The sequence below is a fragment of the Petaurus breviceps genome, unplaced genomic scaffold (assembly GCF_028583685.1).
Source record: "Petaurus breviceps papuanus isolate PSGF00001 unplaced genomic scaffold, PetGlider_PUasm1.0 90808, whole genome shotgun sequence".
NCBI classification, from domain to species: Eukaryota; Metazoa; Chordata; class Mammalia; order Diprotodontia; family Petauridae; genus Petaurus; species Petaurus breviceps.
In genome coordinates this window covers 17559801-17630275 of record NW_027187349.1, presented here as the reverse complement: position 1 = coordinate 17630275, position 70475 = coordinate 17559801, and the positions used below count along the sequence as shown (strand labels likewise).

The 70475-nt window shown below is 40.5% G+C and overlaps 3 protein-coding genes across 3 annotated transcripts in view; 2 read left to right on the top strand and 1 right to left on the bottom strand.

Moving 5' to 3' along the window:
• The first annotated feature begins 3623 nt into the window (after positions 1 to 3623).
• CFAP126 (cilia and flagella associated protein 126) lies at positions 3624 to 7719 on the top strand. The gene is made up of 5 exons (XM_069070520.1): positions 3624 to 3668; positions 4329 to 4391; positions 4616 to 4696; positions 5440 to 5616; positions 7273 to 7719. The coding sequence occupies exons 1-5, from the start codon at positions 3642 to 3644 to the stop codon at positions 7633 to 7635; spliced, it is 711 nt and encodes a 236-aa protein (XP_068926621.1). The 5' UTR covers positions 3624 to 3641; the 3' UTR covers positions 7636 to 7719.
• A 2814-nt stretch (positions 7720 to 10533) lies between these two features.
• SDHC (succinate dehydrogenase complex subunit C) lies at positions 10534 to 53802 on the bottom strand. Its single transcript, XM_069070521.1, has 6 exons — positions 53714 to 53802; positions 40667 to 40723; positions 27893 to 27994; positions 25476 to 25537; positions 13976 to 14139; positions 10534 to 11385 (listed from the first exon to the last, which is right to left on the bottom strand). The coding sequence occupies exons 1-6, from the start codon at positions 53731 to 53733 to the stop codon at positions 11281 to 11283; spliced, it is 510 nt and encodes a 169-aa protein (XP_068926622.1). The 5' UTR covers positions 53734 to 53802; the 3' UTR covers positions 10534 to 11280.
• Positions 53803 to 65156: 11354 nt separating this feature from the next.
• The window catches only part of MPZ (myelin protein zero), a 6103-nt gene continuing 784 nt past the window's right edge, over positions 65157 to 70475 (top strand). The window contains 6 exon segments of the mRNA XM_069070573.1: positions 65157 to 65367; positions 67721 to 67887; positions 68255 to 68468; positions 69474 to 69609; positions 69803 to 69863; positions 70026 to 70475. The exon segment at positions 70026 to 70475 is cut by the window's right edge and continues 784 nt beyond it. Coding sequence (XP_068926674.1) covers positions 65301 to 65367; positions 67721 to 67887; positions 68255 to 68468; positions 69474 to 69609; positions 69803 to 69863; positions 70026 to 70319 — 939 coding nt within the window. The 5' untranslated portion in view covers positions 65157 to 65300 and the 3' untranslated portion in view covers positions 70320 to 70475.

Below are 70475 nucleotides of genomic sequence, written 5' to 3'. Positions count from 1 at the left end.
AAGGAAAGGAAAGGAAAGGAAAGGAAAGGAAAGGAAAGGAAAGGAAACGAAAGAAAATACACCTATTTATGATGAATATTTTCTTCAAGAAGAAAATTTGGAGACCGTGAATAAGGTAAGCATTAAATAACATCACAAAAAACGAAACTGACTGTATCTTAAGAGATAAGAAATGACTATTTACCAACATGGGAATCATTTCTAAATTAGCTGTGTGCAGACTATCAACTCTTGTTAGAATAAATGTAAAAATGAAAACCAAATTAGAAGAAAAAATACAAATGATATATATGACATTAAATTAAAGCAGCTCCAAAGGGACCTGAACAAAATCTTGATGCTAAAAGCTTGGAAATGGATGAAAGAACAAACATTTACACAAATTAATACTATTTCCCGTACTAATGCTATTTGAGAAAGAGGGAATCCTCAGCCAAGTGACATAAAAAGATTGCATGAATCAACTTTAGTGTATGTAAGTCAATTATCACAAGAAGGAAGTCAAAAGAAAAACCACCTCAGCCAGCAAGAACTCAATGTCTTTCCAAGGACAGATGACCACCAAGGCCAATATCAGTTTAAAAGTATAATTCCATTAAGGCAAATCTTGTTTAAGAGGACAGAATAAGATTATGAGCATTAAACAACAAGAAACAGTGGAAAGAAAATCAAGATTACAGAAAGCTGAGAAGCCCAATTAACCCTTCATAAAAAAAAAAATGTGGCACTAGAGAAGACAAAGAAAAAAGAAGCAACTGGCTTAGAATATGAGGGATCATGTGATAAATCAGTACTCACAACAGGGGAAGAGAAAAGGAGAAAACTTCATGCACAAAACCTACATGTCCAAATGAAATTTATTAATAAAGAAATATATTATTAATTCTGGACAGACAACCAAGGCCTCAGAAGGGCTAGAGATGGGAATTGGGTGCTGCAAAGCTCCAAATCTGCATCTAGATTGGAGTGATGGGCACTCCCACCAAAAGCTTCCTAGCTTTCTTCTTTCGTACGGGAAAAATCTCGTTTAAGATGTTTGGGAATCCTCCCCCCTCCTTTTCAGGGTTTCAAGATGGAGATTAATGAGGAGTAAGGTGTGACATTTTTGCCTCTGCTTCCAAATTAATAGCTGGTTTGTTTCAATGGTTGAGAAGAATGAAAACATAGGATGAGAATGTTTCCCAACATGCTAATGCTGACCAACAAGGCATTATGGAGCCATCTCTATGAAGCTGGAGAGAAAGATGGAATCCTCAGCTGAGTGAAAGCAAAAGAATGTGTGAATCAATTAAACTACAGTGGCATATAGATATAGTAGAGATAGGGCTAGAACCAAAATTTCATTGGTATAGGAAACTCCCGAGTGAAGAAACTCCCTTTACCAATGCAGTTTCGTATTTCAACTTATAGTCTTGGAGTTGCCTGAGAGCTCAAGTGACTAAGTGCCCAGGATCACTTAGTTACAGTCAGGATTTCCTGGCCTTAAAGTGATCTCTCCATTCACCAAACCATACTACCTCTCCTACAGAATGCTGCTGTTGTTCAGGTGTGTCCAACTCTTCATGACCCTTTGGGCCGTACTGTCTATGGGGTTTTCTTGGTGAAGATACTAGAGTGGTTTCCTTCTCCAGTTTTATGCAGGCAGGGTTAAGTGACTTGCCCAGGATCACGCAGCTAGTAAGTGTCTGAGGTCACATTTGAAATCAGGTCTTCCTGACTCCAGGCCTAGCACTCTATTGACTGTACCACCCAGTTGCCCCCTCATACAGAATACTAGCCAACTAATATGGGCAGGAGTCTTCTAATGTTGGCTATTGTCAGTAAGATGACCTTGGATTGTTTTTTTCAAGTGAGAATCCAAGTCTTTCCAAGAGAAGTGTGCATAGCTTTTTCACTTGAGTTTATACATGAATGCTAACCCAGACTCTTTCAGAGGTTCCCAAAGTTGGTGATACTGACCCTTGTGGGGTGCTGAAATGATCCAGGGGGATGGTAGCAGCCTCAGATGCAATTGGGGGAAGTTGAATAAAAATAAGGGGGTGGTGGAAGCATGAGGAAAGAAGAAAATTTTGAAAAACCATTCATACATGTTTCATATGTTGTTTTCCAAATAAACATACAAAATGCAAGCTACCTGACCCATAAGTGATCAAGTCTGTCAATAGATCTTAACAAGCAAGTAATAGCAGGCAAGCATGTTGTGCATTGTCGGGAAGTCTAGCATGCATTAGTAGGAATATGTGCATGTAATGACTTGTTTACAATGATAGTATACATGCCACAATATTGTGTCATCAAAATTTAAATGCAGGAAAACCCCCACAAATTTACAATAAATTATTAAGGTGTGCCATTTAAAAAATATTTAAATTTTTTGAAATTATGCAAATTAAAAAATGTTAAAGGGTTAAAGAAATTAGATTTCCTGGGGGTGTGCTGAGTAAATTTTTTAAAGGGGACAGTAGACCAAATAAGTTTGGGAACCTCTGCTCTAAGAGAAAGGAAAATAAGTTTACAACCTACAAATATCCTAACAAAGGTTTGAAAAAAAAAGATCTCAATTGTGAACACAGCTATGTATAAATGTACATGTATTTTCTAGCAAGCAATAGCAACTAATACATATTCTCCTGAGGAAAGATAACATTTGCAGTTACAAAATTTTAAGAAGCAAACATTCTTACACATAAGAAGGCATCACAGAAGCCAAAACTATGAAATAATTTGTTTCAGTCAGTTTTACTGGCCCTAAGATACATAACTAAATTCCCAATAATACTTCAGATATGGGAGTAGTCAACAGGTAGTAAAAAAAAAAAAAAAGTGCTCTGTGATCTCAACCTCTCCAGGCCTCAGTTTCCTCATCTGCAATGAGTAGTCTGGGCTAGACTATGGGATGGAAAGAGACCAAGGTTCCATTCAGTTTTCTGTCCTATATTAGGCATCTTGCTTTTACTGGCACACAGGGGAGGCTATCATAGCCAGGGCAGCACCTCTGAGGACCTGGGTAGTGGGCTAGACAGGTACTGCCCAAATTCACCTTTTGATGCTCTGAGGGGATCCTGGGGAAGGCTTCTCAGAAGAGCTTCTAGTTACTTGATGGACCACAATGGGTAGGACAAAGTAGATAGCTTCACTAGCCTCTCCCTAAAGTGCCTACAAATCATGGATCTTGATTCCTAGGCTGGCATGAGGGTTACATTATTTAAGAAGACAGAAAAAGATTGTGAGCATAAAACAGCAAGAAATAGTGGAAGGAAAAACAAGATTACAGAAAGCTTGGTGAGAGACCAACTAAGCCTCATCATGTGAAGATCATGGCACTAAAGAAAACACACAAGAACAAGATGCTTAGAAAAAGCAAGGCAGATTCACAGCACGAAAACCGTTACACCCAAATACACAAGAAGGGGTCTGTGTCCACCTCAGGGTCTCCGCAATCACTCAGTGCCCCTTGTTTAAGTCTGAGTCTCTCCACCTCCTAGGGGTAAGTGGGGGGAATGGAAGGGGGAATGGGCGGGCAAGGGACTAAACAGTTGAGGTGGGAGGAAAGGACAGTCCCCACTGATTGGTGGTAATAGAAGGCATGACTTCTCTGTGGTTGCTAGGTAACAGATGTAAACAACAGCAACTGTGGGATCATGGCTTCTAACTACAATGCTAATCAGGTAACCTTTCTTCTTTTACTGCTTCCCTGCCGCTTCATAGCCCGATACGAATCTGATCCTCCTCTAAGGCTCATGACATCCCCAAAGACAGATGATCAGATGGACTCCCGAGTCTGCAGACACCCTGCTTCATATAGCTGATCCCTCTCATTGGGCGTTTGACGGCAATTTGGGAGTGTCTCAGCTCTCCAGGGCTGAGACCTCAGGGTCGTGCATATAAGATTAGAATTACACCACAGGCACAGGGGCTTCTCTCTGCAGTGTAAGGGGATGTGGGGGAGGGGAGGGGCTTTATTAGGAGTTTACAGGCCTGGGTTCTAGTTCCAGCTCTATTACTAACTGTGATCCTGGGCAAATCATTTGTTTTATGCCTAAATTTACTACTCAGGTGCAAAGTTAAGGAATTGGGTTATCTCACCTCTAAATTTTTAAGATTTGGTACCTGTTATATGCCTTGATTTTGGGGTTCCAGTGAGGCTTTTTGCCCCAGAGTAACCTGTGTCTTCTGAGTCTGGGGTTTTCTGGGCATAGGGTACTATGTTCAAATCAATTAACAAACATTTACAAAGTTCCTGTCAGACATTATACTAAGTGCTAGGGATATAATTAAAAATTCAAAAATGAGACAGTTCATGTCAAGAAACTTGTATTTTTCTACAGTTTGAAAATTCCTTTGCCCCGAACTACCTTCGGAACTGGTGCGTACCCAAAGACGACAGAAAGGTACCTCTTCTTCCTCCTTTCTCCCTCCCCATTTCTTCCTTAGTACATAGTTATACCTATCCCCATCACCTCTTCATTCCCTTTCCCAAGGACTTCTTCACCCCTCCTCATGTCTCTTCAAGTCCTTCTTTCTCACTTTTAATTTTTGTGAACTCTTCTAGCCAATATTCATTTCTCCCACTTTTTACTTCTTGGACTGTCATACTGCCTGTCCTTTTCTCTAGCACCCTAAAGCCCATGATGGCTACACTCAGATCATCGCCAACGACCGTGGTCATCTGCTACCTTCAGTTCCCAGGTCCAAGGTAAGATATCTTACCCTTAAAGAGTGGCCTTAGACCCTCCTCACCTTACTACCCTGAGGATCAGTCTTATTTAAATTACATAGTAAAATGAGGGCTCCCCAATTCAATTAGTTACCCCAACAAAAGAATCTAAGTATAATCATGGTTACTACCCAAGTGGCCCCTTTAGAGCTTAAGGGCTAAAGAAAATGGAGAATCAATAAGGAGCTTATACATGGGTATTTATGAAGACACTGATTTAGGGTGTGGTGGGGAGTTCTCTCAAATCTGTTGAATCACTTGGAATTTAAATTTAAGCCACTAAACACAAAAGGGACACAGGAACTAGTGACTGTCTGATCCCATTAGTGTGTATGTATTGTGTAAGGGGTATGAGATTAGCTGTCCAACCTAGGGTGAAACCAAGGTTTCTTTTTTCTTTAACTTCATTTTAAAAAATTAATTAGTACTTTTTCCATTCCACCTTTCTCCCCCCAGACCCCTAATTGGGCATTATAAAATCCTTGTAACAAATATGCATTGTCAAGCAAAACAAATTCTTACATTGGCCATGTAAAAAAAAAAAGTCTCATCTTGCATCAAGTTCATTCACTACCTGTCAGGAGGAAGGCAGCTGGAATTGTTAACCTGGGGTTTCTAGTGTTAAGAGATTAAGGAGGTTGTAGGGTGGAGGAAAGGCAGTGTCAGAGGAAAGCCCGAGTGTAGGTCACAGTAAATGGCTAACCTTGTCCCTTTCCTTGCAGACCAGTCCCTGGGGCACATTCATGGGTACCTGGCAAATGCCTCTGCAGATACCACCAGCTCGAATAAACTTGACTTCCCGTTCCACTGCTGCTGCCAACCGACTAATAAACTGGGTGCAGAAAAACCCTGATCTGCTCAATGCCTCCAATGGACTACGTCCAGAAATCCGGGGCCATGTACTTAAACCCTGATTCTTCTTGACCCATCCTTTTTTTATATATCCTTGGGCCCAGCAGGGGGAGCCTTTAGACAACTCTGCTTCATCCTGTCCTGGTCCTATCCATCTACTGCCCAGTTCTGACTTCAACTAACAAAGCTACTACCACTGACTGTGCTTTAGGCACTGAGATAGCAATATATGACTGTATGCCTGCTTTGCAGAAGCTTAGCTTAGTAGGGGAGATGAGACATGTGCACAATAACTGTAATATACAAAGTGTAATAAGATAAATGTGTGTACAGATAAAAAGTACTATGAGTTCACAGTAGAGAGGAATCCTCTTGAGAAAAGCTCAAGCAGTGAGCTGGGCATTGAGGAACAGATATTTGAGCAGATATGGGAGGAGGGCTCCAGGCCAAGAATTATGTTTCAGGGAACTTAAGCAGTCTAATTTGACTTGTGATGGGTATATGAAAGGGGATAACATGAAAGAGAAAAAAAAGACTAGAAAGGTAGATTTGATTGTGAAAGTCAAGGAATGCCAAAATAAGCGATTTGGCTTTATTTTGTAGGCAATGAATCACTGAAAATTTTTGAGAAAAGCAATATTATCAAAGCTATGCATTAGAAATATGAATCTGGCAGCAGATTGTGAAGGATTAAGGAAAAAAGAAATAGGAAAGGAGGCTATTCCAAGAGATTCTGAGGTCCCAAAATAGTGATTGTGAAAATGAGATATTGTGGAAGCAGAAAATCTAACCTTATAAGACCTGAGCCCAAGCCCTGATTCTGCCACTTGCTAGTTCTGTAGCCTTTAAATAAAGTCCCAAAATAGAGTGATCATGGAAATGAAGACTGTGAGGTATAGAGAGCAAAGAATCAAACCTTTAAAGACCTGAGTCCAAGCCCTTATTCTGCCACTTACTAGCTTGCTAACCTTTGGCAAGTAACCTGGTTTCTCTGGACCTCAGTTTCCCCACCTTTAAAATGAAGGGGTGGTACTAGATAATATCTAAGATCCAATTCAAATCTTTTTTTTATTTTTATTTATTTGTTTTTAAAGCAATCGGGGTTAAGTAACTTGCTCAAGGTTACACGGCCAGTTATTTCTGGATGTGGTGCTGAGTATTTGAGCTCAGATTTGATCCAGGTCATCTGGACACTGGAACTGGTGCTCTTACTCGCTGAGCCACCTGGCCACCCCTAAGCAATTGGGGTTAAGTAACTTGCTCAAGGTTACATGGCGATGTGTTTCTGGGTGGGTGCTAAGTGTCTGAGCTCAGGATTCGATATCCAGGTCGTCCTGACACTGGAGCCAGTGCTCTTACTCGCTGTGCTACCTGGCCACCCCAATTCAAATCTTAATATTGATTCTTAGCAAAGGTGAGTAGATGGTCATACTGTTTATTCAAATATGGAAGACAGTAATAAACTTGGGAATTTAGATGATCTGGACATTGGATAGCTCAAGTTTTAGATATCAATACTTTTAGGTGGAAATGCCAAGTAGACAGTTGTCAATATGGGTTTGAAACTTTGATGAGCAGAGTGGAGGCTAAAACAGGGTGGTGGAAGCCATAATACTGGTCTAACCACAAAGGAGGGTGGGTCACAATGGACCATAATTGCCTAGAGGATAAACCTGATCCACCAAACTATTGTCATCCCACAGCCCCAAGATCCAGGACCACGTGGAAAGGACAGGAGCCCAAAGTCTCCAGAGAAGAAGACTGCTACTCCAAAGGCTGTACAAGAGGTTTCGAATCCCTCTTCAGCCATAAATTCCCCACCCTCAAGAGGCCTCCTCAATGCCTCCCCTACCCCACTTCCTTCCCCAAATAGAATATGCTCCTGCTCCTGCTCCAGGGCTTCAAAAAGTGCACCCAACAGTCCCAGGACTCCAGAGGCCTGCCAAGGTGATAAGGAGCCTGAGGGCCAGGAAATTCAAGCAAGGAATATAGAAAAGAATAATGAGGAACCCCAGCAGGAAGCTGAGGCACTAGACCCATTAAGTCCCAAGGAGTTAACAGAGTGAACCTAATTCTACTTCAGGAATGTCAAACAAGTTTATATGGGGTGTGGATAAAAGAAAATTTTAAGAATAAAATGTGAAGTTTTCTTCTGTTCTGGGTCTTCCCATCCTTCTACATTTGACTTTTTTTTTTTTTAAAGTAATCGGGGTTAAGTAACTTGCTCAAGGTTACACAGCCAGTTATTTCTGGGTGTGGTGCTGAGTATCAGAGCCCAGATTTGATCCCCAGGTCATCCCAGCACTGGAGCCGGTGCTCTTACTCGCTGTGCGACCTGGCCGCCCTCCCCTTTTTTAAATTCTTTTTTTATTATTTGTGTCATCTGTACTTTTTTTTTCTATTTGGAGGGCAGTTGGGGTAAAGTGACTTGCCCAAGGTCACAAGGCTAGTAAGTGTTAAGTGTCTGAGGCCTGATTTGAACTCAGGTCCTCCTGAGTGAGTAGGGCCTGTGTTCTACTCACTGCCCCATATATATATGTTTGCTTTTTTTGGGAAGGCAGTTGGGGTTAAGTGACTTGCCCAAGGTCACACAGCTAGTTTGTGTGTTAAGTGGCCAAGGTCAGATTTGAACTCAGGTCCTCCTGACTCCAGGGCTGGTGCTCTATTCACTGCGCCACCTAGCTGCCCCTATATTTGACATTTCTAATACAGGTGGCAGGAAGGAAGGAATTTCAGGTGCACAGGGTTCTAGCTTTAACTGGGCCAGCCTAGGGAAGCACAAGATTCCAGAGGGAAAGACAAGTCCAGTTGCTCAAGAATCAAAAAACAAAACAAACAACCCCCTCCCCCCCCCCCCCCCCAAACAACAAAGTTCTGGGTCACATCATTTAAACATACTGACCTTGGAGGGGGTTCTGAAGACTGAGAGGGCAAACTTCAGAGTCCCAAGTGTGGCTTCAGGTCAAGAAGTAATTTAATATCATAAAAGTATTCATGATATACCTTTGTAACTAAATCATGGAGGAAGATGTAAGAACATTTACTCTGTCCTTGCAGAACTTAAAATCTAAGGGTATATATAGGATTGTACCTACAGGAAAAAGATAGTAATATTCACAGTATAAAATAATGCAAATACTAAATGCTCAGGAAAATGGGAAAAGGGAGAGATATCAAATAACAATTTCTCAACTCACACCTAGTAAAATAATGCAGTGAATATGTAATCTCAATATCGGCATTCCCTCTAACAGTAAATTACAATCCAGTCATGTGTTCTCATAAATTCAGCACTACAGATTCATCAGATGTGAAAAGGGTCTTTTTCTTGACATCAAGATATGCAGTGGTGCATATGGGCTACTATATAAGTCCTTACATTCACCATGTGGCCAGCCTATCTTCATAATTTCTTTGGAGACATCTCAATCAAATGGAAGTTAAAATCCACAAGAGCCAAGGGGACTGGTTGATAACTCAGGGGAGAAGAAGATTAAAGTGCCTTTCCCATTTTGCAATGATAGTTTGGCTAATAAGTAAGATAGAGTATCTCATAAGGTCCTGGCTAGAATGTTTCAGCATAGATTTTCAGGAGTTGACATCATAAAAAGTTGAGACATAAAAATGCTAAGGGAACACAACTCCACTGATATTACCTCAGATATATCACCTAATTACCATTTTTGAAACCCTATTGAATCAATGAGCATTATTATGCACTATGTGCCATACATTAGACTAAATGATATAATCTATCTCACCTCATATCCTATTTGGCTAGTAGCTCCAATCTCCAATCTCCCTTGGTAAGGCATCAAAAATAGTATCTTTCTAAAGCTCACCCATGACCAGCTAGCGGTCATCAGAAAAAATCTTCTTAAAATATAATTAAGGAGATCAAAGAAAAGGGAAATAGACCTATTTATACAAAAATATTTATAGCAGCTTTTTCTGTGGTGGCAAAGGTTGTAAATTGAGGAGATACCTATCAGCTGGGGAATGGCTAAAGAAGTTGTGATATATAATTGTAATGCAATACTACTGTGCTGTAAGAAATGATGAGTAGGATGATTTCAGAAAAACCTGGGAAGACTTACATGAACTGCAAAGTGAAATGAGCAGAACCAGGAGAACATTCTACACAGTAATAGCAATACTAGAAGGATGATTAACTGTGAAAAACTTAGTTACTGTGATCAAGCCAATTCCAAAGGATTCATGATGAAAAATGCTATCCATCACCAAAAAGAGAACTGATGAACTTTGAATACAGATTGAAGCATGCCTTTTTTGAATTTTTATTTTTTGTCTGTTTTCTTTTGCAACATGGCTAATATGGAAATATATTTTGCTTGATTTCACATGTATATCTGCTATCAAATTGCCTTCTCAAGGAGTGGGGAGACATGGGAGGGAAAGAATTTGGAATTCATAACTTTTTTAAATGGTTAAAGACTGTTTTACATGTAATTGGGAAATATTTAATGAAATAAAAATATATTCAACATTCAGGGAACTAGGGCTATAGGAGCCTGACTTTCCAGATACATGGTGAAAATTTCTCCATTATAATTCCTTAGATCTTCAATTTCTCCTTTCTTTTCCTAAAAGTCTGTATTCTGTGCTCTCAGCTCTCCACTTCCATCCAGCCCCTGTCTACTTCTCTGGACCTTTTCTTAATGATAACATAAGGGATAACATAGCCGGTCTCCAGTAGAGTTTGGAGGCCTGTAGCAAACTGGGATTCTTTTCCCTCCCCCTTCAATATTTGGAGCTGCATGCTGTAAGAGATTTAATATCATGCTGTACCTTTTTTCTTTAATGTGAGACTCTTCACAGAACAAATGTTTTCTTGGCTAGAGGGTGGAGATTGTTGGCACCTCCCCAGTCCTTATTCCTTATATCTAGATCTCAAGGAGAAAAATAGATGGGGTGGGTAATTTAAATTTAATTACAGAAAAAGATGTCACATAAATTTTTATTGGAAAATATGAAATTAAAAGGTTTATTTTTCTCAAAGTGCCAGGAAAAGAGAGAACTCCCAATGTGTTGACTGAATCTTATGAATCCTTTCCTGGGCCAGGAGAGCTGTCTACCCTCTCCCCACAGAACATCTGCAGCCTCCAGGGAGCCAACTCACCCTCCTTCCTTCTCTCCCTGCACCCACCCAGAAAGGCTGGTTCCCTTTTCTCTAAAAGTGTGGGTGGTTTAGGACTCTGGGCCATTTCCAATGGGCAGCCTTGTCCTTTAAGCCAGCAGCCCACGGCCACTGGCACTCGAAGCCTTTCTCCCCAACCCTAAGGCAGAGACCACAGAGCTGGCATTGTTTTTACTGCCTCAGGACTGGGCAGCCAACATTTGACCCTTAGCACAAGTCAAGGCCCAATGTGGAAAGAGGCTGAGGAGGCCTGAGGAAAGAGGACAAACCCACAGCAAGAAAGGTAATTGGAGGGGATGGGAGGGCAGGGAGAGGCAAAGAGGAAGAGTTTGGGAGCCTTATTATGCAGCTTTCTTTAGGGAGGAGAACACTGGAACTTCTCCCACAGCTCCAATACTTATGAGTATTGGACCAGACTCTAAGGAGTTCTTCAAACATACTGAGATCTAAGCAAAACAGAAGAGCTCTACCCTGGTCTGAGGGAAAGGGTGGCTGAAGGAAAGGGAGAAGGTGAACTCAATCCTTCAGGGGAGATGGAAGATATATTATCCCCTCACATGGCTGCTAGTCCCACAGAGGACAACACAGTGAGAACCAAGACAACTACTCCAGACTGGTAGAGCTGAGGAATCTTCAGGCCCTTTCCTAGGTCCCACATCTATAAAGAAAAAGACAAAAAAAAAAGAAACTAAGCAATCAGGATTGGTAAATCATAATTATAAAAACAACAGAAGGGTTAGTAAAATCAAAATTTTGAAAACTGGCCACATCAAAACATCTGTTAGAAGCAACGACTTCTTTAATAAAATACTGGCCAAACTAGGCAAAAAGAAGCCAATTGGAAACCTCAGGCAAGCAGAGTTCTGACCATATCATTATTGTTGTTTGTCTTCGCTTTCAAAGAGGATCAGTGACATCACTGGGTGATGTCTTGACTCCTGAGTAAACTAGATTTAAGTGAGGAAAGTTGCATAAAGTCATCAGCCTCACTCTCTCTTCCAGAGTGATCTAAGTCTAGTGGCAAGAGGAAAGTCAGGACAAGTGGCAACGGCCTAGGATACAGTAAATAACCTTGGCATCTTTAATGTCTGACCAGGCTTTAAGTGCTCCACAGTGCCTGCTTCAGTTGCCTCCATGGTCAATGGAATAAACTGTTCTCATCTGCCCATTTCACCAGGGGAGGTCTTCACATGCTTGAGGTAGATGCTTCCTTAACTCACCAATGGGTTTGAGGCCTGCTGGTTACCCTCAACCCGGTTTTGCCTATCTGCTGGGGTGGTTTTATCTGGGTGTGGCCACTGCACATACTATAGCTTCTTGGAGCTACAGGTGAGAGCTGGGTGAATCAGGTGGACATACCAAAGGCAGGCCTGAAAAGGCCTCAGTAAGCCTTCATGCTGGAGCTCTTAGTCCTCCCTTAACATCCCCTACATTCCCATATGACCATAGCATAAACCCAAACAGAAGCAGAGGTCATTTCTCATCCCCTAGAAGGATTGGAAACCTACCTGTCCCCTAATAAACCACCCTAAAAACTCACAGGGGCCAACCTTAGGGGTCTTCAGTTCCAAGCTGAACAACCCAGTGCCTGACCACAACAGAATCACTCATTTGCATGAAAACAGACAGGTAATAAGGAGCCTCAGAGTATACCACAGGGCAGGCCTGCACAACATGCAGTCCTCAGGCCAAAGGATTTCCAGGACACTGGAAAAATGTAGAGGAAGTAAAGATGTATCCAGTGCTCAGTCCGTGTTGATTAACTGGACTTCCACTAGTCACTATTGTGCCTATCATGTAACTCAGCAGATGAGATGCCATTGCACACTCTCTCCTGTTTGTCATGTGACTTGAGGCAACCAACCATCCTCAGTCTGTCTCTAATTACCTTTACTTGGAAAGTAAGCTGCTAAAAACCTACCTTCTGTCAGAAGAAGTTTAGCCTATTTTAATTTTGGCCCCTACCTACTACCAAGTTTGTGCAGGTCTGCCATAGGGTGTTCTCTGAGGTAGGCAGGCACTGTCCTCACTAAATATTGAAGGATCATTCAATAGAAAAAAGCCAGAGAGAGCTCAGATAAAGGAACCAAGAAGAGTGCAGGAGGACTGCATTCACAAGTACGTGCTAGCAGAGCACAATGCCTGTGGGCTGGTGAAGCAGCAGAGGAAAGTCCCGGCCCAACCTCAGAGCTTAGGACCTGACAAAAGCAAGAACAAGAATAGCTTTTTAGACTTAAGCAAAGCCCTTAGGCTCCTGACCTCTCTCAATTGAGGTTTTCACAAGGCAGGAACAGGGACAAAAATGAGCTTTGGGCTTTCTTCAGTCCTCACATATTATGACCAAAGGAGGAAATCTGCAAGCCTTGGCCTCTAGGCTATGTGCAGAGAAGGCTGATCAGCTGAGTTTTGTTAGAAAGCTGGCTCAGTGGGAAAACATGTCATTAGCAGAAATGGTCTCCCTAAGGGAAGTGAAAACCATTTCAAATCAAGCTGAGCAAAGCTACGGAAGTGGTTGATGGACCCAGCCTAACAAGAGGTCTTTTAGTCTTTCACTTCTCTGATTCTACAAACTCCCCCCGGGCTGACCGAAATTTGACCACATAATACCTGTCTTTAGAGTTCTGTTTTGGTAGTTTCCCAAGGACAAACCAAGACAAACTCAGTCTTATAGAGAGCAATGAATCAGTAACATACAGTAAGAAACAATGGGAGTTACATTTGTTACATAAGGCAAAAGGAAGAAAGAACTAAAGATTTCAACAAAGAGCAAAAATTAATAGGTGAACTACTTAAGAAGACAGAGAAAGTGATCTACTCAGAAGCAACAGTGATAGAATTTGGGTTTCAATTTCTCTATAAGCAAGACTAAAGACATCAGTTCTCAATTGTCCTTGGAGTAACTGGTAACTATTCCCAAAACATCAAATGGCTAAAAGCAGGTCCATTGTTAAAATCTAAAGTGTCTGGTGCATCCCAGAACCACTCTGATGCTAGCACTTAAGGCCAGGATTTCCCTGTTAAAGAAAGGTAGTATGACATAACAGAAACAACATTGGATTTGTAGTCAGAAGATCTGGCACAAATCTCAGGTTCTTCTTTTAGCTATGTGACCTCAACAGGTCACTTAAACTCTGTGCCTCCATTTACTCATCTGAGCAAGATGGACAAGACTGATTCTAAGGCCATTCCTAAAATAGGTCCCATTTTCCTTCCCCACCTCTCCAGACTCTCAGACCAAGCAAACTTACCAAGTGTCGGATTCCATTCCAGGTGTGGTACATAAGCGGGAAGACAAGAGCAAACTTGGCTGTGTGGATCAGAGTTGGTCCTAGGCACAGGGACTTTACAAGCTCCAAGTGAGACTCAAAATTCCCTGGGAGCAACAAGGCTGCCAGTCCAAAAAGGGACACTCCTGGGGAGAAAGTCAAGCAATCCATCATTTCTTGCCAGTTATATCCAATACAACTTCAATTTGATGCCTCAAACACTTATTATGAAACATAACTGCTTCATCTTTAACTCTCAGAATCTGTATCTTCCTTCAAGGCTCCGCTCAGGGGCCACCTTTTCTGAAAGGCCTCTCACCTCTCTCCCCACCCAAGCTGTTAGTACTCTCTCCTTCCTTGAATTATCCTGACATCTATAGATATACTGTATCTGCACAGAAGAGTTTAAATTGCTCAAAGGGGTGGCCTATTTTTTTCTTACTTTGTATTCCTAGTGCATAGCACAGAATAAGTATTTAAGAAATGTTTGTTGAATACAAAGTCTGTATCTTGAGAGGGTCTACATTTAATTTATACTTCACACAAGAAAAGAACTTCTGTTTATTACCCTGAATAAAGGCATAAAGTACAGTGCCCAACTGTCCTTTATACCCACTGAATACAAGAGGATATAACTGGAATCAAGGCAGGAAAGGAATGAGCTAGACATGAGACTTTCTTACAGGAAAGCTGTGACATACTCCAGTGGGCACCAAATCTTTTCTCTGAAGATTTTTAAGATTACCTAGCTGTTTAATTTCAACCTTAATGGATGACCTCTAAATGTAGTGTCTAGCCCTTATCTCTATCATAACTGATGCATTTCAAAGAAGTCTAGGAAAGTTGAGTAGAAACTGAGCAGAAAGATTGAGGGAAAAGGATTCAATAAACATGGGTGGGGGGGGGAAGGATAAGGATAGAACCTGTGATTTCTTTTATTTTTTTTGTTTGTTTTTAGTTTACAACATTCATTTCCACAAAATTTTGAGTTACAAATTTTCTCACTGTCTTTCCGTTACTCACCACCCTAGAACAACCATCTCACTGAATACCTCCTCCCACAATCTGCTCTCTCCTATATCCTTCCCCATGCCCCCTCCGACTTTCCAGTAGGGCAAGATGGATCTCCATATCCCAGTGCCTGTATATCTTGCTTCCCAGTTGCATGTAAATAATAATATTTTTTTTAAACATTTGATTTTAAAACTTTGAATTCCAGATTCTTTCCCCTCTTCCCTCATCACCCACCCTTACTGGGAAGACAAGCAATTCAATATAGGTTATACATGTGTAGTTATGCAAAACATTTCCATGGATATATTGTAAAAGACTGACTATATTTCCCTCTATTCTATCCTGCCCCCACTTGTTCTATTTTCTACTTTGACCTGTCCCTTCTCAAAAGTGTGTGCTTCTACCTACCCTCCCCCCAATCCCCCCTCCCATCTATCATCCCCCCTCTACTTTCCTGTAGGGTAAGATATCCAATTGAGTGTGTATGTTATTCTCTCCTTAAACCAAATTCAATGAGAGTAAGGTTGACCTATTCCCTTCTGCCTTCCTGTTCTTCCTCTCCACAGTTTTCCCTTGCCTCTTTTAGGTGAGATAATTTATCCTATTCTATCTCTCCCTTTCTCCTCTCATTATATTCCTCTCTCACTTGTTAATTTTATTTTTTAGATATCATCCCTTCCTATTCAATTGATCCTGTGCCCTCTATCTATGTATACATGTACACATATATACACACACTCATATATGCATTCATATGCACATATACCCTGCTATATAGACAAATATATGTATGTATACGTACATATACACATTTATATTCCCTTCAATTATCCTCATACTGAGAAGTCTTATGAGATACAATTGTCGTTTTTCCATGTAAGAATATAGATAGTTTGTCACCAGCCCCAATGTCAGGATGACCTGGGGATCGAATCCGGGCTCAGACACTTAGCACCCACCCAGAAACACCTGACCGTGTAAACTTGAGCAAGTTACTTAACCCCAATTGCTTAGGGGTGGCCAGGTGGCTCAGCGAGTAAGAGCACCAGTTCCAGTGTCAGGATGACCTAGGGATAGAATCCGAGCTCAGATACTTAGCACCACACCCAGAAACAACTAGCCGTGTAACCTTGAGCAAGTTACTTAACCCCTATTGCTTAATAAAAAAAAAAAAAAGAATATAGATCGTCCAACTTTGATAAGCTCCTTATGATTTCTTTTCCCTGTTTACCTTCTCATGCTTCTCTTGCTTCTTGTATTTGAATGTCAAATTTTCTATACAACTCTGGCTTTTTCATCAAGAATGCTTGAAAGTCCTCTATTTCATTGAATGAACATATTTTTCCCCGAAACATTATACTCAGTTTTGCTGGGTAGGTGATTCTTGGTTTTAATCCTAGCTCCTTAGACCTCTGGAATATCATATTCCAAGCCCTTCAATTCTTTAATGAAGAAGCTGCTAGATCTTGTGTTATCCTGACTGTGTTTCTATAATACTCAACTTGTTTCTTCCTGACTGCTTATAATATTTCCTCCTTGACTTGGGAACTCTGGAATTTGGCTATAATATTCCTAGGAGCTTTCTTTTGGGGATCTTTTTCAAGAGGTGATTGGTGAATTCTTTTTTTTTTTTTTTTTAAGCAATCAGGGTTAAGTAACTTGCTCAAGGTTACACGGCTAGTTATTTCTGGGTGTGGTGCTAAGTATCTGAGCTCAGATTCAATCCCTAGGTCATCCTGCCACTGGAACCGGTGCTCTTACTCGCTGAGCCACCTGGCCACCCCTAAGCAATTGGGGTTAAGTAACTTGCTCAAGGTTACACAGCCAGGTGTTTCTGGGTGGGTGCTAAGTGTCTGAGCCCAGATTCGATCCCCAGGTCATCCCAACACTGGAGCCAATGCTCTTACTTGCTGTACTACCTGGCCGCCCCATGATTGGTGAATTCTTTCAATTTCTATTTTGCCCTCTGGCTCTAAAACATCTGGGCAATTTTCCTTGAGAATTTCTTGAAGGATAATTTCTGGGTTCTTTTTTTGATCATGGCTTTCAGGTAGTCCAATAATTTTTTAATTATCTCTCCTGGATCTATTTTCTAGGTCAGAGGTTTTTCCAATGAGATATTTCACATTGCCTTCTATTTTTTCATTTGTTTGGATCTGTTTAATAGTATCTTGATTTCTCATAAAGTCACTAGCTTCCATTTGCTCCAATCTAATTCTGAAGGAATTATTCTCTTCAGTGAGCTTTTGAAATTCCTTTTCCTTCTGGAAAATTCGACTTTTTAAGGCATTCTTCTCCTCATTGGCTTTTTGAGCCTCTTTTGCCATTTGAGTTAGTCTATTTTTTAAGGTGTTATTTTCTTCAGTCAGGTTGTTGACTTGCTTTTCATGATTTTCTTGCATCATTCTCATTTCTCTCCCCTATATTTCTTCCACTTCTCTTACTTGATTTTCAAAATCCTTCTTGAGCTCCTCCATGGCCTGTAGCCAATTCATATTTTTCTTGGAAGCTTCTGATGTAGGAGTTCTGACTTCGTTGTCTTCCTCCCGTTCCATGCTTTGATTCTTTTTTGTCCCCAAAAAAGGAATCTAAGGTTTGATTGTTGTGCTTGCTTTGCTTCCTCTGCTTGCTCATGTTGCCAATTACTTGACTTTTGAACTCTCTCCCACAGTATAACTCTGCTTCCATAGAGGAGAGCTTTGTCCCAAATCACTGGGGATTTTGTAGCTGCTGGAGCTATTAGATGGGTACCCTCTCTGCAGCCCCCACAAGCTCTGGCCCATTGGTCACACACCCAAGGACCTCCACCCAAGAAAGAGATCCAGATCCAAGTAGGTTAAAGCAAGAGCACTTACCCCTCAGACTGGTTGCTCCTACAATCTGCAGGCCAAGAGCTCTGGAAGCAGCCACGTGGTGGCAGCAGTTGCACAGCTACTATGCCTCTGTGGCTTTTTGCCCTAGGGGTGGGGGCAGGGGCTGGACCATACGCTTCCATCCCCTCCAGTTCCAACAGAGTTCCTTACTGACCTTTTACTTGCTCTTTGGCATTTATGGGTTGATAAGTCTGGAAACTGCCACTGCTGCCGGTGATTCACTCTCCTGAAATCTATTCCAGCCGCGGCTTGTCGGGGCCACCCTGAGATTAAAACCACATGGCGCCCAGTGCCCTGCTCCCAGTGTGCTGTGATGGATCCTTAGTGTAGGCTTGCTAGGCTGCCTTCAGCAGGAGATTTGTTTCTCTCTCTCACTCTGTGGGTTCTGTAGCTCTAAAATTTGTTTTGAGTAATATTTTATAGGTATTTGAGGTAGTTATGGGGGGAACTCGTAGAGTTTTCTAGCTTCTTTTCTGACATGCTGGCTCTGCCCCCCTGAAACCTGGGTAGACTTAAAGCTTAAGGAGCCTTGATATCTGTGATGCTTACTTTGGACAAGCAGGCCAGAATAATCTGACAGAGTGAATCTGCACCAGAAAATTCTCTGGATTTTTTTTCACGGAGGCAAGAGAACCTGTGATTTCAATGGCATAGGTTCGAACTCCTGGATGAGGAAACTCCTTCTCCCAATGCAGGTTGGTACCTCCTGTGCAATTTCTAATCCTAGAGGGCTTCCTAGAACACTGAGAAGTTAGATGACTCTTCAGGTTTGGATAAGCAGTATATTTCAGGAATGGGACCTAAGTTCAGGTCTCCCTGGTTCCAAGGGTAGCACTCTAGCTACTATACCACAATGCCTCTTAGAAATTTTCAAGAAAAATAAATCAGTTAGGCCTTGGGGAAAAAATATCTTTATAACTACAATTGGAAAATCTACCTCCTCTTCAGAGAATTTTTCTAACACCAGCTTAAGGACAATTTCTTTTTCTATATCTTCAAAACAATGTACACGTACCCTCACTTCAAGACATCCTATGGAAAGTCATCATTCCTTCTGGTTTCCTCTAACACTCCACAAACTCCTATTAGCCACTATCCTAAACAATCTAACAATTCAAGACACCCTAATTTGGAATAATCTGGGGACAAGTGAGAAAAAGATTTCATTTTCCACTCTATAAAAGGGGAAAGATTTTCTATTCAAATTCCACCACCTTCATCCAGTGCACATAAGTCATTCTCTTTCCTTCTAGAAATCTCAGACACAAGCCCAGCACCACTGACCAAGGGGGTTATTTTTATGTTAATGAAAGAACTAGGATAGCTAAATCCCTAAGTACCAAGTAAAGGGATTCGTAGCCGGGATAGTCACCACTAATTCAACAGATATTTTGCACAAATTATGTGTAAGGCACAGAGCTAGAAATTGGGGAAATATAAAGATAAATAAAAGATACTTTGGGTACCTCCACCCATTACACAATCCAAGAAAAACTGCAGTATTATATAAACTAAATAGTTTTACAACTGCTAGTTTTGTGTGTGTGTGCGTGTGTGTGTTGCTGCTGCTGTATTTGTAATATTCAATTTCATTAAGGCAGGGAATTTGATCCAGGAATTCCACGCAGGCATCCCCTCCTACCATCAATTTCCTAAACTTCTCACTAAAATTTCACTCAGTTGCTTGGCCAGCTTTGCCCTAATGGGGTTTACTTACAAGCACAGCAAAAAAATTATGTCCACAAAAAAGTAAAGCACATTTGAAAAACCAACTGAGTCTTACAAGGGCCTTCAGAAAATCTGTAAGAACTTAGCCACACAACAGCCCAACAAACCCATTCAAACCACATGGTCTATGAGGCACTTGGCCTTAAACTAATCAAACTGATTGTGCCTCTGCACAGAGGCAAGCTGGAGTCTGAGGTAGCTGCACAAGTCTGTGCCAGAGACCACCAGGCTGGATACAAGAGCAACTGTCTTACAAGAATTTCATATGAGTAATACTTAATTTCTATACCAAATGAGCTTTTCAATGACACATGAAAGGTTTATGGTTTTTTCAATAAGAAATGAACAGCAAATATCCTATAACCTGTCCTTGTTGCTTTGATGGTTTTTTAAAGTTATATAAACAGCATTACTATTTGAGATAGATACATATACACATAAAACATATATATTAAGGTATAATTATATTTTTTGAGTTCCTTTTACATGTCTGTGATTCAAAGGCAAGTCAACTCTTTACTTTTGACATAAGAAACTTAAATAAGAGTTAATGAAACCAGATAACTAACCAGTCTCTGATGTAAAGACCAAGCTATTATCCTCTGCCAGTTCTACATATATAAGTTCTAAGATGAGAAAAAATTACAGACGATATTCCAAACCCTAATCCCCGTCCCCCATCCCATCTCACACTCATCTCACATTCTTTATTCCTCACCCCCACATAGTTCTCCAAACTACAAGTCAATATTTTTCTCATGGAGGCTGCCAAAGACAGAGCAGATTATTGAGTAATAAGATTTCTTACTCAAGAAATCAAATAAAAGGCAAATATTAAGTCCCTAACAGAGCCAAGGCCATTTTCATTCTCATTCCAGCTCTACTAGAACTTTCTCTTTGCCTTAGCTTCCCTATCTGTGACAATGGAAAAACAATCTCTGCCAGAGTTCTTCAACTTTCTGGAGCTAGCTATTTAAAAGTCAACTATAATTATTTTAAGAGTGCCTTAGCAGTCATTTTATTTATTTATTTATTTTTTAAAAGCAATCGGGGTTAAGTAACTTGCTCAAGGTTATATGGCCAGTTATTTCTGGGTGTGGTGCTGAGTATCTGAGCCCGGATTCGATCCAGGTCATCCCGACACTGGAGCCGGTGCTCTTACTCGCTGTGCTACCTGGCCACCCCCTTAGCAGTCATTTTAAAAAAGCTTTTTGGTTATTCTGTCCTCAGATACAAAACCATTTTGATCTGGGCTCTCAAAGAGGTCAAATAGATAGATACAACTATTCCTACCTCATCAATGGAGGAAGAGACATCCAAAGATAAAAATGGGATCCGTTCAGCAACAAGTCTCTCTATTGACTTTTGCCATGCTGTTGCCAAGATGAAAAGTCTGAGACCTAAACAGCAGTGTCCCACCAATCCAGGGGATATATTTCCTAGATATGACAGTAGCTCTTATCTCACCTATATCCTGGGTGGTGACCTAAAGTCAACACTTGTGTAGTCCCAATAACAGACACTCTTAAGGAGCTCAGAGCCCAGGAAGCAATTTGGCTACCTCATCTTAGTATCACCTGGAGTAACAACACTACCAATCCCTGTGACCTAAGTCAAGATGCCAAAGATGTGGATGACTGCTTCTTCAGACCCTGCCTCACCACTAAGGAACTTTGCCAATGAACCTACTTAGCACAGAGGGAAGAAACAGTTTCCATCTCAGAGTTTTCCAGAACATTTGTATTGCACCTTTCTAATTAAATTTTTAAAAGATTACTGGACTCCAGAGTGTCAAAATCAAGATGTTACAAGGATGAAATGTTTAATGAAAAACAGCTTATGTGATAGGGTTACTCCACTATTTGGAGGTCAAGAGAAAAGTTATATGAAGAAATCTGGGGTTAACTGGACAGATGTGACCCCAAGGTCTTGCTCAATTCCCCCCTTAGATATTAACAAAAAAAATCACAACACCTGGCTGTTTCCCATTTGGCCCTATCAACAATGTTCTTTAAAAGGAGGACTGGGTGAAAAGAGAGTATATGTTAATTCAAACAAAAGTGACAAAGCAGGAGTTTGATCCCTTACAAAGAAAAATATATAAGAAAAAAGAGATCTAAGTTTTCTTTAATACTCCTCTGAATGTCCCAGCAAATAAACTCTAAAAGGATGGGAATATGTAGTTCTCAAAAGAAAAAATAAAAAACATCAAGATGAAAAAATGACTAATGAAGAAATCGCTAATGAGAAAAGTACACATTAAAACAACTCTTAAGGTTTTATCTCATACCCATTAGATGGACACAGATGAAAAGAGAAAATGGCAAAGTGGGAGGGTTGAGGAAAGAGAGATACGCTAATATACTGTTGGTGGAGTTCTAAATTAATCCAACAATACTACAAAATTATTTGAAACTATATTAGGAAAGTTAATAAACTTTTGACATAGTGGTCACTGCTGGGCACATAACCAAAGAAAGTAAAAAACAAAGGGAATGGCCTTACATCTGCAAAAATAATGGTAGCAGCACTCTTTGTAGCAGTAAAACCTGAAAACAAGGCGGGTGCTTATGAAGTTCATGGACAAAGTTCAGTATATGAACACGAATGCACCACAATAAACCAATATTAAGGATTCTAAGAACACTGAAAAGGCCTGTGTGAACTAAAGGAGTAGAACTAAGGGAACAATTTTCATAATAAATGGAATAATAGAAAGACTAGACAGAAAAACACTAGGAGACATAGAACTTTGATCAATTCAGTGTCCAACCCTGACTTCAAAGGACTGACAAGTAACACATAATTCCCTCCTCTTGAGAAGGGCAGAGTATGGATAAATGCAGGGGAAAAACACTTTTCAATCTCACTGTTGGGAAGTAAGAGGCAGATCTCATGACTGCTAAATCTTAAGTTGTCATGTTCTAGAGATTCCTTTAGTGTTTAAATGATTAAAATTAGGAAAATAAAGCTGTTGTAGCTGTCCCAGGCAATCACTACAGGAAAAAGGCCATTTCAATGAACTGCCAGGACCAGCTCCCTCTGGCTCCACTACAGTTAACTGGTATTGACAGAACTTACAGAGCACGAAGAAAAGAGATGTTGTCATTAAGTCCTTAAGCTATTTCCAGAGGCTTTCTGACTATTTTACCAAAACCACCTCCTCCAAGCCTTTGCAGACACTATTGCCAATGGAACTGTAAACATCAAAACATGCAAAGCTGTCCAAAGGATAATTAAAGCTTTGAGTTGACAACACCTGACTGTGCTTTCTACTAAAGTGCTGTCAACATCAATCCCATCAATCTCACTAACTCACTTTCTGCCAATCAATCACTCTCAGAATCCAGAGCACCTGTATTTCCCAAGTAAAGTGAAGCATTTCCAAGAAGTATTTTGCTTCTCTAATGCCAAATTAAGTTTTCAGCCTATCCCACTTTACTGGTACAAGAAAACCAAGACTTGGCAGTCAGGAAGTAGGAAAAGATTTTTATAGATATGACCAAACATTTTCTGAGGTGTACAAGTAGATTAATTACTATCTATAATGACTAAGATTTCCAAACCATCTAATAGACCACAGAACTATAAAGTGAGGTTCCAAAGAATGAAGGTTTCACACCATGAATTAAGTTCTATAATCTTATCTTCTACCCCCAAATGATAACATGTACACAAAAAAGGAAGATACAAAAAAAGAATGGCATAAGGACAAGAGAAAGATCCAGCAAAAGCCCTCAGTAGAAATCTGAGAAGGAACAGACTTTCAGCATAGTAGACAGTCAGGAAAGAAGCAAAAGACATTAGTCTACTTTATGTTACCCACATGCTAGTGGGGAACATCAAACTTTATGAAATCTATGATTCTAGTTTAGTCATTGTAAAGGCAACTGTGAGCATCTGGTTAATCAAACCTTCAATCTTCAAACTTATATTGCTGGTTCAATGCTAGTGAAGTGAGCTAGGATAAGGGAACAGGGTCCACAGAAGAAGAGAGATGTCAATATCAAGTCTTTGTTTATATCCAAAGTCCAGGTACTCTCTTCCATACAAAGATCTATAGGGCTTCTTGGACAATCAAGATTGAGTGAAGCAATACCTTCATTTAGGTTTCCCTCTACTGATTAAAGGACAGATAAGAACATGTCCTCAACCTGAACTTAACTAAAATAAAACACTGTGTCCACTTGGTATATGTGACAACTAGTGGAGTGTCGGTCTCGGCAGGTAGTTTCAGTATTCACTTCTTTGAATGACTTGGAAGCCATTCCCCTGACACAAGCTGTAGCCAGCAGAGCAGTCAGCATTTCAATAAAGAATTCTAAACAGGGAGTCTGAAGCAATCCAGAAAAGCCCAAGAAGACTGCAAAGGAAAGCAGGAGGAGTAACTACAAAAAAGCAGTCCCCTTCATTTTCACCTACAACCATTATGAGAAACAGCCCTGGCCAGCCTCTTGATAGCTTTGGCTGGCACCAAAAGGCAGACTTCCGGATGGAGAGAACAGTAGAGAAAGTGCTGTATGCTGGGCCCTAAGGGCTCCTATAGTGGCCATCTGTTCTACTCAATGCAGACTGGGCTGGAGTCTCTCAGGCCGATAATGATGCCTGATGTTATAGGTAAGGAACGGGCTCTGATTCCAGGCTAAAGAACCCCGGATCGGTTCCGGCCACACACACAGAGACACACACACAGAGACACACAGACACATAGAGACACACAGACACACACACACACCTGGGCGTGCAACCTTGAGCAAGTTACTTAACCCCAATTGCTTTAAAAAAAAAGTTTTTCTTCCTCTTTGGTGAGGTAGGAAAATGACCCTCTTTTTAAGGTAGGAAGGTGATAGCCACAAGTACTAAGAAACATCAAGGATATAGCAATACGAAAAGGAGGGAGATGTGCATACTGTTCAAAGTCAAAAAGTCATTTATACTGTCAGTAAAGATCTTGGAACGTTAACCTGAATAGCTGCCAGGCCCTCACTGAAGCAGTCTTCTGATTGAAAATCTTTTTGTAGACAGCCTATTTAGCCATACCTCCTGAAAGGCACCCCACCACTTCTCAGTTTACATCTGTCACCAAAGTCCATTCCTCTTCCAGACACATAAGAAATGTCACCTTTGCTCTAAGAGGGCCCTGGCTGAATGCATAAAATCAGTAAGTGTCTCAGGGGAGACATTCTGGCTCCTCAAATCCCTCTACAATTGGAAACACTGTCGCCTGATATCATATCTCTTCTATCTGCTACCCATTCTACAGGGTGTTTTTCTTGAGTGAAAACACATAATGCAAGGAGAAAAGTGCTGGCTTTGGAGGCAGGGCAGAGGTTCAAACCCCAGTTCTGCCACTTACTGTGACCTGTGTGACTTTTGGGGCAAGTCCCTTCACCAATCTGGGCTTCAACTGCCTCACCTGCAAAATGTACAAGTTAGATTTGATGACTTCTAAGGTTTCTTGCTATTCTAACCTCTACGATCTTAAGAATATTCCACAACACAAAGGCACTAACGCTTAAGTGTCAAAACAGCTTGTTAAATGTTATAATAAGAAACTGAGAGGATGACAAAGTACGTTTAACAATAGGGCCAAAGAGCCTCACCATTCTTTTTTTTTTTTTTGCTTTTTTTTGGGGGGGGGAGGGCAATTGGGGTTAAGTGACTTGCCCAAGGTCACAGGCTAGTTTTTGTGTTAAGTGTCTGAGGCTGGATTTGAACTCAGTTCCTCCTGACTCCGGGGATGGTATTCTATTCACTGTGCCACCAAGCTGCCCCCTCACCATTCTTAATAAGAATATTAAAACACAAAGGAGATAGAGGCAGAAGCCACTAGGATAGTCATGGATCTTCTGGGACTCAATACAAACCTGCACTCAAAGCAATACCAGTGCCTCGGTGGGTAATGGACATCATCATAGGCAGAGACCAGCTGCAAAACAAAACCAAAACCAAAAAAAGGAATGAGTAGCGAGCACCCTGGCAGAAGGAAGCATAAAACCCTTTGACACCCTTCTCCCTAGATGAAAAGCTTATAGAACAAGCAAAAACTGAACTGGATCAGTCAAAAATGAAGAAATTAAGAATTAATTCACTGGATTCGTGTCCCAGTGTCCTTCTAATTTTCTGAGTTCTTACACTAAAATAATAGAGAATAAAAGAAATCTCTCCTAGTGGGTATCTGAAGTCTTTCCTCTACAAGATATAACAATCAACAAGTCCCTGTGGTTTATTCAACTTATTTCTTCTTGGGAAAGGTATCTATCTCTTGTTATTCAGCAGTTAACTCACCCTTTGTTCTCAAAACCCTTTATCAGTCTGGTACTTGGCACTTCTTTTTTTTTTTATTTTTAGCAATCGGGGTTAAGTAACTTGCTCAAGGTTACACAGCCAGTTATTTCTGGGTGTGGTGCTGAGTATCTGAGCCTGGATTTGATCCAGGTCATCCCAACACTGGAGCCCGTGCTCTTACTCGTTGAGCCACCTGGCCACCCCTAAGCAATTGGGGTTAAGTAACTTGCTCAAGGTTACACGGCCAGGTGTTTCTGGGTGGGTGCTAAGTGTCTGAGCCCGGGATTCGATCTCCAGGTCGTCCTGACACTGGAGCCAGTGCTCTTACTCGCTGTGCTACCTGGCCGCCCCGTACTTGGCACTTCTACTTAACTAAGTCTTGATCTTACCTCATTTTGAACAACTGGTTCTTTTTTCTCAATTAGATACCTTAATACTAAAGAAAAATATATACAATGTTGCTTTGTGTTTCAATCCTTAAGGCCCAAAGAATAGTATCTGAATTATTCACTGCCCAAAGCTCCCCTTCCAAACTGTAATAATTAATAATGACAAATAGCAAATCTGATTTTCAATGTCCCAGCAGTCTTTGCCTAGCAAATGACAATGGAAGCACCCTACCTCCCCTGGTACTTCCTTCACTTAAAAGAGATGCCTACGGTCCTGCAACCATGGGAGCAAATAGTATATGGTAGATGCACCTCACAAGCCTCAAGTCATTCTATATATGTGAGATTGTTCTGGGGAAAAATTCAAGTACTTTTGCAAAGAGGTTCAAGATGACTGGGAGAGTTTTCAAAGCTCACTCCCCTCAAGGTCAACTTCAATTATTTTTGAGGTAGAAAGAAGTGTTTGATCTCTTAGACACAGGGACTGAGGCCACCTATTACCCTGATATTGTTTGAGCAGAATGGTTTATTTCTCAAACCAGAAGTATTCCCGGAATCTGGCTCGAGGAAAATCTGAAGGGCTGAGGTATTTGTGGAGGTGGTTCAAGAATGGCCAGCTCCACGGGCAAGAATGCTAATCAAGGAGGCTGCAACAGCCCTAGAGGTCTTGCTGGAAAAGCAGAGAGAAGCAGCTCTTCTAAAGATTGAGTTCTTTTGCCTCCAGAGCCTTCAACCGCTGTACATCAATCACTGTCAGAAACTGCCACCCTCTACTACTTGAAAAAGAATTAATTTACCCCACTCACTGAGGTGAACTCAAAATGAAGAAGTAAAGCTCCGAATATATAGGTTCTCAGTAAGTTAGCAACACAACAATCAAAACTGAATGCCATGAAATGATAAGGACCAAAAAGAACCAATTGGGAGAAGGTATCCCTCTTATTTGCAGAGTTGGAGGGCCATGGATATGGATACTACAGATAATCACAGAGTTTTTCAATGTGTTCATTGGTTTTGCTAAATTTTAAAGTCCTTGTTATAAGGGATGGTTTTCAGAGAAGGGAATAAGGGACAGATACACTGAGAAACAGATGACATAAAAACAAAATATTTCAATAGATATTTATTTAAAAAAAAAAAGATTTGGGGGCCTTAGTGATTCATGAACCCAAGCGAAAAAAAGAGAAATTCCAGATTATAGTCTAGTTGGGGGGGAGGAGGGGAAGTACTGCTTTACTATCAAGTAATGCAGCTGCTTCTTTCTTTTATTACCCCCTCAGTACTACCCCCAAGGACCTCCAATCACATCTGTCCACAATCAAAACATCTTTACTTAGCAAGACCCTGAAAAACAAGGAAGAAAGACTACTTGAAGAACAAGACCTCAGATATAGAACTAAAATAACTGGGGAGAGTGTATATTTCATCTCCTATAGGGAAAGGTCTGAGGATATTGAACACTTATATCTGTGTTCAAGATAAAAACTGTAGTTTAGGTGACTTCTGTAGTTTTTCCTTGGCATAGTATGTGATGTGGAGAGGCAAGGCTCAACTCCAAGGACCCTTGATCTATCACTTTTAGAGTCTATCTTAGAATTCCCTCCTACCTGTAAATGGTGATGTGAGGTGACAAAGGACGTTCTGAATTGATGTTCTTGTTCCAGAATTTTTCCATCTCTTCCTTGGCTGTTGTTCCCAGAGGAATAGCACTAGAATAAAACCAGAAGCAGTTAGGTGGACAAAAGTATTAAGATAAACCAAAAGCCCAACCAAGTGCACTAAAATAATAATTAAAACAGTTGACACAGTATTTTAAGTTTTACAAAGTGCTTTGTTTTCCAAAAATATTTTTATTGGTATTTTGTTTTTATGTAGCCTAAAATTTCCCCTGTATTTGTACCCCAAATGGCCAGAGAATCATCTCATATAACAATTTTTAAGGAAAAAAAAGAAAGAGAAAAAATGGGAAAACTATTCAATCCACTGGAAAAAAATATGAAAATATATCCAATGTTCCACATTTGGGGACCTCTCACCTCTACAAAGGAGTAGGAGGTGTTTTCTCATCTCTCTTCTTTTGGGCCATGTTTGCTTTTTGTAATTTGATGAAATTTTAATTGTTTTGTAGGTGCTGACTGTTAGCTTTACATCATTGTAGTCTTATCTTCTTGGCTCTGCTTACTTCATTCTGCATCAGTTCATAAAACTCCTTCCATTTTTCTCTGTATTCATTACATTCATCATTTCCTATAGCACAGTATCACAGTTTGTTTGGCCGTTCCTCAGTCAATGGGCATTTACTTTGTTTTCAGCTCTTTGCTACCACAAAAAGCACTGCTAGAAATATTCTGGTATATAAGAGGCCTTTCTTTTTATCAGGACTCTCTCCTTGGGGTACTGCCTAGTAGGGGAATCTCTGGTCAAAGAGTATGGACATATCAGTCACTTTATTGTCATAATTCCAAACTGCTATACAAAATGGTTGGGCTGTACTAATTCACAGTTCCATCAACAATGTAACAATGTGCCTATCCTCCCACATCCCCTCCAACATCAACTATTCTCATATTTTATCGCCATTACCAATTCACTGGATGTCAGGTGAAATTTCATTTCTGAGGTGAAGAAGTGAACTAGAGGAGGTAAGTTTTGATAATAATTTAATATCATATTTTGGCCAAGGTTTGAATTAATAAAACAGACTGCAATGCCTCATTTTACAAAAAAGGCTCTCTTTCTATCTCAGCCATTCCAGAGACCAGATAAGGCTTGGGGTAGGATCATAAATTCTAAATAGACCCAACTTTGTTTTTCTCTCTGAGTGAGCCTGGAGAATACCTCTTCTTGTGTCAACAAACCAGAAGAGGACTACTTTATGGCCCTTCAGGAAGAGACCCTCAACTCATGGCATTAACTTGAGAAATGGGATGTTTTCTTATCTTAAGATTTTCTGAACATATACCATGTTATGGAATGTTAATGGTAAAGAAAACACAGATATTTTGGATCATCATTTCAACTGACACTTTGTCAGCTTTCTTGTTTTTCTGTATTTATCATTTATCCAGTTAAGAAATTCCTTTCTCATACAATGTTTAAACCATTATGGGGATCATAAATTTGTGTGTCTCAACCACCCCTAATTGGGATGGTCCTAAAATGTACTTAAGCTCTCTCATCCTTTTGTACTAGTCAGGGCTTTAGTCCTGCCTCCTTGTACCGCTAGCCTTAAGGGAATAAAGAACAAATTCTGTAGCTGTATACCACTATTTGTTTGTCTCCTTTAACCAAACTTTTTCTAAAGGTTGACAGTTTATAAAGATTTTTGAATGCAAAACAGGATCTTGGAGATGAAAGGAAACTACTAGAGTTTAAATGGGGTGGGGTGGGAAAGAAACACATCTAGACCTGTACTTCAGGAAAATTACTTTGACAGCTAAGTAGAGAATAGACTAGAGTCTAGGGAAAGACATGTCAGGCAGACCAACCAGCAGTTTACTGCAATAGCCAAAGTATGAGGTGATTAAGGGCCTGTTGAAGTATAGTGGCAGTGTCATAAAAGAGAAGGGAGTGTTCATGAGAGATGTCACTAAGATAAAATCATTAGTCCTTGGCAAGATTGGATATGGAGGATGAGAAAGTGAGGGATAGAAAATAAAACCTAGGTTGATAGCCTAGGTGACTGGGAAGATGGTGATATGCTCTACGGCAATAGGGAAGTTAGGAAGAAGGGAGGGTTTAGGGAAAAAGATGACTTCAGTTTTGGACATGCTGAGTTTAAGGCAGTTGGAGATTTGAGTATGGAGATTAGGAGGGAGGTTAAGCCTGGATAAGTAAATCTGAGAATCATTAGCAGAGAGAAGATAATTGAATCCATAAGGGTTGAAGAGATTACCAAGTAAAAGAGTATAGAAGGAGAAGAGGGTCCAAGACAGAGAGCGCAGAGGGACATTCACCTTAAGCAGACACGACCTAGAGGAAAATCCAGCAAAGGAGATAGAGGAGCAATTAGAAAAGGAGGAGTCATGGAAAAAACAGAATTGTCATGGAAACCTGGAGAGCATTAGGTATCAATGAGAAGATGACTGACAGTCAAAGGCTGCAGAAAAGACAAGGATAAGAATAGAGAAAGTCCATTAGATTTGGGAATTGAGAGATCTTTGGTAACTTTGTAGAGAGCAGTTTCAGTTCAATGATGAGGTCAGAAGCCAGAATGCAGGGCAAAAAAGAGTGAGAGGAAAGGAAATGGAGATATCCATTACAGATGAGCATTTTAAGGAGTTTAACCATAAAAGGGAGGAGAGATGTGGGCTAATAGCTAGTGGGGATGGAGGGGTCAAGTGAAAATTTTTTGAAGATAGAGGAGATATGGACATATTTGTAGGCAGTAAGGAAGCAGCTAGTAGACACAAAAGATTCAAGATAAGTGAAAGTGGGGATAATAGAATGGGGTAATCTGCTGGAGAAGATGTAATGGAATGGGATCACTTGTGTAAGCAGAGGGTTTGCCTTGGAAAAGGCAAATGCCACCTTTTCATGGGAAACAGGGATGAAGGAAAAGATACTGCAGAAGACCTGGGGGAGATATGAGGTAAAGAGGAAGTGACAAGAGGGAGCTTTTGGAGAAAGGCCTCAATTTTTTCACTGAAATAAGAGATAAGGTCTCAGCTGAGAAGGTAGGGGGAGGGGACATGATGGGGGAGTTAAGGAGGGATGAAATGGTATAGAAGAACTAACGTGATGAGTTGTTTAGGGAGATGTAAAAGGATTGTCACGGCATAGTAAGGACCCAGTTGAGATCATTTAACACAAATTTGTAGGGAAGGCTGACCAGATTCATTCAGTAGCAAGTTAAGTAGGAATGGAGACAGTGGATTATGGGAGCAATCCAAGGTTGGGGCTTGGTAAGGAAAAATCAGTGATCTAGTGAGGGACTAAAAAGAGAACAGGATAATGTAGAGTTGAACTGGTTGATCAGAGGGTCTAGATGGGGAAGGGAGAAGGGTATAGCCAATGCAGGGGTGATGGCCTGTAAAAGAACAGGAGAAGAGGGACTACAGATCATGGTGGGGCCAAACAAGAGGGCATGGGTTACAAGGCAGAAGGAGAGGTACAATGACAATAGATTGTGATCAGATAAGGGAATCTGAGAGTTCATGTATGTGGAAGTGGTACTTTTGTGGGTGATAGAAAAATCAAGGTTATGACCATCTCTGTATGTAAATGAACTGGGGCTGAGGAGGTCATGGGAAGTAAGTGCAGGAATTGAGAGGTTAGGATATTTGAGGGAATATCAATATGTAAACTTAAGTTCCCCAAGGATGAGTAAAGGAACTGGGGAGGAGAGAAAGACTGTAAGCCAGACACTGAACTAAAGTGTCCTAGAGGTTGGTAGACAAGAGCTACCAGATTTTTGATGGAGTATTGGATATGGATTAAGTGAACCTCAAAGGAAGAGAAGTTAGTGAATAATGGTGGTAGAGGGAGAAACAGGAAAAGGCGATGGGGAAGCAAAGAGCATTACAATGCCTCCAGTGAATCAGGGGAATATGTGAAATAAAACCAGTGCTAGAAAGGGAGCCCAGGGAGTTTGCATCATCAGGAGGGAGTTAAGTTTCATTGAGGTCCACAAGATATTAAGAATAGAAAAGGGAAAGATAAATTAAGTTTGTTACCTGCAGAACAACATTCCATTGAGTATGGTGTAAGGGATAGATAGTTTTAGAATGAGTTATGGGGGAGGAGGGTTATGAGGGGGGGGGATTAGTTGAAGGGAATAAGCTATAAGAGATGGAATAGAGAGTTTGAATTGATACAAGGAGGTTCAGAATCACAGGCACAGGGAGGGTATGATCAAGTAGGGGTTTGTTAATCACTAAAGAAATGGTTTTCTATACCAGGAGTTGGCCAAATCTGGTTAATACATGTTTTTTTATGATCTGCAAGCTAAGAATGATTTGTATTTTAAAATGTAAAAACCATTCTTAGCTCACAGGACATACAAAAACAGGCAATGATCAAATTTGGTCCTTAGCTATAGTTTGCCAACTCCTGTTCTATACATACATATATGATATACACACATACATACAATATATTTTACATAATATTTATCGTCTTTATATCTTGGATATTAAACCCTTATCTGAGAAATATGAGGATTTTTCTCCCATTCCACTGCTTTCCTTCTTATCCTAGATGAATGAATTTAATTTGTGCCAAAGCTTTTCAATTTCAGGTAATCAAAATTATTTGCTTTTGTAATGACCTCTATATCTTGTTTGATTAATACTACATCTCCTATCCATAGCTATAAAAAGTATATAGTCTGTTTTAAGAAAATATTTAATGGTATGATCTTTAATATTCAAGTCACATCTATATTAAATTTATTATGGAAAATAGCATAAGACATTGATCTAAGTCTAATTTCTGGCAGACTGCCTTCCAGTACAAAAAGCTTTATATACATTATCTTATTTGTGTATTATCTAATTACCAAGTAGGGCAATAAGACCTTCAAAGAGACCTGACTGCTGGAGGAATTGCTATTGATTCCTCTACATCATGGCCCAGACTTCTTAAGCCAGAAGAACAAAAAGACTGTTTTAAAAGCAGCTGCTTATCTTTTCTATGAATAAAAAAACTTGATAATACAAAAACTTTTGCAGTAAAGATTGGAAAAAAGACCTGGGACAGCAGTACACCTCTTTAAGCTCAGTCACTGGGAAGCCTGAGGCTGGTAGCTCTTTTGACCTTGGGAGCTCTAAGCTATAGTAGGCCAAGCTGATCATCTGTCCATATTAAGTCCACCATCAATATGGTGAGATCCAGGGAGTCAACTGGTGGGGGTGTCCAGCAGGTTGCCTATGGAGGATCAAATCATCCTAGGTCAGAAGCTGAACAAGTTCTGTAGTGTCATGGGCTCACAAATCATTCCTGTACTTTCAACCTGGCTGAGACAGGAAGATAGTCTTTTTTTCCCCCAATGAAAAAAGATAATTTTTACTACTGAAACTCACTTTTTCTTTTAAGGCTATGACAAAACTGTTGTCAGAAGAAGTCCAGGTCATCCTGTAAGATCTGATATCTTCATCATAGTATAAAAGTCATCCAAAAAATTGTTTGGGGGATTTTTTATGTAACTGAGGGAGCAATAAATTCTGATAAATATACAAAGAAGCAAAATTGTTCCAAAATTACAGAAATTCCCAACAGAGATGTAATATCACAAAAAGGGTTTATACCATGCAACATGTCATCAAAGGTTAACAGATGGAGGAGAGTTCAATGGCCTGGCAATCTAAAAGATATAATCAAAGCTAGACTTGAAAAAATAGACTGTCAAAGGTACATTCATAGCCAATGTGACAAAAGTATGGTTTCATTGATGAAGTTTAAGAATATATCAAGATGTTGTAAACTCAATGTCAAATTATGTAAAATAGATGATTATATTAGCAAAATATATTAAAAGTTTTCTAAAGATGAAAAAAATGGAATTTTATTGTATAATTCGATAAATCTAATTATTTTATTTCGTCCCAGTTAATTAGTGCATCCTAAAAGTTCTTAAACTTTCTTGTTTCATAGACCTCTTTGTAGTGAAATGTTTTTAAATGCATAAAATAAAATACACACTATTACAAAGGAAAACAATTATACTGAAATACAATTTTCAAAATATTATTAAAAACCCCAAAAAACAAATTTGCAGACCAGGTTAAGAGTCCTTGCTCTAAATATAAAACTCAGTTTCACCTCCCCTTCTGTACCTGCCCCAAAGAGGAAGAAGGGAGTGCAATTCCTTCTTCATCATCTGTGAACACTCAAGCCAACCAACTCCAAATCTCTCTATTCTCCTCCCCCACCTCTGATGGATATTAGAGCAGGGACATTCTTTTAAAATCACAATGGACAGATTAATCTTTTCATTACTGTGTGCCAACATAACTTCAAGAATCCTCCATAATTCACAATATTCACAGGGCTGATGTATTTCAAGGAAGCAAAAAAGCCATTAAATGCTACTTTCTATCTATTTCATTTCATCTTAGAGCTTTTTTATTTAACCTGGAAGATGGACAAACAAGTACTTATAAAACCAAAGAAATCCCTAAGAATGAGTAGATTCTGCAAACTACAGGCCAATGAGTTTGACTTCAACCCCTAGAAAAATTCTAGAAGAAATTGCTAAGTAGAAAGTTAATGGACATCTAGAAAAAGAAGTGGTGATCACAAAGAACTAGCATGATATAATAAAAATAGGTCATACCAGATATTATTTCCTTCTTGACAGAGTTATAGGACTGGTAGAGCAGGAGAATAATGTAGATACAGTTTAACTAAATTTTAACAAAATGTTAGATAAGGTATTTCATGCTATTTTTGTTGGGAAAAAATGGAGAAACGAGGGCTGGATGAGATAATGAGATGGATTCAGAACTGGCTGAATAACATTTGGAAGGAAGTCTCCAGTAGTATGCCTCAGAGATCTGTTCTATTTAACTTTTTTTTTTTTTTATCAATACCTTGGTTAAATGCACAGATAACACAAAGCTAGGTGACAAGCCCAAAAAAGATCTTGATTAGAATCCAGGGATAAATCTAAGATAAAACTCAACAAGGATAAATGTGAAGTCTTGTCTTTGTACTCAAGAGACCAATTTCACATGCAGCAGAAGTAGCAGTAGTGATAATTATTATAGCTAACATTTACATAGTGCTTACCATGTGCCAGATATTATTATTCCATTTAATCTTCACAACAACCATGGGAAGTAGATGCTATTTTTACTCCCATTTTATAGATGAGGAAACTGAAGCAAACGAAGATTAAATGATCTGCCCAGGGTGACATAGCTAGTAAGTGTCTGAGGTCAGATGAACTCAGGTATTTCTGACTCTGGGCCTGGGGCTCTAAGCACTGTATAACCTAGGGACCCTACCTACATCAAGAAGAAGCAAGCATAGTTAGACAGTAATTTAACTGAAAAAGACTTGGGAATTTTAATGGTCCATACAGTTAAAAGGCAGACAAAACAGCTGATGTAATATTGTGTGGTTACTATGAGAAAAGTCAGTGACAGTTTTGCTGTATTGCCTTAGTCATATTACAACTGTAGTATTATATTCAGTTCTGGGCACATTTTAAGGAAAATAATCAGGTGGGCCAAGTCAATGTCATATAAGTATAATCTAAAGGAACTGGAGAAAAGAATACTTAGGGAGTATATGACTACTGTCTTCAAGCACCTCAAGGATATCATATGGAAGGATTAGTTCTATTTGGCCCCAGAAGGCAGAATTCAGAAAAATGGATCATTATAAAAAAGGCAAATTTAGGACTGAAGGAAAAACTTCCTAACAATAAGAGCTACCCCAAACTGGAACAGAAAATAGAGGGGTTCCCCCTCACTGAGGATCTTCAAGCAAAGGCTAAATGACTATTTGTCAGATATGTTTACATAAGATTTCTTTTTAGGGCATGGATTGAATCATGGGTTGGCTGCCAAGGTCTCTTCCAAATAGGAAATTCTTTCATTCTATAATTCTGCAATACAATCCACTGCTGAAGTGAAAGAAATAGTCATTATGCAAGCCTAGAAATATGTGAGCAGAAAATTTGAGAAATGTGAAAATCATGTCACTATTACTGAAGTGTAGTTAAGTACAAAAAAGCTAACCCCTAAATGAGAAATGGCAGTAAATGCTATTACTGAAGTGTAGTTAAGAACAAAAAAGCTAACCCCTGAATGAGAAATGGCAGTAAAAGCTATTACTGAAGTGTAGTTAAGAACAAAAAAGCTAATCCCTGAATGAGAAATATGGCAGTAAAAGCTATTAATGAAGTTAGTCTAAACAACAATTTTCTCTATGTATGCAGTAACTAGACATCCTGTGAGAAGTTGTTAATCATAGCAATGAGGGAAGTGGTTGCCATATCCTAGAAAAAGAGGCAGCTAAGAAAAAATCTTCAGTTTCCTGACAGATGGAAACCTAAAACACTTTAGATGTAAAGTCTGTGAGTGCATATCTGATAATAGATAAGCATCTACCAATGTGTGGACAAACACAACATTCAAAGAAAGAGATAGCAGAAATGAGATGTCAAGAAGTTAAAAATAATTATTAACTAGAAATAAAATTACTAAAATTAGAAATAAAAATAATTATTAACTAAAGAGTCCTTGAAGAGGAGGGCAACTGAACAGTCTCCTAACTGTTCATTCAGGGGAGTTCGATAAAGAGTTAACTTGAAGACCCAGCTACTTAGTAGGGAACTGACCAAACTATTGGTTCTGGGGAGGGAAGAAAAAAAATCAATATTGTCTAAAAATAACCAGAGTAATTAGGAATTGGTTGTCAATTATTCCAGATGTCCACAGAGGCAAGCACCCACTTACAGTCTATATTTGGAGATGGAACATTTTTTTCTAAAACAACTATACCACACATTTCTTCACCAGGGAGATCCCACCCAACATCTCCCAATCCAATTCAGTTAAATGTGGGGTGCTCAGTCTGACAGATCAAGATGCCCTCTTCCAGATGCTACAGAACTTAGTCATCAGGCTACAATCCAATTTTACCCTTGCCTCTCTGTTCCCTTTATGTTTAACCACTACCTTCTCAATGTCTCCACATTCATATATCTTCTATTTCCTATCTACCCACCCTTATATCGCCTACTACATTATGACAACAATAGGTCTCCAACATAAAAAGAGCAAGTAACAACAGCTGGACCTATTACTCACACATTACCAAATATTTTTACTATTGTCTCAAAAATAAGGAACCAGATCCAACTTAATGATTCCTGATAGCTTCCCATTTTTTCTTTTTCACTGGGTTTAGGTTGAGATCTGTTCAACAAGTGGATTAATGTACTAACTGCTTGCATGTCTAGCATTATATTATGTATGATATAGAAGATATGGGTCCCCTTTCCCCAGTCTTTAAGAATTTCTACTATAGAAATCTAGTTGGAGAGAGCAAACATACATATATGAACACAGTACAATTCCAAGGCATAAGCAAGAATGTAAAACTACCACAGAAATCATGTGCATATACACTGGTGAGTTCCAACCCCAAACCTTCATCTGAGGAAGTATTCAAGCCAGCCATTCTCACTACAAACTCTACAAATTTCTCCACTTTCCCTCTCTCCACTTCTCAACACTTTTTTATGTTATCTCTCCTCACCCCACTCCCCCACCCCACCCTCAATTAAAATGTAAGCTTCTTAATGGCAGGATCTACTGGTCCATCTATCTATCATGTATCTATAAATTTAAAATAATTGAACAATCATTATGTGATAGTAATTGACTTCTATATAGTTCTTTGAAGTTTACAAAGCACATAACATAAATCACCCAATTTGGTCCTCATTACATTATAAAGTAGATAGTGTTATCGTTATCCACATTTTAAAGATGAGGTAAGAGATATTAACTGAGACATTAACTGACTTGTCCATGGTGATATTGGCAGTATCAGAAGTGATTGATAGGGGGTGGCTAGGTGGTACAGTGAGTAGAGCACTGGCCCTGGAGTCAGAAGGACCTGAATTCAGATCTGATCTCAGACACTTAACATACACCGCCCCCCCCAAAATAGCCGTGTGACCTTGGGCAAGTTACTTAACCCCAATTGCCCTCCAAATAGCAAAAAAAAAAAAAAAAAAAAAAAGATTGATACATAAACCCTGGTCATCCAGACTACAAATCCAGTATCCTATACACAATACCATGCTACCTCTCCAAGTGATGATTAGTTTCTGAGGAGAAAGTACACTCTAAGTTAAGGAAACTACATAATTAAAGGTAAGAAGGAAAGAAGCAACAAGACCAATAAAATCTTGCTGGCTAGACAGACCAGAATGGAAAGTAGTAGAAAATAAGGTTATATAGTGTGGGTCTAATTGAATGTCATGCAGAGGAATTTGGATTTGCCCCAAATACAGAATCACTATATACTTCAGAGCAGAGAAGTATTGTGATTAAAGCAATGTTTTATTAAGGTCAATCCGGCAATGATGTGTATTATGTATTATGATAGGGAAAGGATGGAGGTAAAAAAATGTCGAAGAAGAAATGAAGGATGAAACTGGAGAGAATAGGCAGGAAAAAAAAACAGCTGACCACTTATGTAAGATAAACAGTAGTAGAATATGCATAGTGCTTTACAATTTTCAAAGCACATTCAACTACCCCATTTAATCCTCAAAACAATACTATGAGGTACAAAGAGCAGGAGAGTTATCATTTAGCCTTTGCAAATGAGGAAACTGAGGCTCAGAGAAATTATGTAACTTGAAGATAAGTCAGAGATAACACCAATGGTACCTATTACTAAGAAAATGATGGTGAAATTGATAGCAGTTGACTATAGTTGGGAAGAGAAGACTATAGTTGGGAAGGTTTGGGGGGAATGTGAGATAATGATTTGAGTTTCTGATATGCTGAATTTAAGACATACAAATGACAATATCCTATAGATAGATAGCATCAGAGCCACAACTAGAGTAGGATGACTAAGTACTTTGCCCTAGGGTACCAAACTTGAAAAGACACTGCCAGCACCTTATATTCAGGCCTTAGCACCTGGTTGTTTTCGTTCATTCAAGCCTGACTCTTCATGACCCCATTTGGGGTTTTCTTGGCAAAGGTACTGGAGTGGTTTACCATTTCCTTCTCCAGCTGATTTTACTGATGAGAAAACTGAGGCAAACAAGGTTAAATGACCTGCCCAGGGTCACACAGCTAGTAAGTGTCTGAGGCTAGATTTGAATACACAAAGATGATTCTTTCTAACTGCGGGCTGGCATTCTGTCCACTATACCATCTAGCTGCCTCTTGCACCTGGTGAGAAAGATTAATTAAAACAGGAAGCTATCAGGCAACAGTACTCCAGGTGAGCTCCTCTCCAGCCCAGATTAGCACAGTTCCATTCCTCATGAAGCCCATGCAGCATCCTGGAGAATCTCTCCCTCCATGAGGTCTGTGTTTTAAGGTGTAGATATGTCCAACTACAAATGAATTTTTCTTAGGACAAATTGAGGGAAAAAAAACAGAAAAAAAGGAAAAAAAATGACAAATTGAGGGCACCTTTAGGCTACTTGACTTGGGCACCAGAATGGCTAGCTAGTTATGGCTCTGAATATCAGGACCTATAAGAGCAAAGAAGGATGAAAGATCAGAGATAGTAATGAAAACTGGGGAGGTCTCTGGTATATAGATCATAGCTGCCGCCAAGAAAATAAATGGGCTCTTTCCCTCCCTTCTTTGCAGAGGTGGGGAACTACAAATATGGAACATTATGGATAACATCAGAGATAGGGGACTAGGGATATGGAACACTATGGATAATATTTTTCAATATGTCAGCCCTTTTTACTGAGCTTTTTTTCCCCCCACTTTTATTTGCTCTCTGTTGCAAGAGAAGGCTCTTTCAGAGGAGGGGGTGAGGGATACACTGAAAAATGTACATAATACATGAATGAAAGATACAAATAAAATGTGTTGTTTTAAAAAAAAGAAAAGGTATGTGCTCTGAGAGAATGAGTGTGGAAGGCCCAGGACTGAGCCCTGAGAATTGTCCAGGGCTAAGGATAAGAAGACTAAAACTTATCAAAGTAGCCACTAAAGAAATAAAAACTTTAAAAGGCCATACCAGAACAGGAAGCAAGCATTGCTAATAAGAAGAGCACTAGACTAGGGCTTAAGTAAGTCTGGTTTTTATTCCCAAGTTCACTACTTATAAACTATATTACTTTAGGCAAGATATTTGACCATTTAGAGTCTCCATCTCCTCACCTATAAAATGGGAGTAATAATGAGAATTATAATAACTCCAACCCTGCCTATCTCATTGGTGGTAACTTGTAAAATCGCAAAAAGCATTACAGAAATGTAAACCTTTATTTTATTATAGAATGCCAGAATTCATGAGAGCAAAGTTGAAGAAAGTCTAATCAATAATGTCATATACATGAGGAGGAAATGAGGAGGAAAACTGATTAAAGATGAAATAAATATCCTTAAAAAACACACTTCTAACTTTGTCCATTAGAAAAAGAACAGAAATGATTAATAAGAAGTTGAAATCCAAGATAAATTGTTATACTAAGAGAGTAAAAGCTGGATAACCACTTGTTGGATGTGCTGTCAAATGGATTCTTGTTCAGTAAGAGCTTGACTAAATGGCTTCTTCAGTCCCTTTCAACAGTTAACATTTTACGATTTGATTTATATATGTCATCTGATTCAATTTCAAAATTCTGTGATTATTTGAAACTCTTCTTATAATTATTTAACTAATTTCAATACATTCTTTCTTCTCTGGCAATCCCTAACGACTCAAACACTTACTTTCTGACACAGAGCCTGGGGCTTAGGTGGGCACGAAGGCAAGGACGACCAGCATACCTGCAAGATAAAAAATAACCAATCAGTTAAAAGGATTTGCTGAGCACCTCTAGAATATACAACACTGTACCAGGCAAAAGGGAGAAGTAAAACAACAATAGACTGAGTTTCTACTATAACATCAAATAACTTGATGTATGTGCAAAACCACAAGTAAATTTTTAAGATGGAAAGTAAAGGAATAGACTGGTTGTGTGATATTAATCATGAAAAGCTTCATTGAAGAAGTAAATTTTGAGTCAGTATTAAATAAGGTGATGTAGAAAACAGAACATGCTGAGTGGTGAAAACAATACATATAGGACATATGCACAAAATAGCAAGAAATGGCTTGGCTCCAGCAAGCTAAGTGTGATAGGCAACAACTTCAACAAATTTCAATTTCAACAAGAATTTATGGAATGCTTCCTTTATGCAGTACCTAATGCAGTGCTCATATTTAATACCAGAAGGATCAAGAGTAAGTACTGACACAAAACACTTTCATCCTACTATCACTTATTTTCTTTGCCTTATGGAAAAAAAAAAAAACACAACATACTGAGTTAACTGATGCAGCTTATTCCTTCAAGGTACTCCTAAATTTCAGTCCTTCTAATGTTAAAAACATAATCCCAATTCTCATAGCACTTAAAATGCAGTGTTTATTAGGTGAAGGTTGGGAGAGTGGGAGTAATGCAACATATATACAAATTAAAAATCGAAATCTATGTGATAAAAGGTTAGGAAGGGAGAGGGACAGGGAGGAGGGAGGGAGGGACAGGGAGGAGGGAGGGAGGGAAAGAGAAAGGGGGGAGAGAGAGAGAAAGAGGAAAAGGGGGAAGAGGGTAGGAAGAGAGGGAGAAAGAAGAGAAAAGAAAGAATGTGTATAGAAACAATGGAGGGTCCTGAGTATTAATTAAAAGGAAGCACTTTTAAGTTCTTGAACAAGGTAAAGATATAATAAAAAAGTTTATGAGGAAAACTGAAACACTGAAATGTCAAATCTCTCCTGATATAATAAGTGTTTATTGACAAGGGTCTGGCATGTACTATGCTAGGTGCTGGAGATACAAAAACAAATTGATATATTGAAATTAGATACAGAAATTAAATATAGAAGGATATCTAGGAAAATATTGGGATGGGAAGGAAAGAATGTGTGTAAAAGATTTCTTCTACCAATACAGAAAAATGTTTGAGAATGAATTTTCTATTTGAACACTCATCATTTCTGAGATTTACAGATTAGTACTGGTGTTACTCTCTGGAAAGGAAGTAGAAAAATTATTTATAGCAGTACTTTTCATGATAGCAAAGAAATAAAATGGGTGCCGATCAATTGGGAGAGTGGCTAAACTAAACAAACTGGAATGTAATGGAATATTGTTGTATTAAGAAGACTTAAATGAAGTGATACAGAAGAAAGTAAGTAGAACCAGAAGAACAGTCTACATGATGACCAAAATGACATAAAAGAAAACAGCACTGAAAGCCTTTAGAACTCTGATCAATGAATGTAATAATCAATGATGAATTCAGAAAACTAATGGTGAAATATATCCCACCCTCTAGGCAGAATGCTGGTAGACTAGAGGTATGGAATGAGTCATACTTTAACAGACATACCCAATATGTTGATTTGTTTTGCTTACTATAATTATTAGAGACAAAGGAGGGTTTCTGGTGAGAAAGAATGACAGTAATATAAAAAAAGAACATCAATAAAATTTTTTAAGGAAAAAAAGGATTATAAGATAACAGATTAAAAGCTGAAAGAGTCCATATAGGTTATCAAGTCTATTTCCCTCATTTTATAGAAAAGGAAACGGAGGTGCAGAGAAGTTAAGTGACTTGCCTATGGTACCATGTCAGCAGAGGGACCTGAAACCAAATCTCCCTGACCCAAGACCAGCATCCTGTCCACCATCCATGCTGCCTCTATATACACAAGCACTGAGAGTTCCCAGCTCTACCATTAATGACATGAGTGACCATGGACAAGTCACCTCAATTCTTTGAATTCGTTTCTTCACATGCAAAATGAGAATAACAATTTTTTTTGCTTTTTTTTGGAGGAGGGAAGTTAAGGCAATTGGGGTTAAATGACTTGCCCAAGGTCACACGGCTAGTTTTTGTGTTAAGTCTGAGGCCACATTTGAACTCAGGTCCTCCTGATTCTAGGGCCAGTGCTCTATTCACTGCAACACCTAGCCACCCAAAAATAACAATTCTTATACTGAAGTGCTATGATTATTGGGACAAGGATAAAATCATCTCCAGAAAAATTACAAAATTATCACATGTCCAAGTAAGAAATTAAAATTCATTTCATATTTGAATATTGGTAAGTAAGGCATGTGATTCTTACCCTGACTCTGGCCACAAAAGGACAAGCCATATTTGAAAAGTACTTCAAGGGGCGGCCAGGTGGCTCAGCGAGTAAGAGCACCGGCTCCACTGTTGGGATGACCTGGAGATCGAATCCCGGGCTCAGACACTCAGCACCACACCCAGAAACAACTGGCCATGTAACCTTGAGCAAGTTACTTAACCCTGAGTGCTCAAAAAAAAAAAAAAAAGTACTTCAAGGTAGAAATGATGCAAAGCCCAAGCACTGACCATGAATAATGGGAAGAAAGTACTGGTTTCCCAGACTAACCAATAAAGTTGACACTGCCCTATTTCCCTCTCATCATGAATATCTAATACACCAATATTTCCCTAACTCTCTTGGAACATTAGAATTTGAAACATAAGATCCAATCAACACTTCTCTTTCTCCAGATCTTCCTTTGCTCCAGATATAAGGGCAAGAGGTGAACAATGACATTATGCACCAAAGATTCTCAGGAAAAAAGAAGTGGGAACAAATCTTTTTAAATCAATTGAAGTAATTGTAACTCTGAAGTTGCAGGGCACGCATTCCTCACACCAAGCTGGGCCTGGTCACTCAGTCACCCAGTGAAAGTTTGCAGATGTGGGTTGGAATCTATGACTGTCTCTGTCTAGTGCTATTGTTTCCACCAAACAAATGGCAATGTTAATTTTCCACAAGGCCCTTACAGAAACAACTGGTCACACAAACCCCACAACCACGAATTTTCACATGAAATACAAGTATAAATCCCTGTCTATATTTAACTCATGATATCTTCTGGTTGAAATGAGGAACTGTAGGCTGCATGATAGCATGACTAGAAGGATTACTTACTGGTTGAGCAACTTTAACCTTCAACTACTGATTATTCAAGCAATCAATCAATAAATATTTATCAAGGGTCTGGCATGTACTATGCTAGGTGCTGAAGATACAAAAACAAAGAATGAAATAATCCTTACTTCCCACAAGCTTATATTCTAAAGGTACATATAAGTACATATAAAACCATGTGTCACATAATATGAAATTAATAAATACATACATAACTAATGCATTGTTGGTGGAGTTGTGAACTGATCCAACCATTCTGGAGAACAATTTGGAACTATGCCCAAAGGGTTATAAAACTATGTATATACCCTTTGATCCAGCAATACCACTACTAGGTCTGTATCCTAAAGAGATCATAAAAAAGTGGAAAAGACCCATATATATAAAAATATATATAGCAGCTCTTTTTGTGCTGGCAAAGAATTAGAAATTGAGAGGATGCCAACCAGTTGGGGAATGGCTGAACAAGCTGTGGTAAATGATATATAATGGAATACTATTGTTCCATAAGAAATGGTAAGCAGGCAGACTTCAAAAAAACCTGGAAAGACTTGTATGAACAGATTGAGTGAAGTGAGCAGAACCAGGAGAACACTGTACATGGTAACAGCAACACTGTGTGATGACCAATTTTGTTAGATTTAGCTCTTCTGAGCAATGCAATGATCTGAGACAATTCCAAAAGACTCATGATGGAAAATGCTATCCATATCCAGAGAAAGAAACTATGGAGTCTGAATTGAAGGATACTATTGTCTATTTCTCTTTTTGTTTTTTTTCTTTCTTATGGTTTTTCCCTTTTGTTCTGATTCTTCTTTCACAACATGACTAACGTGGAAATATGTTTGATACAATCACAGATGCATAACCTCTATCAGACTGTATGCCATCTTAGGAGAATGAAGGGAGGGGTGAAATTTGAGAACTCAAAATCTTGTAAAAGTGAATGCTGAAAACTAAAAATAAATTAATTAATTTTTAAAAAAAGAAAGCATTCAAGAAAAAAAATACATACATAAAATGTAGTTAAATACAAGGTAGTTTGGGAGAAAGGGTACTAGTAGTTTGGAGGAGGAGAGGATCAACAAAGCTTTCATATAGAAGGTGGTACCTGAGCTGCACCATAAAGGAAGAGAATTCTATGAGAGTGTACTAAAGAGAGAATACATTGCAGGCATGGAGGAGAGCAGATACAAAGGCATGGAGTCAGGAAAGGGAGTGTTATCAATAAGGAAAAGAAAGAGGTGAGCAATTTGATTTCATCACTGAGTAGAGTACAGGAAACAATCACCAACGAGCCCAGAAAAGTAAGCTGTGACCAGGTTGTTCACAGCTTTAAAAGCTACCCAGAGGACTTTATATTTTATCCTAGAGGCAATAGGAAGCCATTTGAGTTGGCTGAGTCACAATGGTTACACTTGTAATGAGGTACTTTGGGAGCAGTGCATAGAATGGACTAGAGGAGGGCAAGACTTGAGGCAGGGAGAGCAAATGGAGGATGTTGCAAGAGGTGATGAGAGCCTGAACAAAGTGGTAGCTGTGTTAGTAGATAAAACAAATCAGATGCAAAAGGAGATGTGAAAGTAGAAGAGGTCAAGATTTGGCAACTGACTAGATATATGAGGCTAGAAGAGTCAGGAGTCAAGGCTAATGCTGAGATTACAAGCCTGACACAGAAGAATGGTGATTCCTTTGATAAAAGCAGGGAAACTTAAAAGAAGGGAGGGTTTTAGGGGAAAATATGAAAAATTTTAAATGGATTGTCCACTCTGAAATATCCAATAGGCAACTGGTGATCTGGCATTGAGAGCCAGGAGGGAGACTGGGACTACATATATAGGGTTGGGAGTCATCTGCAAAGAGATCATAGCTAAATCTGTGAGAGCTAATGAGGTTACCAAGAGAGAGAGAACAGAAGAGTATACATCCAAGAAAGAACTTTGATGAACACCTCACTATTAGGGGATATGATGTGAATGATAAGCAGCAAAGGAAAGTGAGAATGCAAGTTCATTCATGTAGGAGACCAATTAAGAGAATGTCATAAAAACCCAGCCAGGAGAGAAAGTATCCAGGAGGAGAGGTCAGTCAACAGAGTCAAATATAGCATACAGACTGGGAAAGATTAGGACTGAGAAAAGACCATCAGATTTGTCAATAAGAGATCATTAATAACCTCAGATTGCAAAGGTCTGAGGAATGAGGAAAGAAAGTGGAAGCAGTGAGTAGAGACAACTTTTTTAAGGAGTTTGGTTGGGAAAAAGAGAAGAGATATAGGAAGGTAACTTGAAAAGTGTAATGTTTGATGAAGTTTGTGTAAGGATGGAGAAAACTTTTGTAAGGGTGGGAAAAACATGTCTGAAGACAACTAGCTGATATCGAGAGGCTGAAGATCCAAGGGTGTGGGGAGAAAATTGAACATGCAATGTAGGGAAGAAGACAGGAGGATAAAGGATCAAGTGCACATGTAGAGCATATAGAGCAACTGGTCTTGGCAAGAATCTGTTTTTCAGAAACAGGTGGAAAGGAAGAATGGGAGATAATATCAATAATCATCAAGAGATGAAGAGAATGGAAGAAGAAAGAGCTCACATCAAACAGTCTCAATTTTTTCAGTTAAGTAAGAGTTAAAAGTCCTCAGATTGGTAGGGGGAACAATTGGAAGAAAAGTGGGGCTGGAGGGATGAGAAGATTTGGAAAACCTTCTGTGGACAGCAAGACAGGGCATCAACTTGGAAGAAATAAAAGGAATAACTGACTCGTTGCGGTTAAGATCCAGTTAGGGATATGTCCATACATGGAACCATTAGTTACAGCAAATGGAGAAGTTTTGAATGCTGTGGATAAGTTCACTTACTTTGGTAGTGTACATTCCAGGGATGTACACATTGATAATGAGGTTGACAATCACATTGCCAGAGCCAGCTCAGTGTTTGAACGACTCAGAGGCTCTGAAGGAAAGTATGGGAGAGAAGAGGTATTAGACTGCCTACTAAATTGAAGGTCTACAGAGCCGCTGTTCTGACCTTGTTGTTGTATGCTTGTGAAACGTGGACAGTATACCAGTGCCAGGAAATGGAATTGCTTCCATTTGAACTGTATTAGGAAGATTCTGAAGATCACTTGGCAGAATAAGGTATCAGACACTGAGGTCCTTACTCAACTAAACTGCCAAGCATTCAAACTCTGCTTCACAGAGCACAACTATGATGGGCTGGCCACTGTTCTAATGCAAAATACACCCTTGCCAAAAAGACTATTTTGTGGAGAACTCACACAGGGCAAGCGTTTACATGGTGATCAGAAAAAGCAATACAAGGACACTCTCAAGGTCTCTCTTAAGAACTTTGGAATTGATCGTGAGACATGGGAGACACTGACACAGGACCTCTCAGCATGGTGTGCCCACATCAGAGAAGGTGTTGTGCTTTATGAGCAAAGTGGAATTGAAACAGCTCAAAGGAAACGCAGGATGAACACATTTAGAGTATCCACTCCAAATGTTCACATGAACTATTTGTGCCCGATCTGTGGTAGAGCACTCTGAGCTCATATTGGTCTGATCAGCCATAGTTGGACACACTGAAACTTGACTCTAGCACAGCATGTCATTTGGTCCTCTTCAAGAAGGACAACAACCAACCAATGTAATGTATCCAGTTAATCTGGTTGCAAAAACTTTCTCCAGCTTCTTTGAGTAGCTCATGGATTGGAGCAGAGGAAGTTAATGGTGACAGTGATTCAGCCAAAGTTTGGCAAGAGAAGAACTAAATGGATGTAATAGTAATTGAATTTAAAGATCCATGTACTTGTGTTGACACCTATTCAGGTGTTCTAGTGGCTTGTCCTTATAAGAATGCAACCCAGAAAAACACTTGTAAAACTCTAGATCTCATAAGTCTATATTATGTAACCCCAATGCAGATTCAAAGTGACAATGGGTCACATTTCAAAGGCAATGAAATGAAGAAGTATTGTATGCTAAACAATATAGAATGGATATATCATATTCCATATTATCCAGAAGCATCTGGGTTAACTGAAAGAATGAATGGATTACTGAAAGAACAGTTGAGGAAGTTAAGTTCCAATAATTCATATCAACATTGGAAGGATAATTTGTTCATGGCTTTACATAATTTGAATAATAGACCACTGGGAGGAAGTACACCTCTAGCCAGAATGATGACCCCAAATCTACAAATTAGAAAACAACAAACACACAAGATCCCAAATATTGAGTATTGGACCTTGAGGCCAGATGTCCCAACACCGTACCCAGGAATACCTGGTTCGGTGGGATATGATTCATATTGTTTAGAGGACTTTTGGTTGGATAGAAAAGAAATAAGAAAAATCTCCACTGGGATATGCATAAGAATCCCTAAAAATCACTTTGGACAGATTTTACCCAAATCAGGATTAGCAGCTCAAGGAATACATGTATTGGCTGGAGTAATAGATTCTAATTATCAAGGAGAAATTGTTGTAACATTCCATAATTTAGGTGAAGGGCCCATACAGATTCATAAAAATGATAGGATAGTTCAAGTGATTATCATTCCTTGTAAAACAATACCACTTGTAAAAACTGACCCTCCTTCCAAAATAACTGTCAAAGGAACTGAAGGATTTGGTTCTACTGATAGAATAAAATCAGGAGCTAAAGTATGGGTAAAACGGAAGCCAGATGATGTTCCAAAGGCTGCAGAGATTATAGCACATGGGAGGGATAACACTGTAACTATTGTTTATTCTGGAGAAGATGATTACAAAATTGTACCCTCAACTCATTTATTCTACCGTGAGTGAGGCTACAATAGTCTGGTTATTGTCTCTTTGCTTCTTCTTGACTTTCTGTCTGTTCACCTTGTTTGCTAGATTTGTTTCCGCAGGCTTGGTACCCTCCACCTCTAGATGCCTGATAGCTTAAGCTGGATGTCACCCCCTGTCTGCAACTGTGATGTGTCACCCTTGGACCTGGCATCAAGCATATTAAGAACTGACCTCTCAAATGGGACCCCATGGGGCAGGGACAGCTCTATATCCGATTTCAGCAGCAAGTAGTCATGGAAGAAGAGACCTTCACCCCTTACCACAAGATTTTGAGACCCTATTTGTTCAGGGTGGGGGGAATGATGGGGAGCTTGTGCTCAAGCCCCACCCTAAAATATGGTTTTCTGTGTTTATTGTGTACTATCCTTGTTATATTGTGAAATTTTGTTGACACCAGTTATTCCTAATGTATTTTTGGCAAGTAAGGGACATGAAAGATCTTGGGGCCGAATGTAAGGGTTATGGGATTTAAAGATCTTCCATGCCCCATTGGACTTGCTGATGTAGCAGGAAGGGGTGGGGCAAGAGGAAGCGGAAGCCAAGCTAGAGTTCCTGCAGTGGCGACAGCAGCAGCAGCAGTGGTAGTGCGAGGTGGAGGTGGAAGCACGAACCCCTTTTTGAGCCAGCCAGAATTTCTGCTAAGGACTCCTGCTGAGGACTGCCAGGGGCCAGAGCTGCTAGGAGCACGCTTCCTGGACACTGAGTAGTTGCTGTGAGTGGGGAGAGGAAGACCTTTGCCTGAGGTAGCCTGTTCTGTTTTAAAGGCTTGAGAATGTGGGTGCTTTCTACTTTATCTACCTGTGCCAATTTCATAACTACTCTGATGGCTTTGACTTTCTGGTTTTGGGACTCAGTGTTTTGGTATTTTAATAAATGTTCTCTCTTTATCCCCCATATAGAAAGCCTGATATATTTTGTGATTAATAACCACATCAGCATATTTACAATTGCTGTAGGCATTGCGAATATTGCATTGCTGATTATAATGGATCTATGTCAACCTGGATGGAGATGTCTAATGCCATGCTGCACACTTCTGTCTTTGGCCCTTTCCTATTCAACATGTTTATTAATGCTTTTCTTGAAGACATAAAAGTATTGTTTACCAAGGTTGTAAAAGATACCAACCAAGGGAGAATACACTTGCTGTATCCAAAAGTAGCCAGAAAAGATCTAGAGAGGCTGGCATGGTGGAAGAAATCTAAGAAGATGAAATTTATTGGGAGATTAAAAGTAAGGTCCCTTTACTTATGTTTTAAAAAAATCAACTGCATAAACATAGCTTGCACTGTTCTGGAAAGTAATCTGGAACTGTGGTCCAAAAAGTAACACAACAGTGCATACCCTTTGACTCAGAGTATCATTAACTAGGCTTATATCCCAGAAAGGACAAAAAAAGAAGAAAAGGACTCATGAGCACAAGTATTTGAAGTAGCTCTTTTTGTTACAGCGAAGAACTGGACACTAAGGGAGTAGTCATCTATTAGAATGATTGAACAAATTATAACATATGAATATAATGTAATATTATTGTACCATAAGAAATGATGAGAGGAAAGATTTAAGAGAAACCTGAGAAGACACAAACAGATGCACAGTGAAAAGAGCAAAACCCAAAGAACCAACTTTTATAATTATATTGTTTAAAAAAAACTGAAAGAACAAAGAATTCTGATCAATAAAATGACACGTCATGATTCCAGAAGACTAATGAGTAAGCATGCAATCAAACTCCTGACAGAGAAATGATGGACTCAAAGTGAAGATTGAGACACACTTTTTTTGGACACAGTCAATGTGAGAATTCATTTCTCTTGACTATGCTTATTTGTTACTGTGATTTTGTTTTCCCTTTCTTTTTTTTTTAATAAATTTTACTTGTTGGGAAGGCAGTAGAGAGATCCAGTTGTAGGATTGTCAAGGAGAAAAAAAAAAGAAAAGGTCACTTAAACATTTTAAAATGAACAGAAGAGAACAGAATCATAGTAAGGCATCTTTGTATATTAGATGCTTGATTTACTATATACTTAAAAAGAAATGAAAGCTTTATGTAATAAAGGTTTACAGTTTCATGTATAGTTCTCTTTTTAAAATCTGCTCTATATATGGAAATGCTTGTTTTACTTGTTATTTAACTTAACAATTTAAAAATAAAAACAGTACTAAACCAATAATAACTATTCTTTGGGTACAACTTTTTGATCAGTTCCAAATCCATCTAACCATATTATCATCTAGCCCACATCCCTCCATCTTTTCCTCAAGAATAGCATGACTTTGTCAAAAGCTTTACTAAAATCTAGGTAAACTAGATCTATGCCAATCCCCAGATCTGCTTACTAGTAACCCTGTTAAAAAAGGAAATTAGGTTAGTATTGCATGACCTGTTTTTTTTTTAACAAGTTTTTACTGGCATGACCTGTTTTTTTTAATCCCTATAGCCTTCAAATATATCTGCATTTCCCTCTTCCTTTAAAAAAAACAAACAACTCTACCATCCCCTCAAGCTATCATCCTGTATCTCTTTATCTTTTCTCTACCAAAAGTCATCCACAAATCAATGTCTCCACTTCCTTTCTTCTCACTCTCTTCTAAATCTTCTGCAATCTGATCTCTCACCTTATCATTTAACTGAAACAACTCTCTCCAAAGTTACCAGTTATCTCTTAATTGTTAAGAAACCTTGTTAATTCTTTGATATGACCCTTTCCTTTCACTAACCACCCCCATAAAAATATACTCTACAATTTTCCTAGGAAATGAAATTATGTTCATTATCCAATACTTCCTACAGTTCATTCTCTGACCTGTTTTGAAAATTGGGGCATTTAGCCTCCAATTCTACAGTATCTCTCCCTGGGCAAGTCACCATCTTTCAAAGATAACCAACAATGGCTCAACAATTGTATCTCATCTAAATATGGTAACTTGAACTCATCAAAGGCAGCTAGATGTTCTCTGTCTTCCTTCCTTATCTTGGGTTTCAATAACTTACTGACCATTTTTGCTCTCCTCTCCAGTCAAATGATCGTTTACCTTGGCACAGAAAAGAGAAGCAAAATTAAGAGTTGAACTGCTCTGCCTTCTTAAGTCATCCATTATCATGGTCCTATATACCACAAACAGTGCTCTCCTTTGCCTAAGGCTCTTTCCCCCAATAAAGCTAACCATCGATCCTTTTGGTTGCTCTTGGTTTTATCTGACCAGCCTATGCTCAGCTTTAGCTTGCTTGTCCTAGTTCTTACAGAACACTGCCTCACTTTTGTACTCACCTTCTATTATCTCCCATCACTACTATCTTTTAGTCATCTAATTTCTTTAGTGAAGCCACATGAGTATCAGTACATTCCATCTGTATTTTTTGACAACTCTCTTTCACCTGAGCTGTTACTCTTTGTATCTTCAGATTTCAATCTTGGAGTATTTCCATCCTTTATGCATTTACTCACTCCTGCACTTGGTGATATATAAAGGGTTTATACAAGATTGACACAATATCTGCCATCATGAAGCTTATTGTCAAATGAAACAAAACAAATCATTGGCACTGAATTAATTTTATTTGATGGCTGTAAGGTGGACGACAAGGCCAGAAGACATGCTGCAGGTGTGCTTCAGCTTCTAAATACTATGACTGAAATGCCCAAACTGAACTGCCTGGAAGCAATGTGACCAGTTCTAGAAGCCAGAGTCCAGTGGAACCAACAAATAAAACTACTGACCAAGGTATTAAGGCCACGTGTTAATTTTGTCAAAGTTCCCTAGTGATAGTAATAATGGGAGTAAGTACTAATTCCATAGTAATAACAAGGCACAACAGATAACTGCTACACAGCTCAAATCAAGCACTGAAACCACCCATCACACACAAAATAGGGAACTTTGGCAGACCTGACTTTGTCATTTTTTAGGAGGAAAAGATAATTTTTTTCTTCCTTTGGAAAAATCAAAGACCCTTAGGATTGTTTTTACACTGAATGAACTACTAGGTGGGAGGGAAATGTTTCAAGCCTTTAAGGAGAGGCAGCTAGGTGGTGAAATGGATAGAATGGAGTCAAATCTAACCTCTGACACTTACTAGCTGTGTGACTGCTGACTGCCTCCAAAAAAGAAAAAAAAGTACTTGAAGAAATCTGACACTACCACTAAAGGCCATATTTTCCCAAAACTTGTAAATGTCATCATTTCAATTATCACCTATGTGCAGATGTGCACAAAAGTTTTCCCCCCTCAACTTTCCAGAAGTCAGTTGACTTATTTCTACCTAGATACCCAGATATTCTCAAAGTGTGTACAAAATTAAACTCACGATCACTTAATGCACGTTTACTGAGTTAAATGTATGTTTTTATTCATTCTGTCGCGGTCCGTCCATCCGTCCCCCTGCACGGACTCCTCGTCCCACCCTCTCCGTTCCGAGCAGGGCATGACCTTCAGCCCCGATTGCACCCCCTCCGTTCCTCCAATGCTTCAGTGCATACTGTCCACACTACGTTTTTACCGGTTATTTAGTCCCCTCTCACATGGATTTCAGTATTTATTAAATGTCCATAGTGGGGATACTAACATATAGACAAAACAGCGCTGCCACGGGAGGCGGGGAGGGCACTGTTTGTACACAGCTATGTCTAACACAAGGCTAATCGGTAAAGGGACTAAGAGACTGCTCTGGCCGAGAACTGGAGCTAAATTTCGGGTGGGCTGTGGTACTGACAGCTCGGGAGACAGGGCGTGACCTCTGAACCTGAGGGAGCGCGCTCCCGGGAGGAGAGTCGGCGCGCATTCCGGACCCTTTTCGCCCCTTTCTAAGGACCCAGCCACGGAAAAGAACGCAGCCACCGCAGTCCCGCATCCCTCCCCCGCCCACTCACAAAGCGGCGCCCGGCGGGTCGTGACGATCCCCCTCCTCACACCCCACCCTCCCCGGGAACCGCCGCTCCCAGGCCCCAGGCTAAAGTCACCTCAACAAAAGAGCAGCCATCTTGCGGAGCTCAACTGGGCGGAAGTGACGCCAACGCGCCTGCGCGCTCGCGAGCCGGGTGTTCCCTGGTCACGTGGGGCTCCGGGTGTCCTTAAAGGGTTTTTGTGACCTCTTCAGCCTTCTCCTTCTGTTACTCAGGGCCACTGACTTGTCCTCCCTCCGCCCTTAGAGCAGGTCCAGAGGTCAAGCTGGCACTGCCGCCTCATTAAAAAGAGGCCGTGGACCTTTCCTACCTCCCTCGCCGAATTGTGCATCTCACGTGCACAGCCTGAAGACTTTAAGTTCCAACCTCGGTCTTTTTACAGATGGGGAAACTGAGGCCCACAGAGAGGGTCGGTGACCCAGTGCAGTGGATAGGGTGCGGGACCGAAGTCAGGAAGACCTGATTCTTCCTCAGACACCAGCAAGTCAGAACCAGGCTGCCTCAGTTTCCTAATCAGTAAAATGTAAGATCTGTAAAAAATTCTCACCATCGCTGTGAGGATAAAGTGACATTTATAAAGCGCTACCCAAATGCTCGCTATTATCGTTAGATGACTTGCCCAAGGTCATACTGGGAGCAAATGATGCAGTCCAGATTCAAACCCACTTAGGACGCAACACTTTTGACACGTGCTGAGGTGCCATCCATACAGTTATAGGGCGGGACACCTCATGTCTTCCTTTCCTCTCCTCGTCCCTCTTCCAGAATCCTCCATTCACTTATTCCGTTCATTCTCTGTCTTTCGTGCATCAGCTGTAAGTTAAGCTCCTACTTTCTGCACAGCATTGTACCAGTAGGAGAAAACACAGTTAATTAAGACGAATTTTTACACCACAGCCCTTTCCTCCACTACCACTACCACTATACACAAACTCACTTCACTCGGTCCCTTTTCTTCTCCCTGCCTTGGGTCTTCCAGCCTCTTGGCCCAGGTCTGAGCTTTTCCTGGTGGGACCTCCCACCCATCACTTACTTCGTCAAAGATGGAGGAATGGGACCAACTGAAGGTCCTTGATTATTAGATATCCATCTCTAGCTCGCCTTAGAATGAGATTCGGGGTGGGAGGTAGGGTGATTGGGGATAGTGGGAAGCAGGCAAAATCGTGTCTCAACTAGAGGGGGGGAAGCACCCCAGCTTCCCAAACTATACCTTCCCAAGATAACTCCTCTCTTCTCCCTTCATCTTTCTCTTTCCATCCACTGCTAAGCTGTACCTTGAACAGCATGACCACCATTCTACCTGTAAGGTCCAGAATTCCCCTGGCTGGAATTGCCCTGTACCTCCCCCATAACCATGGAGTGAGTTTCATATCAAAGAAAGAGGCCACAGATCGATTATGAATACTTACAAACAGGAGCAACCCAGGGTGGCTGCCGGACAATTTGGTGGATTCCCTCCAAAACCCCCCAAATCCCCGTGGTAATTATACAAATCAGACAAAAGGAGGAGGAGCCATAGGGTACTTTATTGCAAATTGATGGATATTTTGGGTTTTTCTGTTTAGTTAATGTTTTGGCTAATATTTTAGTCTATATTTAGTATTGAACCAGGTTCCCAGACATCCAGGATTGTTGAACCCAGAACTCAGCACTGTTGGGTAAATGCTTAGACCCTCAAGGTTGGGTACTGGTCATGTACTGGTCATGTACGGATCACAGTACCTAAGTTATGATTTTTTTAACAGGTCACCATGTTCAGGCTTCCACCTTTCACAGATTTTAAGCTAATGGCTTTTCACCTCTTATTATGGCTTCTCCTCAATCAGGACCCCACACTGCCCCAAACCCTTTTTGTGTGACTTGTTTCTAAACTGTGTGGGCGATGCCCTAGAGGCATAGGAACCTTTAACTGAGATAAAGACGGGTTTGTGTTGGGGGATGATGGAGGTGTCTGTGGTGTGTGGATTTTGTGTGGAAAGGGTAGAAAGACGTAAGAGTGATAATCATTAACTAAAAAGTGATAATCATTAACTCAATTATTATCTCAACTGGGGAGGAGAGAGAAGGGGAATTATGTAATGAATCTCCCCTTCCCTCCAAAGTCCAACATTTTTGAGCTTTAGGTTGAGAGAAAAGAAGGAAGGCAGGCAGGCATAGTAGAAAGAATATTCCCAGGACTGAGTCCCAGCTATCCCCCTAAGCAAAATACTTGAGCTTTCTGAGCCTCAGTTTTAGTCAAATGAAAGGATTGGACTGATCTCTAAGCCTTTTCAACTGAAATGATATGTGAATTCCCTGACACATATTTAGACAGCTCTAACAATTAAAAAGGAGTTCCTGAAGATGAACTAAAGGCCACATCTCAGTAACTTCTATCCTTCAGTCACAGTTCTGACCTCTGGAGCTACACAAAATAAATCTAATCATATTCCACATAAAATCCTCAACTCTTAGAGCTGAATGAAATGTATGAAGACAGTTGTAAAGTCTCCTTGTTTTCTATTCACCAGGAAAAACACCCTCTGTTCTTGTGAGCATTCTTCATATCACATGGTTTCAAATCCCTCTCACCATCCAGGTCACCCACTTCTGAACTTGCTCCAGTTTATCAATGTCCCCCTTAAAATGTGGTTCCTAAAACTGAACTCAGTTATCCACAAATCTTCTGATCAGGAAAGAGTATTGAATCCTCACAATAACTTTCAAAGGTAGAATTAGACACTTATTTTAGAGATGAGAAAACTTAAGATACTTAGGGCAAGTGATCCTTTTGGGGTCACAAAGAAAGTAAGTGGTGCAATTGGGAGCCCAGGTTCTCCTGCGAGCATTCTCACTTCACCAGGTAGTCCATAAGTATTTGTAAAGCTCCTACTAGGTGCCAGACACTGTACTAAATACTGGGGATACAAGGAAAGACAAAAGATAGTCCCTGCCCCCAGAAAAGTTCACAATCTAAAGGAGGAGACAATATGCAAACAACTATATATAAATAAGTTATTATAGAATAATAGGAAATAACAGAGGAAAGGCACTGAATTAAAAGGGATAGGGAAGTTTCCTATAGAAGGTGGGATTTTAGCTGAAACTTGAAGGAAATGAGGAAAGCCCTGAGGCAGAGTAGAGCACAGATATTCCAGGCATGGGGAACGGCCAGTGAAAATTCCCTGTCAAGAGATGAAATGTCTTGTTTAAGGAACATCAAGAAGACCAATGTCTCTGGTCATATAAAGAATATATGTAAGGTGTGAGAATACTATAGAAGGGGGAGGGGCTAGGTTATGAAGGGTTCTGCATGCTATAGAATTTTGTATTTGATCCTGGAGGTAATGGAAAGTCACTGGAGTTTACTGAGTAGGAAGATGACATGGTCAGACTTATGCTTTAAGAAAATCACTTTGTTTACTGAATGGACGATGGAATGGAGTAGGGAGAGACAGTAAAACCCACCAGCAGGTTATAGCAATAGTACAGGCATGAGGTGATGATGCCTTACACCAGGGTGATGACGAAGTCAAAGTACAAAAGGGGGAGTATTGGAGAGATAGTGCAAAGGAGAAATTGACAGGCCTTGGTATCCAATTAGATAAGGGAGTGTGAGAGATATTGAGGAGTCAAGGATAATAACTAAGATGCGAGCCTGGTGAACTGGAAGAACAGTAGTGCCCTCAACAGTAATAAGGAAGTTTAGAAGGGAGGAGAGCTTGGAGAAAAATAATTAGTTCAGTTTTGGATATGCTGAGTTTAAGATGTCCATAGGGCATCCAATTTGAGATGTCAAATGGGCAATTGGAGGTATGAGACTGGGGGTTAGGAGAAAGGTTAGAGATGGATAAGATTGAAAAATCATCAGCATAGAGATGATAATTGAATCTAGGGGAACTGATGAGATCACTAAATGAAATTGTACAGATGGAGAAGAGAAGAGGGCCCAGGACAGAGTCTTGTGGGACATTCATCCTTAGCAAGTATGACCTGGATGAAGATCCAACAAAGGAGACTAAAAAGAAGCAGTCATATAGGTAAAATAAAAATGAGGAGAGAATGATGTCCTGGAAACCTAGAGAAAAGAGAGTATCAAGGGGAAGAAGAAGATCTGATGCATTTGTGTTTCCTGAAATGTCAGAGAGACTTTCAGGTTCTGATGATCTCATAGTTTTGATCTGCATTACTGAAAATTTCACAAGATGCCACAATAGCTGACAGGTAAGAAAATAAGCAAGGTAATTTCCACAAAATATGATGAACCCTGTTATATGAGTGTTATAGTTCAAAATATCAATGAATCTCATTGATGTGGGAACTCCCTCAAACTCCTTCAGAGATTGCAATCCATCTATGTTCTTTCACAAATCCTCAACGAAGGCGCTATCCAATGTGCTACAGAGGACTTTTTAATTTTTTAATAATCCTTTACTCTCACATGCCCGGCCCACATCCTTTTCCAAATATACACTTGCTTTATCACAAACCTTAAATCTCTGCATATGAGCAGAGGTATGCTGGAGCCAACTGATTATTAAATTTTCAGCGTGAGCATTTATATACCTCAGAAAGGCAGACACTACAAATCAGGTCTTGATTGATTATGCTGTTGTTTAGACTTAAGAAAGTGATGGATAAAAATGTTAGTAATGTAGATTAAATTTAAAAGAATATTGTATGTATATTTTTTTTCTAGAGAGCTGGTTATAAAATATTTACCAGCAAAACGCTGCACATGGGTCATAAAATATGCTACAGTTAACCATTGTATATCTCTCATTTGCCCTTTGGTTCAAATTTGATTTTTTAAAAAGCATATTTGGTGATCTAAATTACTATTGATTACAGAAATGCAAATTAAAACAACTCTGATGTACCACCTCATCCATCATATCGGTTAATATGAAAAAAATGGAAAAATGATCAATGTTGGAAGAATGTGGGAAAACGGGGACGCTAATGCACTGCTGATGGAGTTGCAAACTGATCTGACCATGCTTGAGAGCAATTTGGAACTATGCCCAAAGGGCTATAAAGCTGTGGGTACCATTTGAGCAATACCACTGCTAGGTCTGTATCACAAAGAGGATTTTTTTTTAAAAAGGGAAAAGAACCTATTTGTACAAAAATATTTATAGCATCTCTTTTTGTGGTGGCTAAGAACAGTACATTGTGGGGATGCCCATCAATTGGGGAATGGCTGAACAAGTTGTGGTATATAATTGCAATGGAATATCATTGTACTATAAGAAATGGCAAGCATGACGATTTCAGAAAAAAGAATGGAAAGACTTACATGAACCGATACAAAATGAAGTAAGCAGAACTAGGAGAACATTGCATATAGTAACAGCAATATTGTACAGTAAAAAACTGTGAATGACTTAGTTCTTAGCAATGTAATGATCCGAGACAATCCCAAAGGACTCATGATGGTAAATGCTATCCACCTCCAGAGAAAAAAAACTGATGTCATCTGAATACAGACCAAAGTATGCTATTTTTTACTTTCTTTCTTTTTCTATTTTTTGATTGAATTTTCTTGCACAAAATGACTAATATGGAAATGTTTTACATGATTGCACATGTATCAGATTGCTTAGTGTCTTGGGGAGGGAGGAAGGAATGGAGGGATAGAGTTGGGAACTCAAAACTTTTTTAAAAAGAATGTTAAAAATTGTTTTCACATGTAATTGGAGAAAATAAAAGATTGTTTAGAAAATATATACATTTAGATTTTTATATATCATAGCCTATTAACCTGAACAGTATATAAAAATGAAAAAATTGTATAAATTATATTGGGGAGTTATTATTTATTTTGTAGAAGGAATCACCATAGAAGTATTTAAATAATAAGCCTCTTAAACACAAAAAATATTTTCTAGAACCCAGCTATTGAATAAAAAGAGGTATATTGATGTTCTTTAAGTATTGAACTATGCCTATATTTGGGGAAAGTATGATACAGTAAATAAAGTACTGGACTTGGAGTCAGGAGAGACCTGGGTTCAAACCCATCTCTGACACTAAATTTTATGACCCTGGTCAAGCCACTGTAATGGGAATGTAAATTTTAAAGATCTTCCCTGCCCCTAGGCTAAAGTGCACCTGGAGCCTGGGGTGGGAGCTTGTTTTTCAGTAGATACTTCTTGATTGGCCAGTGAGTCAATAAGGTTGTTACATTTTCTGAGCCAGGAGAAGGCTATAAAAGCCCTGATGTGTAGCTTTGTTTTGGGGCTCACTTTGAGAAGTGTTCTGTGATTTGATCTGGATTCTGGGAAGCCGTTGTCCAGAGCCACCCGGCTTTGAAAAACCCAGATGTTGAAACCCAGATGTTGATTTGGTATGGATGTAATGGTTGGACAGTTTGGAAAGCTGTCTACTTGATCTGTTTCTGTCTTGATAATTCTGCCTGTATCCTCTGAAGTTTGGGGTGCTGATCTTTTTCCCCTGAACGAGGTAAACAATATATGTTTGACTGATTAAAGTAAGCTTGTTAACCCATTTTGAGTTGCTTTCCTTTATCAAAGCAGATCCAAGAACCTGTGTTGGCAGAAAACCCTGAGGACACTTGGGGTGCTTGCTGCTACAGCCACTTAACTATCTTCTCTGGTCTTCAGTTTCTTCATCTGTAGAATGGGGATAAAAGTACCAATAATACTAAATGAGATAATGTAAGTAAAGTGTTTTTGAAACCTTAAAATGCTACATAAATTTTAGCTGTTATAGAGTTGTTGGGGAAATTATTTGAAGGGTGAATGTTTAGATTAGCTGAACAGTAACGAACCTAGGTCTACACATGGATGTAGGAACTGAACCCCATGTTTACAACTTAACCTAAAATCTAAAACCCAGCAATAGTGGAAAGAGTGTTGGGCCTGGAATCAGGAGGACCTCAAACTTCCAGGAGCACTAAATGCCATTTGACTCCGGGCAAGCCACATTCTTTCTTAGCCTGTTTCCTCATTTGGAAATGGAGATATGAGGCATCTTGGTGTGCTGGAAAGAGAGCTAGCCTTGTACCCACCTGGAATCGAGTCCTATCTCTGACATATATAGGCTAGATGACCCTGGGTAAGTCACTTAACCTCTCAGTGCTCTAGACTATCATCTAAGACTCTAAGTTTCAGAGAAGGTACCAACTTGCTTTGATAGAAGATGTTTCCTTATCAGAGAGTTCTCCATACCAATGAAATCCTTATCCTCATGTTTAAAATAGGAATAATTATACTACCTATTTCACAAAGTTGTGAAGGTCAAATGAGATTATGTGATACATATATGTGTGTGTACATATATATATAAATCTCTATATATGTATATATGTGTATACATACATATATATCATTTTGCATAATTTTTTGACCATCATCATTACATATCACTTCTATAGTATGTCCTGCACAAGAACATCATGATGGAGCAAGTGTCCTACCTTCCTCTAATTAGTTCCCATCAGGAAATATTTGCAGATGACACAAAGTTAACAGGGATAGCCAACATGCTGGAAAATAATCAGGATTTTTAAAAGATCTCATCAAGCTAGAGCATTAGGCCAACTATGATAAGATGAATTCAACAGAGAAAAATGTAAAACTTTACATTTGGGTTCAAAAAATAAATTTCACAGTGTATCTCTGGAGAACATGCCCAGAAAGAGCCAAGACTCTGTACTCCCAGGAGATCATGTGTTCTGCCTTCATCTTCACCTTTAGCTGTGTTGCCTACCAGTGCAAGTCAATACCTTCTCTTAGAGAGTTGCTTGGAGCACTAAAAGGTTAGAGGACTTGTCCAGGGTCACACAGTCAGTATATTTCAGAGATGTGACTTGAACTCAGGTCTTCCTAGCTTTGAGGTCAGGGCATCTAATTAGTATATCTATCTACAGACATACACACATATATTTATATATACACACACACATATATGTATACATATTATATATTGAGAGCAATTTGGAACTATGCCCAAAGGGCTATAAAGCTGTGGGTACCATTTGAGCAATACCACTGCTGGGCCTGTATCACAAAAAGGTTTGAAAAAAAAAGGGGGGGGAAGAACCTATTTGTACAAAAATATTTATAGCATCTCTTTTTGTGGTGGCTAAGAACAGTACATTAAGTATATAATATGTATATATACTCATATATATATATATACATGTTATCGATAGTTTACTTGTCTGGGGCATAGGTTCTCAGGGTTCTAAGAAAGGCAGTTACTGAATCAAGTCTGTCACAAAGTTCTAAGACAACAACTGCTAATTTGCATATGATAAGCTATAGGACATTGGAGCAAATAGAGGACACGGTATTCTTGAGTGATGTATATGAAGAAATGGAAAAGTTTTAGGTTAAGAACTTGGGAAATATGGACATCAGAACTGTTCTATGATTATGAGGCAAATGTAATTTACTTGATTTTTGACAGAAGATGAGAATTTGGTTACTAAGTGGGATCTTTCCTAGAGAAGAACCAGCTGCTAAACCAAAAAACCAAAAGAACATATTTGGGAAGAGAAGAGAGGTGAGAGGTGAAAGAACAGATTTCAGAACAGTGGTAAAGAGATTTTTCTCACTGTCACTTGTTGTCAGTCAGATTGGTTGACTAGAATATACTGTACTGCCACCAGCTGCTGAGAAGAATAATAAGGAATAGAGGAAGAAGGAGAAGGAGAAGAAGAAGAAGAAGAAGAAGAAGAAGAAGAAGAAGAAGAAGAAGAAGAAGAAGAAGAAGAAGAAGAAGAAGAAGAAGAAGATGATGATGATGATGATGATGATGATGATGATGATGGTGATTTTTTACCAACTTTAGGATAGTGGTCTTTTCTTCTTCTTAAAAGAGCATAACAGAACTTTGGCCAGAGGCATCAGCTAAGTCTAAAGCTGAAAGTGATAGATTCTATAGTTACTATATAAGAGTAAGTAACCTTAGGAGTAAGAGAATATACCCTGTTCTCCTATATGATTTTCTGCTGCGAAGAAGATAAACAAAGGGAAGCTTGGAAGCAGAGCATCAGAAAGGCAGGCAGCCCATTGGATTGATTAATCTAAGATGCTATACCCAGTGAGGTGTTAGTTAAACACAATGTGGATCAGTTCTGCTCAGTAGCAAAAGCATCTTTTTAGCACAGAATCTATGCTCATCAAAGAACTTTGACAGTTCCTAAGACAGGGGGAACAAGGGAAGATAAAGGAATCAGTATTCCTTAAGTGCCTACTATGTGCCGGGTACTGTGCTAAGCACTTTACAGATATTATCTCATTTGCTTTCATAGAAAGAAGAGACTAAAGTCCATAGTTCCAGAGTTATGAGTTGTGCTGGTTATTTGTAGGTTATTAATACCACCCCAAAACTCGGATGTATGTAAACTTTTCCCATGGATACTCTGCATGGATAGGATAGTGTGATTGACACTCATGGGTGGAATATTATATAAATACTATATGTTTGCCTTGCATTTTCAGTAAATATTCCAGTTAAGATGATTGATTAGCCAGGTATAGTAATACATACCTATAATCTCAGCTAGCGTGGGAGACTGAGGCTGGGATTCTGAGCCCTCTAGGGCTAAAGTTAATCAGGTATACTCATCAAGTCTGGCATTAATATGGTGATCCCCTGGAAATGGGGCGAAGGGGGCACCAGACTTCCCAAGGAAGGATGGAGAAGCCCAGCTGGAAATAGAACAGGCCAAAACTTCTATGCTGATCAGTAATGGGATCAGAGTTATCAGTGGCTACTGCACATCTTTCAGCATGAATAAAATAGGGAGATCTATCCTAAAAATAATTTTTTAAAAGAATCAATTAAATCTTAGTGGCTAAGTGAATGGGAAATACCCCAGTGGAGGCTCATAAGCCACAGTGTTAGTGGGAATAGCCCACAAAAGGGTTACCCATAGGAACCTGAGAGCCTCGGTATAGATTCTCTGGGGTGGGTAGAAGTAGGGTGATACAACCAGCCCCACTCCAGGGAGAGAGAGAGAGAGAGCTTGGAGATGGTTGGGATCTGTGTCACGTCTGGCAAGCCACTCCAGTATCTTTGCCAAAAAAACCCTAAAATGGGGTCATAGAGAATCTGACACAACTGAAATGACTGAACAGCAAAATATGTCATATCTGGCTACAGAGATATGTGAATGTGGGCAGAGGTTGCATATATACACACATACATAGAGCTATGTAAGACAGATGTCTTCTGAGAGCTAGCGGTATTATCTTGTAGTTGAAAAATCTTAAATAACAAACATATCCTTATATACATCATGGACTAGGTCACAGTCACAGACCAGAGGTCGTAGGGAGAGTTGAAGCAATCACAAACAAACTTATTGGAAAGACTCCCCAAAGCAAGGAGAGGGGAATTCCATTTGCAACAATGAACTGAATTAGGATGGGTAAGCATAGTCACTAAGATTGGAGGCCAGAGGGTTCCAGGAGCCCTCATTCTGGTCTTGTCACCCCAAAAGTCTTCCAAGCCCTCAGGTGTTTCTGGTCTCAACGCTTGCCCCAGCCATGACTCCTAGGATTCCCATAGGCATCCCCAACTCTGTCCTGAATGTGTTTCTCTTCTGTCTGGGTAAATGAAGTTGCTACCCTCTGTCTGGAAAGGCTGAGTTATTTCCAAGTCTTCCCACCTTACACCTTTGCATGCCCATCTGTCACTGCATCTACTCCCTGCCCCAAGGATGGTATGAGGCAGAGAAGGAGAAATGGGAAAGGTGGGAAGGATATAGGATGGCACCTTGTCTGACACTATAGAGGCCCTACCTAACTGGAGAAGGGGTAAGAATAAAGGGAGATTTAAAGTGTTAGAACCCCCAAGGTCGTGGCCAACAAGAATTTAAACAAAGAAAAGAGACAGTGATAATAGTATATAACACTGATGTTTGCTAAAAGGAAGAGCTGCCTGACTGGGAAAGGTACATGCCATGAGGAACAGAAAGAGAAAAAGGGCTTCTCCCCAGGAGATGTCCCCAGGCAGAAGATCCATCTGCTCAGAAAGCCTGGCTTGGAAGCAAGGGGGATGAGTAGAGTAACCCCTAAAGGACCTAGCTGTCTCCAGAGATCTGTATGGCTGCAAAAGTCCCCAAGAAGTTAAGACAAGGGCATCTTCCTAAGAGATCTTTAGGTAAAAATGTCCTCACTCCTATATGCATGCATACATATCCCCTAGTTTATAGATGGAAGGTGAGGACACTAGAAAGAGTTGCTCAAAAGGGCTCCACGGGACCGAGGACTTGGGTTTTATTGTCCCTCCTCATCTGAGAGCTGTGTGTCTCTATCACTGTCCCTGCTGCTGCCTCTACTTCACCACCACCACCACCCCCTTAACATTCCAGATAGGGGAGAAGGGAGGCCATTTCACACAAAGCAGTCTGTGTAGGGAAGTATGCACCCTCCCTCCCAAACCAGGGCACACAATGCTCCTTCTCCACCCTAAGTTCTGCCCCCCTTCTCTTTTCCCTCCCCACCACCCCCCAATTGCACATGCCATACTGCAATTGGCCACTGACTCAGGCCAGCCCCCCAACCCAGGCTGGATCCCCAGGGGATTTTAAGCGGGTTCCAGGAGACCTTTCTCAGTTTCTTGTTCTTCCCAGGACTTTCCCAGGGCCTCAGGCATCCTGGCCCCAACCCCAAGCCCAGGCCCAGCCATGGCTCCTGGGGATTCCCCAGCCATACCCATTCCTGTCCTGACTGTGCTGCTCTTCTCCTTTCTGGGTAAGTGGAGATGCGCCCCCACCCCATTCCTCCCTCTGCATACACACATTCAAAGACACAGTCAAACACATTCTTGTATCTTATACCATTATCTCCCAGCCTTCCCACCTTAAGCCCTCATATCCTTATTTCCCTGTTGCTCATACCACCCCATCTCCAAGAGAAGAACATGGTGTAAGACACAGGGGGGAAGAAGAGGTGAGGGCGGACAGTCATACTCTGGAGGGAGAGAGTAGGTGTATGTGGATGTTTGTAGAGAGCTCATTGGGCTGTGCTGAAACTCAGATGGGGAAAAAGAGGCTGCTGTCAGAGCCATAGCTGAGAGTCTGCCAAGACAGATGTCAGGGAGGGTGTGGGAGGGAGGAGATCAGGATACTTGGCTCCCAACCCCCCCCCCCCCCCAGCACACTCCAACAAATATCCTGATAGCTGACCACATGAGAAAAGGTCAGGTGTGATCTAAGGGAGGGATCTTAGAACTAATTAATCATCAAGTTTCTTCTGAGGAACATCTCCTGTCTTGGCCTGAGTGTTGGGAGGGTTGGGTGGGAGGGATAGGGTGCTAAACTGTTCTTATAGAGTCGTCTTCCTTTCTGTTGCCTTCTGACACTCTTCTCTTCCACTCCCCAACTTGGCCTGTCATGCAGTGGGTGGGTAAGGAAGGGAAGGACTATCTGCAGGATTCTTGGAGGCCCAGAACCTGGAGAAGGGGGTGGGGAATGGGGAGAAATTAATAAAGTGTAGTGGGGTAAGTCAGAACTTCAGTCTCTGAAGAGCCTCTGAAGCCTTGAACTCCAGCTGTCCTGGGTAGGTTGTACTGAGCCTGATATCCTGGAACATGGTGCAACACCTTAAGAGAAAGCTGACGGTGGGGAGTAGCGGAGATGGGGAAGGTGAGGAGATGATCATGGCCATGATAGCCTGTTTATTTGGAGCTCCAAGATTTATCAAGTGCTTTGTCATAACCCTCTTGTTGAGTGAGCCAAGAGGGCCAAGGGTCTATATGGATGAAAGTGAAATAGAATTGGGACCTGAGGAAGAGCTTCCCCACTGTGGGGGAAGAGGCTGGCTGTAATATTCCTATATGCTGAGGTGGAGGCCTTAGGTATGGGGATTAGGGGGAGTGTCACAGACCATGCCAGACCCCTCACTGGGGCCAGACAATAGAGCACTGTCTGCTTGGTTAATCCCTCACCCCACCTCCACCCCACACCACCATTCAGCACAGGGAACAAAGGGGCCTTCAGCCGCCATCACCCCCTTGGGTGCTGCCCACACACAGTGTTCCTGTCAGCACTTCCCTTGTGCCCACCCTGGCTGGAGGCACAGGGCCAGAGTGGGCTTTAAGGGAGGGGGAAAGCAAATGCAGAGTATCAAAAGAGACTTCAAGTCAGAACGCCTCGATTTGTTTTTTTGCTTCAATATCCACAAAGGCAGATGGCAGTATCTCAGGAGAGTTAGATGGGGAGCAGGGGGTATGTTTTCCTCTTGGTCCTGATTAAACATCCCTCAGGCTGGAAGTCCCTGCTCAGCTGGATGGTGGACTAAGTGACAGACAGGAGGGAATGGTCCCATTCCATCTTTTTCACCCAAGATGCCAAGGTTCCAAGGCAGGCAAAAGAGAGACTAAGTTGATTCAAACCCTGGACTCTAGCTACCCAATACATCAAAAGCTAATTCCCTGGACAGAAGGGGAGCTTGGCATAGTGTCTCCTATCCTAGATACCTCCCTTCCCCTAAAAGATCCAAGGCCAGAAATATTGTCCTCCTGGGAAAGGCAGAGAAATTGTAGAAATTTTTCTATTCCCCCAGTTGGGTACAAGCACTAGGGTAGATGAATATTAGAAAGTTTGTGTCCTACAAAGTCCATGTCCAGGGAACATGACTCCGACCTTCACTGAGTATAAGTTCCCATTCTGTGGTCATTTCTTTAGCTTTTCTCTCCCATTTAGTTAGACTCGATAAAAATGGAGTGAGCAAGGAAAAAGGCACAGATGACCCTAGACAGAGAGGTAGAAAGTGGACATGATCCAGCCTTTACCTCTTGAAAAGGATTGATTATTCACTTGTGTTGATTTCTTTTGACCCACAGTATATATATAAAAAAAAAAACACAGGCAGATACGTAGCTTATGCAGATCTATCCAGTTGAGATCTCAGAGATTTAGGACTTTCGGGACAGATAATTTATATTTCCTCCTTTCCTATTTCCTCTGGCCTGACTCTTTCCACCCTCGTGCGTCCCCCTGGGTCACCAATTTCCCATGTCTCATATTAACTGCTCCTTGTCTTGACCATGGATGTGGGGTAGGTCTCTGCCAGCTCTGACCTGGGCGGGGTCATGTGTTTTCAGTGTTGTCCCCGGCCCAGGCTATTGTGGTTTACACGGATAGGGAGGTCCATGGCGAAGTAGGCTCCAAGGTGACGCTGCACTGTTCCTTCTGGTCCAGCGAGTGGATCTCGGATGACATCTCCTTCACCTGGCGCTACCAGCCTGAGGGAGGCCGGGATGCCATCTCGGTGAGGGCAAATAAAAAATGGAGGAGTGGGAGGCTTATAAGGCTCAGAGGAGAGGGATCCAATGGCAGGAAAAAAACAGAATTTGGGTTGATGTGAAGTAGTTAAGGGGCCCCAACCCTAATTTTATTGGGACAGAGATATTATAGGAGCAGTGGGTGGTAGATGGAAGTTCATCCCCTGGATGCCATTGTGACTAAGTGCCCATGCTCCTGGCATCATTCCCTGTTCCCACTCTCCTTCCATCCCACTCTACACCAGCACTGTCCCTATGCCAGATTAGGTCATTGATGAGAAGAGATAATCTTGGCAATGCTCCTCCCAGGCACCAGAACCCCAGACCTACTTCTATCTGAATTCTATACCATAGATTTTCCACTTCGCCAAAGGCCAACCCTACATCGATGAAGTGGGTGCCTTCAAGGAGAGGATCCAGTGGGTTGGGGACCCTCGGTGGAAGGATGGCTCTATTGTCATCCACAACCTAGACTACAGTGACAATGGCACCTTCACCTGTGATGTAAAAAACCCACCTGACATTGTTGGCAAGACTTCTCAGGTCACACTTTATGTCTTTGACAAAGGTATGGGGGATGAGGATGGGGAGGGAATGGAGGAAGAAGGAGAAAGATGGGATTCAATGAAACAAAGGAATTTTCACTATACTATGTACAAGGCATTATATGTTAGGCAGTGGGAATATAAAGACAAAGGACCAAAGCACAATCCCAATCCTCAAGGCTCTACTAGGGACATACAACAAATATACAAATAAGTATAATATGAGTGAATTGAGGGAGAGGAGGAAAGGGTCAAAGAAGGCTTTGGAGAGGAGTTGGCTCTTGAGGTGACCCCTGAAAGAAGCCAAGGAGGTAAGAGGAAGTATGAGGAAGCAGCTGGCTGGCAGCATCCGTGAGGAGGTTTCCAGGCATGGCAGATGCTTTGTCTTAGTTCATGAAGGAAGAAGATAAGAGCATTACATTCAGGAACACTTCATGTGGCAGGTTGACTAGAACATAGTTTTCTGAGGTGACTGATATGAAAGAAAGCTGGAAAGGTAGATAGATTCAGCTTTAACTGCCAGTCTGAGAAGCTTTTACTTTGTACTGGAGGCAATGGGGAGCCACCAAAAGTTTTTGAACAAGAGAGTAATAGGTGCATTAGGAAAGTTTATTTTTGGCAGCTCTGTGGAGGACATGTTAGAGAGAGAAAAGACTGGAATCTGGGGAATCAAATAGGATGATGGTCCAGAGGACAGGAGGGAGGGGGGGCTAGGAGATGAGTAGTACTTCATATAGGCTTGAGAGAAGAAGAATCCCAGAGATTCATAAAAAGAAAAAGCCAAGCAGAGCCTAACTACAAAGGTACAATGGAAACACAGTGTGTTCTGCTAGTCTGTGCTGTAAGGGGAAGGCTCTTGGTCTTTTCACACTGCAAAAATAAGACTTAATATGACCCACCCTCAACTGTGGGGGGAAGTGCAGCATCTTTCTCAGTACCTATGGGAGGGACCTCTCAGGATGTAAGGGGCAGCAGGCAGAAGATCTCTACCCCTCCCAACCTTTCCTCTCTCTTCCCTTGGCACTCAGTGCCTACCAGGTATGGGGTGGTACTCGGTGCTGTGATTGGGGGTGTCCTGGGGCTGGTGCTGCTGCTGGTGCTGCTCTTCTATTTGATTCGATACTGTTGGCTGAGAAGGCAAGCTGCTCTGCAGAGAAGGCTCAGGTAAACCGGAGGCCAGTCAGGGAGGGCCACCACAGTGGGGCAGAGCTGTGTATGGGGTGAGAGGTGGGCATGGGGAAGGGTTTGTTAAAGGAAGCTGAGAAAGGAAAATTCAGCAGCTCTGGTGCTCCTGTCTCTAGTGGGGGCCTCCCCTACAGCAGTCACAATGCTAGCCCCCTCCTCCACTTCATTGCAGTGCCATGGAGAAAGGAAAACTGCACAAATCTGCCAAGGATTCGTCTAAACGAGGCCGGCAGGTCAGTGGGACCTCCCGGGATCCAGGGGAGAAGGGAATATCAGGGAGGGGATGATGGGCATGGGACCCTAGGGAGAGAAAGAAGATGGGGGAGGTGTAAGAAAGGAATGGAGCAGGTGTGGGGTGGGCAGAAGTGATTTCGGTGCAATATGCCCTGTTGCAGACACCTGTTCTGTATGCCATGCTGGACCACAGCCGCAGCACCAAAGCAGCTAGTGAAAAGAAGTCCAAGGGGCTTGGGGAGTCTCGCAAAGACAAGAAATAGCGGTTAGCCGGCCGGGCAGGGGGCCGGGGGCCTGGGGCAGAGCCCTCCAAAGGCTCCCAAGTAGTGGTCATTGAGATGGAGCTCCGAGGGGATGAGCCGGGCGCTGAGCTCCGGCCTGCGGTAAAGTCCCCCAGTAGAACCAGCCTCAAGAACGCCCTCAAGACCATGATGGGCCTGGACTCGGACAAGTGACCACCCCCTTAGGCCCTGCCAGAACATGGGGGCCTAGGTTCCCCCCACCCCTGCCCAGTGCCCCCCCATCTCTGCCTAGTCTCTCTCTCTCCTCTCTTGCCCCACTCCCACCCCACTCCAAGGTGTAAGTTTCATTCCAAACCATAGTCCCCAGGT

Coding starts and splice junctions, on each gene's coding strand:
- CFAP126 (XM_069070520.1), top strand. CDS start 3,642: ATGGCTTCTAACTACAATGCTAATCAG. Junction 4,392..4,615: donor TACCCAAAGACGACAGAAAG/GTACCTCTTCTT, acceptor CCTTTTCTCTAG/CACCCTAAAGCCCATGATGG. Junction 4,697..5,439: donor CTTCAGTTCCCAGGTCCAAG/GTAAGATATCTT, acceptor CTTTCCTTGCAG/ACCAGTCCCTGGGGCACATT.
- SDHC (XM_069070521.1), bottom strand. CDS start 53,733: ATGGCTGCTCTTTTGTTGAG. Junction 14,140..25,475: donor TGGTATTGCTTTGAGTGCAG/GTTTGTATTGAG, acceptor CTTTCTCCCCAG/GAGTGTCCCTTTTTGGACTG. Junction 11,386..13,975: donor GGAATGGAATCCGACACTTG/GTAAGTTTGCTT, acceptor TTTTCTTTATAG/ATGTGGGACCTAGGAAAGGG.